This window comes from Quercus lobata, chromosome 2, assembly GCF_001633185.2.
Source record: "Quercus lobata isolate SW786 chromosome 2, ValleyOak3.0 Primary Assembly, whole genome shotgun sequence".
Lineage (NCBI taxonomy): Eukaryota > Viridiplantae > Streptophyta > Magnoliopsida > Fagales > Fagaceae > Quercus > Quercus lobata.
In genome coordinates this window covers 27187357-27258904 of record NC_044905.1, presented here as the reverse complement: position 1 = coordinate 27258904, position 71548 = coordinate 27187357, and the positions used below count along the sequence as shown (strand labels likewise).

Genomic DNA, 71548 nt, shown 5'->3' with positions numbered 1-71548 from the left:
CTTTTACCTCGTTGATCCAGTCGTGTACAAGGAGGACTTCGCAATCAAAGGCCATTTAGGGGCTCGATGTGCCAAAGATACACGCAATATTCGTAAATATAATACAAAATCAAAATCTTGTTCTAATCTCCTAGCTCACTGTTAATTCATATTTTAATATTGCGTTGAAGTCCACTAGCCTTTCACATCCTGATAATATAAAAATAAAATTGCTGTTCTCTTTCTTTCTTTCTTTTTTTCTTTGTTTTTTGAGAATCCGGGATCAGCTGTGAAATTGTATTATTGGAAGCCATTTTGCCTAAATTATTCTAGAAAATGTAAAATAAATAGATCAAATTTTAATGTCGAACTATCATTAAATATATACATATTACAAAAAAAGTTCGAAATGTGAGATTAACAGCATATTGTAATTATTTCTCAAAAAAAAAAAAAAAACAATAAAAGTTGTGATTTGCCAAGAATCTTGTACTTTAGAAATTCAAAATTTTTTTTAGAGTGTTGTAATTTAATATATATTTCAATCTAAGGTAGAGTTTGGATAGCGCGTCTAGCATCTAGCGTTTTTTTGTGGGTCTCGTGTACTGTTCATAGAACCCGCAAGTATTTTTTTTCAAAAAAAAAACTTTAAATTTGGGTCCCACTGTACTATTTATACATTTAAAAATTATTTTGTTATAATGTTTTCATTTTTTAATTTTCAGCAATAAACGATATCTAAACAGACTCTAAGAGATCATTGGTTAATAAAAATGTTTTAAAATCCTAATGCAACTTTATATATATATATATATATATATATAACCTTAATGGCAACTAATTTAAGTGTGCGTTTAAATACTACTTATTTTACTGAAAATTGAAAATAATAAAAAAATTATTTTTTAATTACTGTTCACTTTTAAAATTATTGTTCACGTGCCTATTTGCATGCGATGGTTTAAAAAAAAAAAACCCCTGAAATGCAGATGTCCAATAAAAAAATAATTTCTGATTATTGTTCATAAATGAAAATATTATTCATTTGCCTATTTGTCACGGTCCATAAACCGTATAAAAAGCGTTGGTCAAAAAAAAAAAAAAACGCAACGTAAAACGCTGAAACGCATCAGCTATCCAAACGCTCGTTTACTGTGATTTTTATCACGTTAACAGGAACAACCATAACGACATTGTTTGTCTCTAGCTCCAGCTGATTACATTTAAAAAAGAAATAAATAAATAAAAGGAAGGGGTGTTAATGGGATCATTTAGACATTTACTGACAACACCAGTACAAATGATTCAGGGAAAAAAAAAAAACCAGTACAGATTAAAAAACTTGAACTATTCACAAAAAGTATAGACAACAAAATGAAAACTATAGCATAAGTTTCTCTACCACATTAGCATCATATAACTATCTAAGAAAAATAGGAAGGATATTGAGATTTTTAAGAACAAAATTATATTCCTGTTTTTGTATGTTGTTTAAACATAAGAAAATGACAATGTCATGACTGGGAAATTATTCTCATTGTGGGGCCAGAGAATTTGTGGTCCCGGCCCACTTTCGATTAGGGTCTAAGACTCGCGCCTAGGAGAGTAGTTACCGAGAACAAGTAGCGAAAATCCAAATGGCCTAGAGATGCAGCTGAGGTTAACCCTATCCTCGGCATCCCAAGGCCCAAAAGGGAAGAATGACACGTCATCAAAGGCAGCCTCCAAAGCGCTCCCAGAAGAAAAGACGAGTAGAATGGGACTCGCACGGGGGTACAGTGTGGGAGTGGTTCAAGGAAAAGACGTCATCTCTGCATTGAATGCGCCAACAAACGTCCTAGCCACATTGATGGAAAAAGACCCCTAAATAGTGTGGCTTCGGTTACTGCAACTAACAGAAAGTGGGGGGAGGCGGCTGATAGGACAAGCACTCGAGTAGTTACTTGCCTGATCAACAGATGGAAGGTCAGGATCAACTGAGAAGGGCTATATAATGTAAGAATTCATGCGCCAAAAAAAGGGGCTGGAGGAATGGGAACAAAAAGTGAAATGAATAATAAGAACATTAAGCTCGTCGGACGAAGGCCAAAAACTAGAGCCTCCCAGGCCGTGCCAAGGAGAAAACCTTTTTGGGCAAGCACGGTTCACCCTTGTGCGATTACCATGAACACCATGACTAACCACTGTCCGATGACCAAAACCTAGCCTTTTAGCCCACTCTCTACAAATTTATTGTTTGGGCATTTAACGTTCGAACCCAATAAACCAATTTGGGGTCACTACAAATTGAGTCCTTACACCCATTATTTGAAAATTATTTATTTCTCGATTCAAATTAAATTTTACAAATATGAAGTTATATAAATTACCACATTATTTAAAATTTTACAATAGCAAGAAAATAAAATATTTACCGTGAAATGGATTAAATGGAGAAAGCTTGAAATAGAGTAGATCATCTTCTATTTTTAACATGATGAAAGGAATAGATTTTTTATTTTTTTTTAATAATCGAAAGGAATTGATATTTGTATTAATATTTGCTATGGATATAAATTAAAACAGAGAAAGAAATGTAAGATATTATTTACTTTCTGACAAGGCTTAATCACAATTCTTGATTTGATCTATCTCCTAGCATCTTCAATATAAAGTGTAATTATAGTGAATTGTGTTAGTTAGCATATTGACCTTTTCTTTACTAAAGTGAATTTATTTTAGCTGTCCCACTTCTTCTTTTTTGGTATACTTTTGTGCAAACTGCAAAGCCATGTTTTGATGTGCTATCCCCCTTAAAAAAAAAAGTTTTGATGTGCTTATGCTTAACCACTACGTTTTATAAATATTTAATTTTGATTTAAACAAGAGAGAGAGAGAGAGAGAGAGATAATGTGTGTGTTATGTTCTACAGTGAAGTTAGTGAAAAGAGGGCAGTTTGGTCCAAAAGAGCAAGAGTAGGTGTACTTGCATTGCAATGCAAGATACATTATTATTATTATTATTAATGTAATGCAATGTTAGTAGTAATCTATGTAAATTATTATCCTCTACAAAAAAATATAAAATAAAATAATAAAAGAGCTTCTGAGCATGCTTGAAGTTAGTAAAAAAAATGGCAGTTTGGTCCAAAAAGAGTAGGAGGAGGTGTAGTTGTATTGCAATGCAAATATATTATTATTGAGATTAAATTTTATAAGAATGTAGTGTAAAACTCAAGTTTTACCCCTCAAATCCTAACATGTCATATCATTGTATTATATATTAAATAAAAGATTAAATTCTATAAAGATGTGGTGTAAAACTCATATTTTACCCCTTAAATCCTAACATGTCACATCATTTTATCATACATTTAAGAATAAGTACAACCACACCTAATCAAATATAACACCCATATATAAATCCAATCAAATTGGGAGTTTATTGAAATGTTATTAGGTGTGAGTAAGATGTATTGAATTTTAAGCAAAATGCTAATGTGACAATCTCTTATTGGATGGTGTAAAATATGGGTTTTACACCCCATATTTACCAAATTCGGACTTATTAAATAATAGACACAACTAGACTTAATCAATTATAATACTCATTTGAAAATCCAACTTAAATGTGAGTTTATTGATATTATTATGTGTAGTGGGATTTATTGAATTTTAAATAAAAAGCTGATGTCGTAATCTCTTATTGAATGGTGTAAAATATGGGTTTTACCCATTTTAGTCTCTACATTTTCATTTCACAACTTTTAGTCCCTAAATCAATTAAAATGTTCTATTTTGGTCCTCACCGTTACTTATTTAATAGAAATTGCTGACGTGGCAAATAGAGTACACTGTTGGCACATTAAATGTTGACGTGACTAATAAAATAATATTTAAAAATGCCACATGTCCATTAAAAATAATATTAAAATAAATTTATCAATTTTAAAAATTACAAAAAAGAAAAAAACATAATTAAAAACATTAAATTTATCAATATTAATTTATCAAATTCTATTAAACTTTATGGGCAACCAAACACAATAAAAGTTATTAAATCTTAAAATCTCAAACAAAATCTCCAAGCTCTCGCTATGAAAATCTCAAGCTCTCTCTCCAAGCTATCTCTTTCTACAATAGTCTCCAAGCTCAAGGTGAAGGTAGAGGTGATTGAAGGCGGGTTTTGGGTGAAGGTGGAGGTGACTGAAGGTGGTTTCGACTGGAGGGGCTGACTGAATGTGAGCTCTCTCTCTCTAAATCCTTGGCCGAAATCCCAACTCTCTCTAAATTCTCTAAATTCATGGCCAAAAACCCAGCTTTCTCTCTCTCTCTCTCTAAATTTTGGCAAAAAACCCAACTCTCTCTGGCCAAAAACTCAACCTTCTCTCTCTAAACCCATGGCCAAAAACCCAGCTTTTTCTCTCTCTAAATCTGTGGTTATTTGTGGTTTCAGATCTTGGGTTTTGTTCATTGATTTGGGATTTGAGTTTTGAGTTTTGTGTTTGGTTTCTCAAAAAGCCTAAGATAATTTGGGTTGAGTTTTGTCTTTGTGTAATTGTTGAATGTCTTTGAGTTTTGTCTCTATGTAATTGTTGAAAATAACTGGATTGAGTTTTTGGGTTTGGGTTCCAAAATTTTGTCTTTGTAATTGTGGGCATGTCTTTGTGTTTGTGGGTTATGATTTTTGTTGATCTAGGTTTTCACCTTATTGATTTGAGTTTTTGTTGATCTGGGTTTTGAGAGACAACAACGCACCGTTCAGTATGGAAGTCATAGGTTCCTCTCAAAAAATGGTAAAACTCGATGAATCCGGCGTCCACAGCCATAGGTTATTTGTGTTTGTGATCTTGTGTTAATGTTTAAATTTGAGTTTGTGTTTTTTGTGTTTGGTTCTGGGTTTGTGCTCCGGAATCAAACCAGAGGCATTTATTACTCAAAATCAAGCTGTTCAACAACTTATAGTCTGCGATCTCCAACAGGATCAGTCCAGCGAGAGCGTTGCTAGAGAGATCTAGGGAAACAAGATAAGGCAACCAGTTACAGATTTGAGATGGGAAATTTATGTTTTTGTCGGTAAATTTATTTTTTCTGGGTTCGTGTTCATCTGATTGAATATTTTGGTTTCGTGTTCTTTCTTGTTCATGTTTAAGATGAGACCATAACTGAATTCATGTGTATTTTAGGTTCTAATTTAGTTTTTTTTTTTTTTTTTCATTTTTTTGGTTAAAATAGATAAATTAATTTTCAAAATCAAAAGTTGATGTGGATGCTTATGTGTCTTTTTTAATCATTATTTTATGTTGACGCAGCATTTTTAAATATTTTTTATTGACTACATCAGCATTTAATATGCCAATAGTGCACTACGTTTGTCACATCAGCAATTTCTATTAAATGAGTAACAGTAAGGATCAAAATAAAATACATTAATTGATTTAGGGACTAAAAGTAACGAAATAAAAATATAATGACTAAAAATACATTTACAATTTATATCTATTATTTAATATATAATATAATAATATAATATATTAAAATTGAAGGAGTAAAGTTTGAGTTTTACTTTTACCCTATAAAACTTTAATCTGGAAATAAAAAGTTGGAAGGCAAATTCCAAAGTTGAAAGAAAGGAGAAAAGTAAAGGATAGTATGGTCCTCTTGTGTCCAGTACAGGGTGTATAATCAAAATCAAAAGGCGGTGCTCTGCTAGACCAGACAAGACGACGTGATGAAATCCAGAGTCCTGGAAATATTCTTGTACGTTACAACAACAACAACTAGCAAGCATTTCTCTCGGATCCTTTTCTTTTTCTTTTTAGTTTTTTCCATACCCAATTGCCATGTCTTTCTCACTGGTCCCCACTCATTCTCTCTCTACTCACTACTTTCCTTTATCTTTCTTTAAAATTCAAATTTTTGTCAATTGGAGCGGGCACCCTTATCCTCTTTACTGATAGTAATTTTAATTTACTATTAATAATAAGATTTTCGGCTTGATTTTCAACTTTTTGTTTATTAAAAACGGTTACACAAATTCTTAGAAGAGTAATTTATTTTTTTAAAGTTTTAAGTTTTTCTTTTTTCTTTTATCTTCTTCATTTAGCTTAAAACTTAGAACACTATTTTTATCTCATTTGTAAACATTTTTTTTTTTTTTTGGGTAGAAAATAGAATATCATTAAAAACTAAGAAACAAAGCCAGGATCAATACACTGTCTGTTACAATACAGACCACGACTATCAGCCTCTAGAACAGAGATAAGGTCCACAGGAGGACCAGTCAACAACTCAAAATTACAATCTAAGTTCAGCCCGAAATTCGCAAGCCAGTTTGCACTTCTGTTTACTTTCCTATAGACGTGTCTAATGATTGCTTGGGGCATTTGGTCCATCAAGAGCTTACAGTCATCCATAATTAAGGACACAATGGTGTTAGCTGCAGATTGGTGAGTAAAGGCATCAACTATGGCACTTGCATCTAACTCAATAACCACAACTTGCACATTCAATTGTTGACATAAAAAGGAGGCCATCCTGTAGAGCCCATAACTCAGCTGTGAAGCTGTTTGCTATGCCAATCCTTCTAGAAAACCCCTCAATCTAGCTGCCATACTCATCTCAAAGAAGTCCTCCACCACCAGCCAAACCCGAGTTCCCCAAGGATGAACCATCTGTGTTTAATTTCAACCAGCCACTACAAGGTTTTTCCCAACGCACCTGTTTCAAGATTTTACATTTTGTCACTAGCAGCTTGCCAACACAGTGAAAGTATTCTAAAGCTCGGTGGATGATGTCTTCAACAAGACTTGACTTTAAATTCTTGTTCTCAAATACCAGTTGATTCCTGCCCTTCCAAATTGTCCAAATAGCAAACATAAAGATTTGGTTCCAAGGAGCTTGACCTGAACTTCGAGCACCTTTATCCCTACAATTAGACATAAGCCAATCTTGAATGTTGGTTGAGAAGAAACCTGTGTCCTGGTAGCTGATACCTAGCTGATGCCAAATTGTCTTGAGGACATGGCAATCCTGAAGGGCGTGGAGGATGGATTCTGGCCTATTATCACAGTGGGGACAAAAATGATCAACTTGAAGCCCCCTACCTTGTAAGCAATCTCTGACCCCTATACTCTGGTGCATGCATTTCCAAATGAAGGTTTTAATCCTCGGCAATGTATCTAGCTTCCAAATCCACTTCCCTTGAAAGGCCGGATCAGGGAGGGGCTCACTGGCAAGGAGATAAGCGCTGCTAAGCTCAAAAGAACCTTTGGGAGAAGGTTTCCAAGCTAATTTGTCCTGATTTCTTGCTACACACAAGTAAAGGGTAGCTTGAATCTCTCTTTTAACATCCTCAGGAATCTCCATTTGCAGCAAGTTCCAATTCCATCCTTCCAAACTAGCAACATCCTTAATTTTGAGCAAATTAGACTCGATAGTTAGGGGGCTTTGGATGATATTTCTTAAGATTCCTACCTTGGTCCAGCTGTCATGCCAGAAGCTAAGGCTGCTTTCATACCCCGGGACCCAAGTGATTCCTTTCTTAAAAATAGCTTCCCCTTTCTTCATACTCCTCCAAGTACGAGAACAAGGTAACCTTGCTTCATTTATGGAGTTTAAACATTGATTAGTACAATATTTCAGTCTCAACACTTTAGCCCATTGAGAGTCTTTCTCTATGTGAAATCTCCAATTTAATTTAGCAAGTAGTGTCGTATTCCTGCCCTTTGCAACTTGGATGCTCAGCCCACCTACATCCTTAGGGGTAGTGACCTTTTTCCATCCCACCCAGTGCATACTCTTCTTGTTGGTTGACGAATTCCACAAGAAGTTTCGGTTTACTTGGTCTATGCCATCTAGAATCTTTCCTGAGAGCTGGTTGCATTGCATTACATAAGCTGGGATGGTTGAAGTGGCTGCTTGGATTAGAACTGACCTCTCGGCCATGGAGAGGAGGTTTGCTTTCCAACTTGCAAGTTTCTTCTTAACCCTTTCCAACACAAAATTAAAATCCTGATTTGATGCACCACTATGCTTAATGGGAAAGCCAAGGTACTTTCCTAAATTAGGAGTAGACTGAAAGCCGAGAATGTCACTCAAAGCTTCTCTATCACTACTATCCACATTTGGAGAAAAGAAAACCTTGGATTTAGCTTCACTTATGGTCTGACCGGATTGGCTGCAAAATACATCCAACACTTTTCTAATTACAAGACAATTTTCGATGTTTGCCTTGGCAAATAGGACAAGATCATCTGCAAAAAATAGATGCAAGAAGGCCGGCCCTCTTCGGAAAGCTTTAATAGGAATCCAAGACTTATCTTCACACCTTTCCTGGATTAGTTGCCCCAAATAGTCCATACACATAATAAAGATGTACGAAGATAGCGGATCGCCTTGCCTAATCCCTTTAGTAGGATGAAAAGGCTCTAGAGCCCCTCCATTAAAAAGTAAAGAGGTGGAGACCGAAGAGATGCAGCTCATAATAAGCTCAATTAAATTCCCTGGAAGATTGAACAGGATCAACATATCCCTAATGAAACTCCACTCCAATTTATCATAGGCTTTTTCTAAATCAATTTTCAATGCCATATATCCTCCTTTGCCCCTGGCTTTACCCATAGTGTGGATCAATTCTTGAATAATAATAGCATTATCCACTCCTCTTCTTCCCGGAACAAAAGCTGTTTGGCAAGGACCTATTAATTTATCCAAATAAGGTCTCAACCTCCCCACTATAATTTTAGTGATGATTTTGTACACCGAGTTGAACAAACTAATAGGTCTGTAGCTACTAATGGATTCCGGGCTTTGGATTTTGGGAATAAGGACAATACTTGTGCTATTCAAATAGGCTGGAATTTTCCTGCATAGGAAAACCTTCCTAATCTCCTCTTTAACTGACTCCCCCACAATGAGCCAGAATCTCTGGAAAAAACCAACATGGAGTCCATCAAGACCTGGAGACTTGAAAGCCTTAAGAGACCACAAGGCAGTGACAATTTCAGCATCTATCACCGGCTGATCTAAACTGTGCTTCTCTTCCTTCGTGAGTCTAATTTGCCACCCATTCCAAAGATTATGACTCCAAGCAGCCTTGACTTGGCTAGTAGTATACAGCTTGGTAAACCCCTCTCTAAAATGGTTCATGACTTCTTTTTCCTCCATTAACCAGTCCCCTACCTCGTTTTTAACCATGGTAATTGTATTCCTTTTCCTCCTTGCAATAGTAGAAATGTGGTTGAAAGAAGTATTTCGATCTCCCATCACCATCCAATTAATTCTAGATTTTAAGGCCCACAACTCCGTCTCTTGATTTAGCACTACATCCAATTCTTTATGAAGCTGATTTTCCAGGTCAATTAGGGAGGATTGGGGGTTGGAAGCTAAAACCCACTGGATTCCATTAAGTCTAGCCATTAATCTCCTTTTCTTCCCAAATATATTCCCAAATTGATTTTTATTCCAGAGCATCGCATCTTTTGTGAATCTTACAATAGAGGTTGAAAGATTTTCATCCCGATTCCAAGCCTTAGTCACCACTTGAGGAAAAGAAGGGTCGGACAACAGAAACTCTGAAATCTAAAAGGCTTATTAAGGAAATTGGTCTGTCTAGGAACAGTTTCTAGAAGCACCGGACAATGATCTGAATGGCAACGAGTGAGATGGGAGACTCTAGCTTCTGGATACAAGAGGCACCAACTAGGATTCATGAAAAACCTATCTATTCTCTCTTGAATGAGGTTATTCAATTCCCTCCTATTAGTCCATGTGTATCTGGGACCCGAGAATCCCAAATCCACCATATTGCACTTATCAAGGTAATCTTTGAATAAAAGGGATCTAGATATGCTGACAGGCCTTCCTCCAAACTTGTCTTCATCCAACAGGGGTTCATTAAAATCCCTGGCTATCACTCATGGTTTATCATGAAGATCAGCTACTTTAATTAAATTTTCCCACAAAATATGTCTTTTAGCATTCCTAGAACTAGCATAAACAGCAAAGAAAGTCCAAGAGAGCTTAGTAGCAAGTACCTTCACTTCCACGTGGATTTCTTGCTCTGTATTTGCCAATTGAACCACCTCCACAATATCAGAATTCCAAGGCAGCCAAAGGCCTCCTGCGAACCCAATTGTTTCGATGTGGATGGCGCCATTGAAAGGAAGCCTATCTATTATTTCCTTTACACGAGCTCCACCGAGCTTGGTCTCCATAATTACTAGGATGGCCGGGTTATGATTCCTAGCCAGCTCTCTTACATGGTACTGAAAATTAGGCTTTAGCACGCCCCTACTGTTCCAAATTATTATATTCATAATTATAGAGTGGATAGGAATAAGATACATCTTAAGAGGAGATACCAGTGCCTCCTTCATCCTCATATTCCATCCTATCTTCTCCATTCTCTCCGCCATCCTTCCTCTCCCTGGATTCATGTGGACCACCCACCGCAGATTCTTCATCCTTCCCCTCTATGGGTCTACCAGTGTTGAGTAACCCTACCTTACACTCTTGTCCAATCTAAAGAAAAATTAACTTCCAAGCCTTCTTCAGATTTTGAAAGATCCACCCCAACACAGTCATCGGCAAGTAATAGTGCACATCATGATTTCTGCTACCGCCATCACTAGAACTTAAGAAAGCCAGAGCTCAATAGTTTAAAAGTGAGCTTACCTTGACTTTGAATGCCCAGATACAAAAATGAGGCGTGAGGTGTTCTCTCCACCTCGTTAAACCGCTCGCAAAGTTACTTTGCACCACACCACAAACACCCCTACCCAGATCGACGTGTGCTGCTGCTGAGAATTGGAATAGAGAGCTTGCATCGCTACCATTGTTGTCGAGAAAGGACACAGCTTGTGCGGCTGAGGTATATATTGACTTGTTGTTGCTAGCGACTTCTTTGTTCAAATGTATTAATGCCCTACTCCTGGCGATGACTTTTTTTGCCTTTACTGAAGGGCTAGTGTGGGCTTTAGAAAGAAGCCCATCCTTGTCCATTAAACCCCCAAGCTTTAGATGTGGGCCCAAAGACAAAACATCCTGCCCAGCCATGTCCAAATTGATTTTGGGTATGAAGCCCAACTCAGTATTCTCCTTCCATACCTTATTACTGTCGCTGGACTTATTCCTTACCAAGGAATCTTTTTGTTTTGAGCTCTAGCCTGATTTCGTGGGGTCCGACTGCTCCATTCCCGTTGTGGTCCCCTTTTGTCCTCCTCTCCTACTTGTAACCACCATCCACAGTTCGTACTTGTCCTCTTCATGCACCGTTCCACTACTCTCAACCACGTCACTGCCAGCCCCACGCTAGCCAGTGTCATGCATTCTTCGTGGGCTAGTACTATACGCCTTAGTACTAGACAACTCCTTCTTTGGCGATGGCTTAGTACACCGGACTATATATGGGCACACTTCCTTCTTGTGACCAATTCTGCTGCACACAAAACAGAGCTTATTGATGCCCTCGTACACCACCGCTTGCTCAAATTTCTCAATGAGCACTGTATTGATGAGTGGTTTATTCGCATCAACCTGTATGCATAGTCTAGCATACTTACCCTGAGCTTCCATGGCGGTATGAGTATCGACTCTCAAAACTTTCCCAATGGCTTCCCCGATCTGTTTAAGTACTTTTGCCTCATAGAGTTCAATAGGCAAACGATGTAATCTGACCCAAACCGCTATTGACGAAACGTTAGCTGCTTCTGGATTGAAAAATGGTTCCCACGGCCTTATGGAGAGATAATGCTCTCCTATGAACCATGAACCTCTTCTAAAAAATGCGTCTAAGTCCTCCTTCATTGAGAACCTCGTTAAGAAAAACTCATTTCCGAGGTCCACACAATCTAGTCTCCCACTAGGTTTCCACAGTTGTTGGAGTTTGTTTTGGATGTAGGTAAAACCTATTTTCCTTCCATAAAGTTTGACAATCAAAGCTTTCGACCACGACCCCCTTATACGTAGTTTTGTTTCCTTGGATAGCTTTATTGCCGCTAAACCTTCACGTAAACCAGTAACCTCGTCATCGGAATCAACATCATCCTCCATTTGATTGTAGAAATCGAAGGCTTGAGCATAAGCTCCTGGTATTTCTCCTACCAGCTTTTCCTTGAAAGATTTGTTGGGTGATACCCCAGCATTGTTATTTCGTGGATAGAAGCCATTCTCATTGACCCCTTCTCTGAAATCAGCGTGATGGACATCCTTTACCTTCTTCTTGCTTTTCAAGAGTTTGGCTTCCTCTTCCCTTGAGAGAGCACGATGCTTAGAGGCCATGAGAGAGCATTCATTAAAAGTTACTTGATTTGTAAATATTATTTCATGTTACTTTATAAAAAAGCAAAATACACAAGTTTATTTATATATCACTTTAAAACATTATAACATTAAACCAAAAAATAAAAAAATAAAAAAGAAAATTATTGCACGTACAAAGCATATGTGATAAGTTTAGTAAGTAATAACTACTTTTTTTTAAAAAAAAAAAAATTTCCAAAAAAAAATAGTACTTAAAAAAATGGTTTAATTATACATTTAGACCAACCTGGCAAATGGGTTGGGTTAATTAAGTTATGGGTTAGATTGAGTTTAGGTTATAAATGAGTAGGTATGTAAAAAATGCCCAGCCCCACACAAATTTTCCCAACCTTAAAAAAAAAGGTGACAAGGTGGAGACAGGTTTTGCTCATTCCATCTTGCCTTATCCTGTTCCAAATGTATATAAGTATTTACATTCGGAACAAGATAAATTGGCAGGTACTAATTTCCCAGTAAATTAAGTATATACATTTGAAACAGGTTTTTAACAGTAGATTAACGGAGGTACTAATTTGGTAGGTACGTAAGGTTTAAGGAGTAAATTGGTTAATAAAAAAGTTTAGAGGGTGTCTTAACCACTACATTCAAGGGGTGTATGAGCATTTATCCTATTCCAAATGTATATAAGTATATAATTTAATCATTTATATATATATATATATATGTATGTATGTATATATCTCTCTCTCTTAGTTATAATTTATTTATCTTCATATAAATTCCATTATCATTTTTCAAAACACTTGTCTCTCATTTTCTCTTAGTACTTTTGCAATTCCCATTTTTCCTTTATATTCATATTTATCTCCTTACTCTGATTAAAATTAGTAAAATATATCCCACTTGCTCAAAACTTGACTTACCTCTCGCACAAGTTTCCCCTGCCTTAAAGAGGAGAGAAAACTGGGCACCAATTGCCATCACTCAAAAAGGGTCATCTTAAAAGATTTGGAAGCGGCTCGACCCATATTTTTCACATGCAAAAAAATTAAATAATAATAGTAAATATGATAATTTCTTTTTTTTGTTTTCCTTTCATGTTTACATAATCCAGAGTTCACTAATTATATTATCATCATAAAAAAAAAAAAAAAAACTAAATGATGTGATGCAGGTCAATTTTTATTTTTATTTAAAAAAAAAAACGAAATCTCATCACTCTCAAGAAGGATTTGATTTAAATAAATAACGATAAAATAAAAAACACCTTAAAAAATGAGTTGCCCCGTTCGATCCAACTCGAAAATTAAACCGGTTAGGTCAATTATTTTTTACCTTGGATGAAAAAATCCCAGGTTGGGTTGGGTCTAATAATGTGAAAACTGAAAACTTTGCGCCAAACCTATTGCTGGTGAAGCTAAAGCCGCTATTCTTGCAGTTCACCTAGCCTGGTCTCTTGGGTTAATGTCATTTTGAAAGGGACACTTTAACAGTCATATCTGCCAAGCTCAAGTTCAACCCTACTCAAGCATACTGGAAAAGTGCCTCATCACTGTAGAAATTCATAAAAGGGCTCTTTCTCTTTCTTTTTCTTCTTCTTCATATTTTTTTTTTTTTTGAATACTATGTATTTTTTAACACACACAGAAGAGGGGAGGAGGTTTTTTTAAAGAAATTTACAGTGGTGTATATCCAAAATGACTATTTTTCTTTAACACATGGAGCAAGATAGATTTTTTTAAATTTATTGTTGTGTTGCTAGAAGAGCTAGATGGATTTAATTCGCTATTCTGTATTAATTTCTTTATTATGTGTTAATGAAAAGTTTTATTCAGCAAAAAAGAGAGAAAAGAAACACGGGCCGCTAACAAAATTCCAAGAGAGGCTAATTTTTGTTGCCAATATTTAGCCAGTTGACCTTGAGCAATAGCTTCGTTGGCCCAATTGATGTGAGCTTGAATTGTTCAACTTGGACTTCTTCAATAAGTTTACTGAGCTATTCAATTTGGAATGCCTTGAGCTCAACTTGTAATTCACGGCACACAATTGGGCTGAACTTGAAACCTATGCCATAGGGCTTATGGGCTTTGCTGCATTTAATTCAAACTTCAAAGGCTCCTACACTCCAACACAGTTTTCATTTTTTGGAAAATCCACTACATAATCGCTATCCACACTTCATATACACACAGGAGTCAGGAGAATACAAATCTACTTTTTTATATCACTTTTTGTATTTTATTTTATACTCTACCAATCACAATTTACTATGTATAATGTATTCTTTTTAACTCTAATTATAAAATACTAATTAAAATTTAAAATGAAAAAAAAAAAAACGCTATATAATATATATCATAATTGATGGAATATAAAATGAAGGTCGAAAAAGTGATACCAAAATTTGTATTATGCGTACAGAGTGTGTGCAATAGCTGATATTGCTCATTAAAATTTTCCACCACCTGTGGAATTGATAGCATTTGCAATTTTGCACTAGCAGCACTTAGCGCGATTATTGGCAACTTTGGCATCTAGATGACATTTTGGCAAAGGGAAAAATTTATCCAATCTGGACTTTGCACAAGTCACACACACCTTGAAGTTTGAGCCCATCTCTTGCTACTTGCTAGTCCTGTCCCTATGGAAAGTCAACCTCACCCCTTTTTCTATGTACCATTCCATTGTTTCTCATTCTCTACCGCATCTGTCTCTTTCACCCATTTCCCCCACACTTTTGCTGCACAGTGAATTTCTCAATTTAACTATACCATTATTATTGGCGGGGGGGCTTTTAAAGTTTAAACCTTTTTTCCCTCGTTTTTACTACCATGTTGTCTGGTAGAGCCGGAGAAACATTTGACAAAGACTAGGTAGCAGAAGAAAGAAGATTGATGAAGAACAAAGAACTAACATGGTAACTTGAGCCCAGTTATGTACTGTGAATTAAACATTTGCTTCTCACTTCTCTCTTTGTTGTAGTTGTATTATTCTCTGCATATAAAGCCAAACAAAGCGCACAATCTGAGACCCTTCACTCTCAGACTTTTCTAGCAAATAATTGATCTTTTTTTTTTATTTGTAATAATACACAAAGTACAAGAATGCTATATATATATATATATATAAAATATTCTATTATTTTAATTGTATTGATATCTTCATCAAGATTTGGTTTTGTATAAAGATTTGGATTATTCGGGTTCCATCTCCATAGGGGTCGTCGGTGTGTCAGTGAAAGAAGCAGATGGGAAGGTACAGTTTTGTCGGTGGGAGTGGGAGGGACAGGGACGAGCTTTCATTGAGGTCTCAGAGGCTCATAGAGGCTGCTCTAGGTGGGGACTTGGAGTGTGTGACAGAGTGTTTGGCATTGGAGGCTGTGGACGTGAACCATATTGGGACAGTTAGCTTGAGAGTCAAGTACATTGAGACTGTGCTGAGAGAGGAAGAGGCCGATGAGGTTGAGATTGAGTATAGGGACTTTGTCACCGATGTCACTCCGCTCTTTGCTGCTGCTCATTCGGGTCATGTTGATATTGCCCGGAAGCTCCTGGTATGATCTTGGTTTGCACTTGTTTATTTGTTCATTTTTCCTTATAGTTCCATACTTCCATAATGCATTTTTTTGTGTCTGTCCTTAAAAAATTGTGACATTCATTACGGAGCAGTTGCCATAGGTTTCCAATCGTGTGGTATCTATATAAAAATTTATTTGTAACATTAAGAGCATGAAAAGCTAAAGTGAATTTTACTATATTTCAATTTCCAAGCCTTGCGCTTTAAGCCAAAATGATTTGGCCTCTTAATGTTTTTAGTTGTTAGGATAAAGGTATGTGATTAAATTCATAATTTTTTATTAGCTTAAGTTTTTGGTATAAGTGATAGTTTATCATTAATCTTTGTAGACCTTGTTTCTGGTTTTGAGTGCCATGTTCATGAGCTGTTCATGCATACACCCCTCTTGCTTTTATTGGCTGTTATGTCTAGACTCCGTAGTCCTTACCTTTCTAATTTGATGCCAAGGATCATGAATTGCATTTACCCCTTTTGATCAATTATTACCTGTGATGCTGTCATGGTATGAAATAAACTGACTTGCACTAATGAAGAAGCATAAATCCATGTTCTAAAAGGCTGTATCCAGTGCACAAAGCCCCCACTTTTGCAGGGATAGGGAGAGGTGATTGGTTGGCAGCCTTACCCCCAAATGTTTTCTTTGTAGATGCTAGTTCCTAAATTTAAACCTGCTATTAGTCATTTTTGGTGAAAGGCACTTACCATTGCACCAAGGCCCTCCTCTAAATCCATGTTCTGTATGTTGAAATATAATTTTTTGGTAATTAAATTTTGTCAAAATCAGTGGTCTTGTAAACAATCTCTGTTGCGGAATAGGGGGTGCCTGGTTTTTCTTGGTTTTAGGATTTTTAATATACAAAGCCAACCAGATTTATGCAATTAACATCTGAGCTTGGTATCAGTGGCCGATTGGCTACAACAAAGTATAAAATTAAGGACTTCTGTAACAATGTTTTTCCATTTCTTTTCTCCAATGTAAATCTAATCTTTTATATAGTGTCAATTCATTGTAGGGTACAAGTTTGTTTTAGAATAGTGGTGTGATCATTTGAGTCATTTTCCAAGAACTGCATAGAACAATTGAAAGAAAAGCTCATTTATCAAAAAAAAGAGAAGAAAGAAAAGCTCTGCTGGGAATCCTGAAATTGATACATACAAAAGATGAAATTTAGAAGTTATCAAATGCTATGTAAATTTGAATTGAATATTCTCTATCTTGATCTTTCTCTTTTTGGGGTTCGAACATGAACTTATAATTAGTGGCCATTGGTTTACTAGGATTGATTTAATGAATTTACAATATTAGCGCACCTTAACAATTTAATGACTTTTGATTGTTTCTCAAACAATGGGTTTTGGTGATTCATGCTCTAGTTAACTGAAGTTGTGCTTTTTTATCATAGTATATAGGACTATAGCATACGTGTGGCAAAATTTTCAAAATAATATTATTTTGATAATAATTATTTGAATTGGCAATGTTTTAAAACTATTTGGGTATTTGCCTTTTTTCTAAAATCGTGTCTTGTAAACACAATTTTGTATGCTGACATTTAAAATCCAGCCAAGTTAGCTGAAATCATGTTTTTTAAAAATGATTTTAGGTGCTGCAATTGTGCTTATAAAAGAGGCTAAATTCCCAAATAACTTCAAAACAAACAGTGCCAATTTAAATATTTAATATAAAAAAGATATTATTTTACAAATTTTAACCATTTATTGATTGACGATGAATATACACCTTTCTACTAGTGCTATGTATCCCAATATTTTTCTTATGAGTTTTCTTCAGCAGTCAACTGGAGCTGATGTAAACCAGGAGTTATTTCGGGGCTTTGCAACCACTGCTGCAGCTCGTGAAGGTCACTGTGTCCTCCTCGATATGCTTCTTAAGGCAGGTGCATCTCAATCAGCTTGTGAAGGTGCCTTTCTGGAGGCCTGTCTTTATGGTCAGGCTGAAGCTGCAGAGTTGCTGATATGTTCAGAGATGATGGGTCCTGATGTGGCCAAACATGCTCTTGTATCTGCAAGCTGCAGAGGATTTGTTGATGTAGTGACTGCCTTAGTTAAGGTGTGTGTAAGAAGTTTTGGTACAATAAATTTTCTTCTCGGAGCTATCTGTGTTAAGTGATTTTCACTCTTTCAGAATGGAGTGGACATAGATTGCATGGATAGGGTTCTCTTGCGCTCAGTTAAGCCTGCATTGCATGCTAATGTAGACTGCACACCGTTGGTGGCTGCAATTGTGAGCCGACAAGTGCCTGTGGTTAAATTCTTGTTGGAGGTAATGAGTCCATCCATTTCCTCTACATATTTCTTTGATTTAATCATCTTTGAACTAATCACCTATTTTTCCTATACACATTTCTTTAAAGTAATCACATTATATTCACAGGATTGCATTTATAATTATCTGATTTTAGCAATATTTTAAAGGTTTAACATTCAAGTCTTACAATTCATGTATATTAGAGTTCCTTCGATGTATTTACAACTGGAAGCTTTTTTGCATGCCTGTCTTGGATTATGAGCAAAGCTAGTTCCTCTGTCTTCATTTCAATACCAAAATTAAAGTGTGGATTTCACATGTATGTGTTCAGGCAGGTGCAAAAACTGATTGCCATGTCAGGCTGGGAGCTTGGTCATGGGATATCTTTTCTGGAGAGGAGTTAAGAGTGGGTGCATGCTTGGGTGAGCCATATAATGAAGTTTGGTGTGCAGTTGAGTATTATGAAGCAAGTGGACAAATTTTAAACCTTTTGCTTCAGCACCAAATTTCATCCCTTGAAAGTCAACAACAGGGGAGAACCCTTCTTTGTCATGCAATCCTTTGTCAGAATCCTGATGCAGTTGGAGTGCTCCTTAATGTTGGCGCTGATGTTGAATTTCCCATAAGAACCAAGAAGGGATATGAATTTTATGCTCTTCATCTGGCTACTAGAATGGGCTTCCTTCCCATTTTAAAACAGCTGATTTTGCATGGTTGCCAAGTCAATTCGAGGACTGAAATTGGTGATACTGCCTTGATGGTGGCTGCCAAATCTGATCAGGCTGACTCTTTTTTGGAACTAATAATTTCAGGTGCTGATTTGGGTCTGACGAACAATTATGGGGACACTGCACTGCAATTGGCAAAGAGAAGTGTCTTCGGGTCCTCTTTAGTCGATATCCTTAAGCAGGCAATTCAAACTGAAAAAAAGATCTTCTCCAGCGATCTTGAGGTATTCTCTTTGCTGCACTTCGTTGCAGGAACTGGTAATGTGGAGCTTCTACAATTGGTCCTCCCAGATTCTTCTGAAGATATTAGTAAGCATGATGGCTTAGGTTTGACACCTATTCTGGTTGCGGTGAAGGCTGGACATACTGAGGCCTTCCGTCTCCTTTTAAATGCTGGAGCTGATATCAGTGTAAAGAGCAGGGAGGGGCAGACAATTGGGTCTCTCTTGCAGCATCATCCCTTTGACGGTGCCAGAATTCGGTTTGAGGAGATATTGCTTGATGCTGTGCTTGCTAATAAACTCAAAGGCTATTCAGAATTTAGAGCTATACACTTTGCAGCACAAATAGGAAATTTGCCTGCAGTAGTTGAGCTCTTGAAAATGGGATTCTCTGTAAATTCTTTGGATGAAAATGGGCATTCACCTCTCATGGTCGCAGCGAAGGAAGGCCATGCTGATGCCTGCAAGCTGTTACTACAAAGAGGTGCTGATTGTGGTATTGTCAATAGCAGTGGGGAGACAGCCTTATATCTGGCTAGGAAAAGCAGTAATTGTAAGGATGCAGAAGGTGTGATAATTGATCACTTAGCTCGTTCTCATGTGCTTCTAGGGGAGGAGCTCTGCAAGCATACACGTGAGGGGAGAGGTTCTTCACACATGAAGGTGGTTCGGATGCTGAAATCTGGCTTGTTGTCATGGGGAAAAACTAGTCGGAGGAATGTGGTGTGTAAGGAGGCTGTTGCAGGGCCAAGTGCACGCTTTTTAAAGAATCAGAGGAACGGTATAGGGAATGGAAACAAGTTAGTTTTTCGGGTACTGACTGAGACAGAGAGAGAGATTCACTTTGAGGCAAGCTCTTATGCTAAATTGGAACTCTGGGTTCATGGCATTAATCTCATTGTAAAGGAGGCAATTTCTGGTGCTTGGTGACCAAATTCTTCAGCTGGGACTTACCAAAAAAAGAAATTTCCAGTTGAGAGTAAGACATACTAATTGAATTATATACACAGATAAGGCAATAGAGTTTGTTAATTTTTAGTGTGATTTCTTTGCTTTACTTAGCTCTGTTGCTGTTTCATTTTTTGTTTTTAAAGCATGAAAACTAACAAAATCAGTTACACCCCCCCCCTTTTTTTTTGGGGGGGGGGGGGGGTGGTGGGGAAGAGGGGATTGTGGGCCCTATAAAAAAACTCTACCAAAGCCTTGTCAATATGTTCATAGTGTAAAGATTTGTAATATCTCCTTCATTGTTGAATTTTCCCTCTTAATCAAAGAATTAAATGGATGAATGCCTGGCTTGTCCGCCATTTGTTAGTCCTACCACCTACTATCATGACACGTTGCATTTGGAAGCTTCTGGATTAATGCAGCAGGGCAAGAATGTTGAATGCTTAAATTTAACTAGTGCCCCATTGAGAAATATATGGTATTTGTATGACAGTTTTGAGGCCAAAAATCTGGTCCTGTATATGTGCCCCATGATAGGGAATGCTTAGAGAAAGTGTGGTGATATGCTCTTATTGTGGACAAGAAAGTAGCCATCTGGGATGGAAAATATTGTGTTCCAATCTAGAAGGTGTTGACATTTTCTTGATAATGTGGAACACCAGCTACCTACCTTATGATATGCTTTTGCATTGTAGACTTTTTGGTGCCGGTGCCTATGATGATGTTAATGCACAGAGAAGTCACTGGCTATATTCAATGATATCATTAAGACTTTTTTTTACATGATAGGCAAAAATATCATTTTAGTCCTTACATTTTGAGGTCACAGTTAAGTTGGTCCTTACATTTTGGCAACAGTCAATTTAGTTTCTGTTATTTTCAACTTGTAGTCAATTTGGTCATTACCATTAACTTTTAACGAAAAAAGCTTACGTGGCAAACGGATTGTACAATTAGCACATTTAATATTAAAAGATTAAATAAAATACTGATATGTCCAAATTTTATTCGCCACTTCAGTGATTAACTGTCAAAAAAATACACATCAGAAAAATAAAATAAAAAATTAAAAGGATGAGGTTAAGGAATTAAATTAATTAAGTAATTTTTCAATTTCCTTTTACTTTCTTCGGAACCAAAGTGCAACCCAGATGCACACAACCAATTGAAATAATCAAAATAGCTTACATCTTCATTTCTCATTCTCACGCTTCCCACCTCCATCACCTCGTAAGTTTATATTGTTTTAATTGAATTGAATGAATTTTATTGCTAAAAGTAAGCTTTCATTTCCGGATTGGTAATGTTTAGAAAAATGATATTTGTTTTGATTTTCTTGGGAAACACACTTGTTTTTAGTATTGAATTTTCCAAAAAACATATCAAAGACTTGTTGTTATTATTATTATTATTTTTTACACAAGAAGATCATTATTATTGTATTAGCGATTGGATCCTCACAAGCCTCGATTGGATCAAATCCGAAAAGGATCATCAATCTCTGGCTTTGGCATATGCGCACTGCGTGTACGAAAGATCAGGCTTGAAGGCATAAAGCCCATTAGGAATTTCACAGATCTTTCATGGAACTGTAGCAATCTTCTAGCAAAACCATCTTTATCTGAATCAGATGTGTTATCTATTGATGAATTGGTGTTGTCAGATCTGGTTTTTTAGGCGGATTTAGATTCGTTTTGTGTAAGGTTCTGATTCCTTGAATTGGGATGAAAAATTGTGTACTGGGTTGGTGTTTGGTTGTCAAGAAAGTCCAAGAAAAAATTAAAATTTTATTGAATAAATTTTTATTTCGTTTGATTAATTTAATTCTTTAAATTTATCCTTTCAATTTTATTTTTCTGAAGTGTATGTTTTTTGCCAGTTAATCACTGATGTGGCGAATAAAATTTAGACATATTAACATTTTATTTAATTTTTTAATATTAAATGTGCCAATTATGCAATCCGTTTGCCATGTAAGCATTTTTTGTTAAAAGTTAACGGTATGGACTAAATTGACTACAAGTTGAAAATAACAGGCACTAAATTGATTGTTATTAAAATGTAGGGATCAAATTGAATGTGACTTTAAAATGTAGAGACTAAAATGGTGTTTTCGTCTACATGATATTGATATTGATGACTTAGGAAAATTATTAGTTACTCTAAGAGTACTAAATGCGTACTTTTTCCTTTCAAATAAATGGTGGCTCATACCATGAATTTAATTAATAGAACGCACCATTCATGTAAGAGAAAAAAGTATATATTTATGATATTTTGAGAATACTCAATAATTTGCCGAAGAATTTGGATATCATACTTTTTAATGTTTCTGAAACGCAAGTAAGCCTGCTAAATGTCTTAAATGTTAGAACTTCGGTAACATTGTTGTCAGAATGAACGAACCCTTTCGAATAGTAATTGTTTGTTGGCAGAGTCTACTTTACGCCTACCTTTCTTATAAGAAGGTTCATAGTTCAGATTAGGGGGGTCCTGTAGTGCTACAAAAAGTGATTTGATAGTCTTAAAGCTCTTTTAGCGGAAATTGCGCTTGATAGTTTCACTAAAGAGCTTTTAGGAGATTCTTAAATTCAATATTTTAAGTATCCTTCACCGTATTTTTTCCAACACTCTAAAACGTTAAAACGTCTTTAGTTAAGTATTTATTTCACAATAAGATATATAAAAGGATCAATAGAGAGTCTATGGACACAACTTTTATATTACATCTTTGATTTTGATTATGAGAGATAGAAAAAAGTTGGTGTGTGTGTCCATATAAAATAAATGGTTTATCAATATCATCAAATTTTAGTAAAAATTGCGACAAAATGTGTGATTATAGAAAACAGGTCAAAAAGGATCATTCTATCTTTTTGGGACACAAATGTCAGCAACTCTAATAATCAACAATTGCAAACTATGGCACAAAGTACCAATACTTATCAATGTATATGCGCGTAGCCTTCAGTTGACTTCTGCTTCAATAGAGAGGTGTACTTTTTTATGCTTGTTCACCACTTCATCATCTACTGTATTTTCTTTTTCCTTTTCCGTGTTCCCATGATTTCATTTGAAATAATAGAAAAAGAAAAAAGCTGGCGTACGTTAAAACTGCGTGGACTGCACTCTCCAAAGGAAGACATTGAAGCTATATTTTCAGGACCAGGGCGTGTACGGTAAGTGAGAGTACGCGCGTGAGTGATTACTATTAACGACTATATCAACCACCATGATGACAGTCCGTTATATGTAAAGAAGTGACGGTCAAATCATTTTTAGTTGAGTCAAGGTTGACCTTTTAATATTATATGTTAAATTTCCACTTTGTACAACGTTAAGGAGCAACCAAACTCTCATGACCAAACTGTATTCTTGTTGTAAAAAACAGCACAAAGTAAAATAATCTGCAAAACCCACCTGAGTTTCTATGGTTGTTACTTGCTTATAAGTGATTCATAACTCCAAGTTTTAACCAGCCTGCCTATCTGTAGCTCAAAACTGTTATGGATGATATGGGCAAAAAAATGAGTCCCTTGTTTGTTTTAGTATATCTATTTTTGGTTCTGAATGGCGAGGGCATCATAGCAAACGTGGAGGCTAAGAGCAATGTACACAATATTCAACCAATATCCAGCAACAATTTATTTTTCTTAATTTTGTTAGTTTTAAGAATTCCTTAATTGGGTGTCCACTATTTCCTTTTCCAATATACAGGTTCACATAATTTATCTGGGAGAGAGGCAGTACGATGAACCCAAGTTGATCACTGATTTACATCATGATATGCTTGCAAAAGTAGTAGGGAGGTATGACATAAATCAAGGGGGAAAAAAAGAGTAAACTTATTGGTTGAGAATACAATCAAATCTAACTTAAATGTTTTTTTTTTTTTAAAAATAATTATAATTATTAATTTTTCTGCAGCAATGAAATAGCGTCAGACTTGATGGTCTACAGTTACAAACATGGCTTCTCTGGATTTGCAGCCAAGCTCACAAAGTCTCAAGCACAAAAACTTGCTGGTACCAACTAAAACAATTAAATACCATGAAGAAGTTGATGACATGTCTAATTAAAGTCTAAATCATGTCTGTGATTACTAACATAATATTGTGCTTATCATTGTTTTTTAAATTATTGTTCATGTGACTGCTTTAGAGTTGCCCGGTGTTGTTCGAGTCATACCAAATAGGCTTCACAAGCTGCAGACAACTAGGAGCTGGGATTTTCTTGGTCTCTCTTCTCATTCTCCTAACAATATTCTTCACAGTAGTAATATGGGTGATGGAGCTATCATCGGTGTCTTTGATACAGGTTCATAAACTTCACCGTCATGATAATCTCTCTCTTTCTTTCTTATATGTCTATAATCGATACTCAACTAGTCACCCAATGAAGCAGGACTATGGCCGGAGTCCAGAGTTTTCAGAGATGAAGGCCTCGGGCCAGTTCCACCTCGTTGGAGGGGTGTCTGTAAATCTGGGGAGAAATTCAATGCCTCAACGCACTGCAACAGGAAAATTATTGGAGCGCGATGGTACATCAATGGATTTCTTGCCGAGTACGGAAAGCCGTTGAACACATCTGGAGACCAAGAATTCTTATCTCCAAGAGATGCAAATGGACATGGCACACACACAGCCAGCACAGCTGGTGGTTCATTTGTGGGCAATGTTAGCTACAAGGGCCTTGGATCTGGAACTGTTAGAGGTGGTGCACCTCGTGCTCGCTTAGCCATATACAAGGTTTGCTGGGATATACTTGGAGGCCAATGTTCATCAGCTGATATACTCAAAGCCTTTGATGATGCCATACATGATGGGGTTGATGTTTTATCTTTGTCAATTGGGTCTTCCATTCCTCTGTTCTCAGATGTTGATGAACGTGATGGCATTGCAACTGGTTCATTCCATGCTGTGGCTAGGGGCATCACTGTAGTTTGTGGAGCTGCAAATGAAGGACCTTCAGCATATACAGTACATAACACAGCACCATGGATCTTAACTGTTGCAGCAAGCACTATGGATCGAGCATTTCCTACATCCATTACACTTGGAAACAATAAAACTTTACTGGTATGATGGTTTTGAGTAAGGCAAATTGCATATTGAAATTTCAAACATAGGATTGAAAACAGTCTCATCACCGTTTCTTTTGAGCATGGAAATGAAGTAATTGGCTTTGTGATTATTCTTGTAGGGTCAAGCCATTTTTACAGGAAAGGAGATAGGTTTTACAGACTTGATATACCTGGAATCAACAAAATTTGATCCTAATGCAGCAGGGTAGCTTGAAGTGTTTCTTTATGTGTGCATGGTTGTGATTAGCAATTTAGTTTGAAGCATGATTCTTTTTTCTTGATTACGCTTGCAGTATGTGTGAAGACCTTTCACTCAATAACATTTCAGTATCCGGGAAGGTGGTGCTCTGCTTCACTTCAATTGCTCGTCGGACTGCTTTAGTGCAAGCATCAGGAGTTGTTAAAGAAGCAGGAGGTGTTGGGGTTATTATTGCCAAGAAGCCCAATGATGCCTTGTATTCATGTGACGGTGACTTCCCATGCATTGAAGTTGACTATGAAATTGGCACCAGGATACTATTTTACATCAGGTCTACCAGGTAACAACAGAGTTATGATAATTCCTTTAATTTGTGATTATTATCTAATCCTTTGATTAAGGGTATTGGAATGGAGTTCACAGGTCTCCTCTAGTAAAGTTAAGCCCTTCCAAAACAATTGTGGGCAAGCCAGTATCACCCAAGGTGGCCTATTTCTCATCCAGGGGGCCTAATTCTATTGCACCAGCAATTCTCAAGGTTTGTTTTTACTACACATGGCTTTGATTATTCTGCCTTAATATCCTGTTTTTCTTCAATGATTTAAAAAATACTTGGGGTAACAGATTTTTGTTCGCATTTTACCTCATTGTCAGAATGACTTACAATGTGTCTAATTATTTTACCCTGCCCTACATGGTATTTAAAGTAAAGTTCACATACATACTCTACTTGGGTCCTGGTTTGAGTGTCCAACTTAGCCTGAACAGGAAGTGCAGGGTTTCTTACTAGATTCATTTGAGACTATCTTGTTATTTCTATGTGGGACAGCCAGATATAACTGCACCTGGTGCCAACATATTAGCTGCCACTTCTCCCCTTGGTCAAATTATGGATGGTGGATATGCCATGCTATCTGGAACTTCAATGTCAACTCCTCATATCTCAGGCATTGTGGCACTTCTCAAAGTGTTGCATCCTCACTGGTCCCCAGCAGCCATTAAATCAGCTCTTATCACAACCGGTACTTCCATGCTGATAACCTTCATTTAGCAAGTTCTTTTTTTTTTTTTTTGGGTTCATTGACACTCAGAAGATCATGTTTATAAAACTTACTGATCACGTGTGGATGTTTACAAATCCTAATGCAGCATGGCAGACTGGTCCATCTGGTTTACCAATCTTTGCTGAGGGATTTCCTCAAAACCTTGCTAATCCATTTGACTTTGGAGGTGGCATTGTAAATGCAAATGGGGCAGCAGACCCTGGACTGGTATATGACATGGGCACAACCGACTATATACATTACCTCTGTGCCATGGCTTACAACAACTCTGCTATCTCTCGGCTCACAGGGAAATCCACTGTGTGCCCCAGTACTAAAGTCTCCATTTTGGATGTAAATCTACCTTCCATAACCATACCAAGTCTCAGAAATTCTTCCACTATCACTAGAACTGTTACAAATGTTGGAGGCTTGAAAACCATTTATAGAGCTGTTATTGACCCTCCAATTGGCATTATGGTATCGGTAAAACCTGATGTCTTGGTCTTCAACTCTACTATCAAGAAGATCTCCTTCAAGGTTACAGTCTCCACAACCCACAAAGTGGACACTGGCTACTATTTTGGAAGCCTAACATGGACTAATGGAGTGCATGCTGTAAGGAGTCCTTTGTCCGTGAGAACTGAGCTCTTACAATCTTACGCTGATGATAACTAAAAAATTGCAGATTTATGAGGTTCTTAATTTCATGTTAATGCCAACACAAGGGTATTTCTTTTTCTAATATTCTTAGCTTTTATTCAAATTTTCATTCATTTTGGAGAATTGTCTTGGGTCTCCATCGTATCCATAATAATAAAGGTTATAAGTTTATATGCAATTTTTTTAATCCACCTTGGAATTTGAACAACTATTCAGCTTTATCCAAGTGGACATGATGACCTCTTAAATAAAGGAAACCCATGTTTAAGAACATAGTGTAATACATAATTAATTATTGGCTTCAATGAAAGCATGAGTTGCAACAAAATAATTGGATAATGACCATGTACAATTGAACCAAATAAAGGAAATCTCTTTACTTACAATAGAAGCAAAACTCAAGTTAGTAAATAATCTATTTTCACATTGTGAATGACTGGATTCAGTGAATTTATGGTTCTGTAGTTGAATGCAATAGAAATGAAATGACCAATGTTATAAAGCAAAATGCCACCATGGAAGATCATAATCCTGAGATTTTCATGTAGGGTGCAATATTGGACATTAGATTTAACAGAGAAAACTGAAGATTGGTTGCCCTATATCAGTTCCCATCTCATCCTTCAAAGAAAAAGAAAAAGCAGGCTTCTTGGAGTCCTAGAAATGAACTGACTGATTCAATAGTTTGATTTGTTCATTGTGCATTCTTATCTTTTCAACTTATTTTACAATTTTCATACACACACACAACCCCCTCCCTTTTAGGTTTTAGCTATTTGTAATTCCCCAAATACTTTCCTGAAATTACAGAACCTTTTGCATTCATAACAAATTGATAAATATATGCTTACATTGTCCTCTCTCCACTAGAAATTCATCATGAATATAATTTTTTGAGTAATGAGACTAAATCAGATGAAACTGATCACGCTTCTATAAGCCTTCATCAACTTCAATAATTCTATGACAATACGAAACATGAAATGAACTATAAGCCCATAGAGCCAAATGTATGATATGGATATTTCCATTGTAAATTAACTTTGAAATTGCTATAGTATAATCAAATGATGTTATATATATGTCATGTCTCTCTTTACAATATACAATAAAAATGTAGACTACAAAAATAAAAAGGCATTTGCTTTTCAATTATATACAGAGCCTGGAAAGAGCCTCCTCCAAGCATAAGTGTAAATGTAAGACCTGATATATTGCTTTTCAACTCTACTACCAAAATGGTCTCCTTCACAGTTGCAGTATCCACCACCCACAAGTTGAACACAGGATACTATTTTGGAAGCCTAACTTGGACTGATGGGCTGCATACTGTGACAAGTCCCATATCAGCGAGAACACAGATCATACAATCTTATGCTGATGACAATTAAAAATTAAAATCCTCATTCCAAAAAGAAAAAGAAATTTTTGGACTATCAAATAGAAAATGAGGGGCATGTCATCCAGAGTGAAGGCAGGTTTTGCTGTTCTGTATCAATATTTTAATTATATCAAGCTTTGGTTGTAACTTGCCTTATAACTTGACAATTGTTAATTATATCAACAGGTGCGTGTAATTTTCTACAGGCTCTATGCAGTCCATAACAGAAGTTTCCCTTTGGGAACATATTTTTGACATTTGCATTTGCTGCATTGATTACTTTCGTGCAGCCTCATGGACAGGGAATTTTAAACATCAACATATATTCCAAACTCAGTTGCTAAGGACAAACATTGATGCTCTTAGTAAAGTTTATGTATCCAAATGCTCGTTTTATTGTCAATTATCTGCCCTGCATCTGATACAATAAATCACAAGTAGCATATGGAGGAACCTTCAGTGTGAATTTCTACCAGACTGTGTAGGGGAAATATCCAAGATATTAATGGATCTTCTGACCATGAACCATGCTTGATTAAAGAGCAAGATGTCTATTGGGACCACAGCTTTTCCTGAGATCATCCCAAATATGGTCCCAAGGACACGCCTGTTATTGTTCCTACCTTTCTGAATCCTATAGTTACAGTACCATGACACCTTCCCCCAAAACAATCCTGCTTTTCCCTGAAAAAGAAGTCCCACTCATGACAATGGAGAAACAAGAAAAGCAAAAGCACCACTTGGACATTGTGGGTTGGGAATCTTGTGGCTCGGCTTTCAGAAAAAAAGGTGTTACAATGAAAGTGGGTTAAGGGGTCTACACCAAATGGTGCAACATCACCATCATTCATCTAGATCATTCAACTGCAGACCATCAACACGACTAGGCAGAAAACAGGACTTTATATCTATGATCAAGTAATAGAACTTTAAGCAGTTTTGTGAAGGACAACACATTTTCGTATTAATATAGGTGAGACCTTTCATAAAATCATGCAACTGATAAACAAAAAGCATATCAACATGCTTCTATTGAGTCCTAATGCTTGGCAGTAATTGACACTGATGCTTAACAAATACACATCAAAAGCTTTTGGTGACAACCATGTCAACAAAATAAAAAGCTCAGAAAAGTAGATAAAAAGAACAATTCCAATTTTCAGTCAATCTTTCAACACAAAATCATGTTTCACATGGTATGCAATATTCCCAATATGTAAAACTCTAATGGGAAGGCCTGCCTTAGCATCTTTCAACTCCAGCACTATCCAATAACAGTACAATTTGCTTGCTTTATCAATGGTTGAGAATAAAGAGCAAAAAGTACACCAGAAAAAAATGTTCCTCTTTTCTCATGTCTGTTAAAGTTCTAGTATATCATCATAGATATTGGGATACCTTATTTAAACCTTGCAAATTTGAAAAAGAGAAACCAAACACACATAGGGAACTTATATCTGAAAATAAAATACAAAAAGGAAATCTCCAAGTCATAACATCTCTTGTATGATTTGCAAATGGATATCAATCCAAGAAACTGGAAATGGGCAAGAAAAAGCCACATTCTTTTGATTCTCTCTCTCTTTTTACTGCAAAACCATCTTCAAGTCTTTGTGATATTGGTTGAGGCCAACAGTAGTGTAAGTGTAAATATGCAACTTCAATTTCTAGCTCTGTATTTTTTCCGTTTCTTTTGGCACAGGTACTTATTTAGTTAAGTGTCTAGGTACATATTGTGTACCTGGGTCAAAAGAAGTATGAGGATCCAGCTACCACCAAACGGTCTCACCATGAAATGCTATCAAATTTGCTAGGAAGGTTTAACTTCAGCATTTTCTGTTGAAATAACTTTAAATTTCTACTGTTAGTAGCAGGAGCTGCAAAATTAATAAGCTTTCTTCTGTTTGTATTGAAGCAAGGAAGCTGCTAAGAGTTCCATACTTTACAGCTATAGACATGGTTTTTCTGGGTTTGCGGCAAGATTGACAGAATCTCAGGCAGAAGCAATTGCAGGTAATATAATAAAAAAATATACATACTGAGCTAGCTCATTGCAACACCACCGGTATATGTCACTGATAAAATTGCAGATTTTCCTGGAGTTGTCCAAGTGATCCCAAATCGCATTCGCAAGCTCCATACAACCAGAAGCTGGGACTTTATTGGGATCAATCATCATTCTTCAAAAAATCTACTAACAAAAAGCAATATGGGTAAAGGAATTATCATTGGTGTGATAGATTCAGGTAATATGTCTTTTAATAAATAAACAGCAGTAACATAAAAACTGTACTTAAAGAGTGCAGAAAAAAATTTATTTGTGCAGGAGTTTGGCCAGAGTCTGAGAGTTTCAATGACGAAGGTATGGCTCCAATTCCATCACGCTGGAAGGGAATTTGCCAACAAGGGCAGCTGTTTAACTCCACAAATTGCAACAAGAAACTTATTGGAGCTCGCTGGTTTATAAAAGGACTGAGGGATAAACTCAAAATGCCCATCAATGAATCTGACATGGAGTATCTTTCACCGCGAGATGCAGAAGGTCATGGAACTCATACAGCTTCAACAGCAGCTGGCTATTATGTTAATAAAGCAAACTATGGAGGACTAGCTACAGGTTTAGCCAGAGGAGGAGCACCTCTTGCTCACTTAGCTATTTACAAGGCTTGTTGGCAGATCGGTTTCGGAGGATGCACTGATGCTGACTTCCTAAAAGCAATCGACAAAGCCATACATGATGGAGTTGATATCCTATCCTTATCTCTTGGCGATGGGATTCCTTTGTATTCCTACGTTGATCATCGTGATTCTGTTGCCATTGGTTCTTTCCATGCAGTCATGAAGGGGATCACCGTAGTTTGTTCAGCAGGAAATGATGGCCCTATCTCACAAACAATAGCCAACACTGCACCCTGGGTTATCACCATTGCTGCAACCACAATAGACAGGGCCTTCCTGACAGCCATTACACTTGGAAACAACCACACTCTATGGGTAAAGTAAATAGTTAATAGAATGCAATCAGCTAAGGATTTATTTTCTGGTAATGGAAAACAATTTTGTTTATTTCAGGGCCAATCTATGTATACTGGAAAACATAATCATGGATTCACAGGCCTTACATACTCAGAACGCATAGCTGTTGATCCCAATGATGATTCAGCGTGAGAACTCTTCTGGTTTCCACTTTTTTGGTTCACATTTTCTATTCTGTCCTCTGATATCATGTGCGTTCTTCAAGCAAGGACTGTCAACCTGGAAGTCTTAATGCAACAATGGCAGCAGGGAAAATTGTACTATGTTTCTCACAATCACCACAACCAGCTATAGCCTCAGCATCAGATTCTGTGCTGGAAGCAGGAGGAGTTGGAATCATATTTGCACAGCTTCATGATGACGGGATTCAGTCATGCTATTCAATCCCATGTATCAAAGTTGATTATGAAGTAGGCACACAAATACTTTCCTACATCAGAAAGGCAAGGTAAGGAGAATGGAGTTGATAACAAACTGCATGTTCATGCAATTGAAAAAAAAAAAATTAACTTGATCTAGTCCACCTCTTTATGAAGGTCTCCGACTGCAAAGTTGAGTTTTCCAAGGACTGTCATTGGGAAATGGTCATCTCCACGAGTTGCATCTTTCTCATCCAGAGGACCAAGTTCCATGTCCCCAGCAGTGCTAAAGGTAAAGCCAGGAAGCTGGATTGAATACATAGGTCACTTAACTTTTTTAAATAGGAGGTAGAGTGGAGCCAGACTCGAATTTAGGACTACATGCTCTGATACCAATATAAATCGCCGCTAATCCTAAAAGTTTAAATTATTAGAAAATTGTGAATTTAATCACTTAACCAATATTCTTTGACATTGAATCCCTATTTCATAGCACAACTCATGATTTCCACTTGACAAGGGTAACCTTAATTTGTGTCTGTATGATATGCTGATTGAGATGGGGGTAGCCTGATATCGCGGCACCAGGTGTTGACATATTAGCTGCAGTTCCACCATCTTATGGCAGTGGATTTGCACTGAAATCAGGAACTTCAATGGCTTGTCCCCATGTGTCAGGAATAGTAGCTCTCATTAAATCTGCACATCCTAACTGGTCTCCTGCAGCCATAAGATCAGCTCTGGTCACAACTGGCAAGTTGAAACCAACATTTGTTTGTTATTAATTATTATGATTTATGACCTTTTTAAGACCATAAATCTGTAATGAACCCCATCAACATTTATGCAAATTGCAGCTTCCCAAGTTGGAACAGATGGATCAGGCATAGCTCAAGACGACCCCAACCACAAGGCAGCTGACCCCTTTGATGTTGGTGGTGGGAATGTTAATCCCAACAAAGCAGTGGACCCGGGTTTGATTTACAATATTAGCATTGGTGATTATGTTGAGTTCCTCTGCTCCATGGGTTACAGCAGTGCCTCCATTACCACATTAACCAAGACCACAATTGATTGTACTAAGAAAGGCCATTTTGGACCGAATCTCAACCTCCCTTCTATCACAATTCCAAAACTCCAAAAGAAATTAACAGTAACTAGAACAGTGACAAATGTGGGGCCTGTTAGTACAGTGTATAAAGTTGTAGTGCAGGCCCCCCATGGCATAACAATGGCAGTTACGCCTCAAACTTTGAGTTTCAATGTGACCACTCAAATTCTTTCCTTCAAAGTTACCTTCTTCTCAACCTCAAAACTGAATGGAGACTACAAATTTGGAAGTCTAACATGGAAAGATGGTAAGCATCGTGTTAGGATTCCAATAGCCGTTCGTGCCATCAATTTTGAATCATTTGAAGATTTGTAAGATGGCTCAAAGTGTGAAAATAATTTTAGTCAAATAATTATTTGCAATTCTGGAAAATTGTATGAGTTCGCTTGAGTCTTGGGATAAGGAACATGGACGTAATAAAATAACAACGCTCGTGGATTTGGATTAGCTTTTATCTGATATGCTGGAAGTGGATGAAAAGTACAATTGTACCAAGATAAAATGAGGCTTTAAAAAGCTATATATATTATAAGCAAATAAGCTAATTAAATAAAAGAAATTGCTAATTCTATCTCTCACTTTTTTTTTTCTTTTGCTTAAGGCATCTATCTCTCAGTTGTGCACGCAAAACTGCTTCCTCCTTTATTTTTTCAGCCCCTCTTACACTAGCACAAGCCATGAAACATGCTTTACTTGGTATTTTACATGGGAATTAGAATTGTTGGTGTGGGTGTGTATTTCCAAACACTTTATCTTTTGTTGAGAGTCATACATTGGTTTGGAGTGAGTCCATTCATGTGTTTAAAAGTCATTGTTCACCTTTATTGATATCTTAAAATAGTGGGCCTAATGTGAACTTGGGTTTTATCCATATTATGCACACACTGCCTTGCTCCGTCTCGTGATGTGTGAGATTCAGGTCAATTTTGTTTCGAGCTATTATTTTTTCTCATGCCGTTGAGCATTTAATAGCTCTCAGCGACTGTTGGATTGATCCATTAGAGATTAGCTCACTTGTTAAGCTAACTCATTTTTTTTATTGTTATTAGTGGCTTACTTAATGATCTATTAGAGCTCATTCAATCACTAGATTTATTATTCTCTCTATTGCAAATAGAAATAGTTGAGCTCTCCTTTTCTCTCTCTCATATTTTTCTTCTTGGGCGAATCATCTCGAACTTGCGCAATTGGGGTTGTTTGCTCAATCTTGATTAAGGAAAGGCATATTAGAAAGTTGTTCTTGAACCTTTGTGAGTAGAAGTGCATTCATCATGAAGGTCGATTCTATAGTTTGATCCTAGGGTATGGGATAGTTTGGCCAAGAGAACCATTCGCATCAAGTTCTACTCTAAGAGTCTAAGTGGCCTGAATCAACATTTAAGGATAATGCTATTTGTGTGATTATATAGCACTGTAAGATCGTTCTAAACTTCTCTTTATTTTTTGTTCTTGCTTATTATTCGGGTTTATTTTAGTTCGATCAAAACTTGTTTATTCACTACTACATTTCCAACAAGAATCACATTGGAAGTAGCATGGACCCCTATGTGTATTATTAAGCAGAATATTCTGATTAATTGTTCAATTCTCAATGCACTTGTTAATCTACACGGTAATATAGTTCACCACAGTTATGTATATACCAAATCTTCAAGCAAGATAGATAATAGCAATTATCACAAGACTCAATATTTGGTAATGAAATGGAAAACCAATGGACTTTCAATGGAAAAACCACTTCGGAGACATAAACAATCCCCGTAGAAAATTCACTAAGGAAAAACAATTACAATGATCTAGCCCCAGAACCTTTGAAATCTTCCTTGAACACCTCCTCAGTACGAATCAAAACCTCTGGCATTCCAAGGAATCCCTGAAGATTTTCTGCAGTTAACCTCATTATAAAAAATGACTCTATGGTTTCAAACAATCAAACTTTCTTTGGGATCGCAAGATGAGTTGCTAGGCAAACATGGTTTTTCTATAAGATCAACAGAGAAGAGGCACAAAAGTTCTCTCAAAAGCACAAGGTGTAACAGCCAGGCTGAAAATCTTTGAAAAATTGTACATAAATGATAAAACACTTTATATAGTTGCACAAAATAGGGTTTTCAAAGATGACTTGATCAGGTTAAAAACAAAAAGAAGAAGGGAAAATTACAAATTATCAATTTGTGGTTTGACCAAAGCTTTGCCTACCTGTGGTTTGAAATTTGATACTTTACTCATCTAGGGTTTGATCAAAATTTAAGTCGCTTACTTATGGTTTGAAATCCCATGATGTAAGTGTTCTGTCGAATTATTTTTAATCTTATTTAATCTTGTATTTTTATGTTTTTGGAGGAGAGAGACATAAAAGTAGAGCAAAATTACATATTTAACCCTGTTTTTAACAAAAGTGGGTTAAGGAACTTTAACTGAGCTAACCTCAGGTGGGTAAAGTGTCAAATTTTAAACCATAGGTAAGCAACTTAAATTTCAGCTAAATTATAGGTGAGTAAGTTGTAATTTGCCCAAAGAATAATTATGTTTCACGCGAACCCTTGGAATCTTTTATTAGTTTGCTTGAGTTGAGTGGGCTTCTCTACTTGCTTAAGTGAAGAGTGTTAGGTTCTAAATGTTTAGGATTAAATATTTAGATTTCTATTTTTATGTATGTTGGCAAACCGAGGTCAAAACATGTCTAGATTATGTATTAGACATTGCTCATGATAGTACAAATTAGGATTCAAGAACTTACAAGCTGCAGAAAAGAGAAGTTAATTTCAGTGAGGTTTGACCAATTGAAATTAAGATTCGATTGATCGAAAATTGCAGTCAAGATTTTTCTGTAGAATTCTATTTTAGTCAAAACACTACCAAAAACGTTTAGGGTTTTAAGTGGAACACTTCTTGGTATAAAAGGTTAACCTTAACTACATTTTAAAGGTTCTTGGAAGTCTTGTAAGTTACTCCTGTGAGATTTGAGAGGTTCTGTACCTTCTAACTCAGCAAGCATCTGCCGGATCAAGAGATCTACAATTAAGAACTGGTGGAATTAAGTTGCTGCTACAAGATTAACAATGACTGGTAATCTAAAACCTCTGAGTGGGATATCAAAGTCATAAGCGTGAGAGCTTGTGTTTTGCAATCCAAGAGAGAAGAGTCCGTAGAGTTGGAGCTGCATGTGGTCGTGTCAGTAAGTTCTACTGAAAGTAGCATTAGGTTTAGGAGTTAAATCTTTTGTAAACTTCAATTCTTTATAGTGGATTTGTTTACCTTGAAGATAGTTAGGTCAAATTCTCTCCAGGTTTTTACCTTGAAACTATTGGTTTTATTAGTTTTCCTTGGTAATCATATCATTGTCTTATTTAGTTTTCTACACTACATGATATGATTTACTTCTATTTAATTTAGATCTCATAATTAACCTAAGTAACTACTTGGCTAATTCATTAGGTTAAATAATCTATTTTTTTAAGGAGTCTAAACAAACAAACAAAGAGCAAATTTTATCTTCGCTTGATCGAGATTTTTCACTTAGCAATACTTTGAGTAGCTTCAAGTTTTTGAATAACTAGTCGCAAACTTACCCCACGCGTGGAAAAATGTAATACATACACATATATAAATATATATATATATATATATATATTTATATATATATATAATTATTTTATAAGAATAAAATGTAAAATTTATAGGTTAAATAGTGCATGTGTTATTTAAAAATATTTTTATTTTTATAAAATTTATGTAAATTTTAATATGCATTTTGTATTCAACAACAATAGATGTATATGAAAATGTAATTTAATAAAAATATTTAATATTATTTTATATAAATGGATAAGACGTTAATAAAATGATTTTTTTAATATGTCATATCAGTTGACTAATTTCAACATATCCAAGAATATTAAAAAAAAAAAAAATGTACACCCATATTCTATGGAATTATGTAACACATGTAACATGTTACATTAAGTTTAAATTATTATATAAGTTTAGAATTGTACCTTTCTTTTTCTTTTCAAATATAAATATAATGCTTATATTATTGAAACTTGAAATTTAAGGCAATCTTTTGAATATTTATCATTTTTTTAGGGCCCATATCTCTAAATTTTAATAACTATTTTGTTTGTGTTTTTTAGTCCAAAACTAAAGAGTTTACCCCCCCCCCCAAAAATCATATTTTTTAACCCAAAAATTAAGGGAAAAAAAAAGGAATTTTTTAGACCAAAATTGAAAAAAGTAACCTACAAAAAGAATTAATTTAAGACCCAACCCAATTGGATAGAATTAGGCTGATGTGGGGCCAGAGAATTTGTGATCCTGGCCCACTTTACATTAGGGCCCAAGGTCCGAGCCGAGGAGAGACATTGCCGAGGACGTGCAACGAAAGTCCAAATGGTCTAGAAATGTAGCCGAGGATGATCCTGTCCTCGGCATCCCAATACTTAAAAGGAAAGAATGGCACACCATCAAAGGCAGCCCCAGAGCGTTCCCAGAAGAAAACGCGAGTACAGTGAAGGGGAGGTTCAAGGGAAAGGCTGTCAATACTGCAATTAAGTACTATGCGCCTGACAGGGCCATACTCTTCAGCTTTTACAACCATCCCCAACCACTTTAGGTATGGGCTGACAAGACAAGTATCAGCCCTAAAAAGTTGAACTTACACGTGGACGTTTAAGAGAGGGGAAAAGCTAGTATAAAAGGGGGAGGAAGCAGCCAGTAAAAGGGGGGGACAGCATGATGATCGTCTCTAAGATCGTTGAAACCTAGCATAAAAGGGATAATAAGAACATTAAGCTCCTCGGACAAGGTCCAAGAACCGGAGCCACTCAGGCCGTGCCAGAGAGAAAGTCTTCTTGGACAAACTTAGTTCACCTCTGTGCAATCATCATGAACACCATGACTAACCACCGTCCGATAACCAAGGCCTAGCCTTTTAGGCCACTCTCTACAAATTTATTGTTTGGGTCTTTTAACGTTCAAACCCAATAAACTAACTTGGGGTCGTTACAAATTGAGTCCTTACAGCTAAAGTAAACCAAATAGGACCGAATGGACTAATGAGGAACAAATGGACCGATGAGGACTAAATTGGATCGAAGTGGACTGAAATGCTACATTGATACGGCTCAAAAGGAATATATATCTTGAATGTGATTTGATTTAATGAGCCATGCATAGCATAAGAATAATAAGAGGAAAATATATTGCATTGGTCATTTATGAGTGCGTTTATATAAATCGTTGCAAAAAGGTGTTTTGAATTTAAAATAATGGTTTGTAAAAAAAGTTATGAGAAGTTGATGTTGCGAAACGAAGTTTTAGGCTTTAAAACACTCTTTTAGGCTCTCAAAAAGCCTAATCAAACGGATCCTACATATATGTATCTATTTTTAGGAACATATGTATTGCCTCGAACACAAGTACACTAGTTTAATGAGTTTATAAGAGGAAAAAATTTATGTAATTATTTACATAAATATAGTACAATTATTTCAAAATTTATAGAGGAATAACTAAAATTGGTAAGTACTTGTTTTTTTTTGGGAAAAATACAGGAGATTGGGAGGATCTTCAAAAAAATTAAGGAGGTCATGGACCCCCACCACTAATTGTATTTATTATTTGGATTAAACTTATTGCATAACCAAAAAGAATTTGTAAGAGCAAGTGGGGGAGGCCTAACGAGGGACAGTTTGGGTAATTGGGTCAAGGGTTTCTCAGGATCCATTGGGCATGCTACGAGCATGATAGCTTAGTTCTCGGCACTCAGGGATGGGCTAATCCTAGCTTCCCAGCTGGGTATCCAGAATATTGAAATTGAACTTGAGGCAAAAACAATTGTAGATCTGCTTCACTCTAACACTCTGGCTAACAGATAGTTTTTCCCTCTTCTAAATGGTTGTAGGTCACTGCTAAGCAGGTTTCACCAAGTCAAAGTGGAGTATGCTTTGTGGGAAGCGAATAAATGTGTTGACGCTTTGGCTAGAAGAGGATGCTCTCTTCAAGAGGATTTTGTTGTTTTTAATTTTCCTCCTTCTACTGATATTACTTCCTATGTTAATTCGGATGCTGATGGTCTATATTATTGTAGGCTTTTTGCCGCTACTTTGGCTGCCATGGTTGGTTAGTTTTTAATGCAAATTCCATTTAACCAAAAAGGAAAAAGAAAAAAGAAAAAAAAGAATTTGTAGTTTTGTACGTTCGCTAAAATATTTTCCCACAGAAAGTTTAGCGTTTATCTTCGTATTGCTTCTTTCCCCTTCGTAGTGTCCTCCTTTCCAACTTGTTTTCACCAAGTTTCCGATGTTGTATAATGATTGATATCTTGTTTTCTGATTATGTTCCCTCATTTTGTCTTAGATGATCGGTATGATTATCTTGCTGTCATTTTTATCTATTGGTTCTAAATTGAAATCACTTGTAGACTTGTAGTTTGATTCATATAACGGTCATGTTTTGTAATGGAAAGTTGATTGTGTTAATCTAAATAGAAATGCACGAGAGAGAGAGAGAGGAAACACAATAGAAAAAGAAAAAGAAAGTGATAGAAACTACACTGTATCTTTTCACATAAGTAATATTGAATCAAAGTGCTGAAAATAAGATTTGTGAGGCCACTAGCTCCTGTCCCATGCTTCTAATAACCAAACAAATAAATAACCATCCCCCATTATAAATTGGTTGCACATGCAACCGATACACAATATACTACTTGATATATCCTATAACATCCATGGATCTGCAAGGCTAAATTATCCTTTGTGTCTCGGCTGGAAACATCATAGTTCTGCACAAAGGGCAGGTCACTTGGCCTTCGTCCACCCATCTATCCAAGCATTCCCTGTGAAACACATGGTAACAGTTACACAGCTCTCTGATCTCATGGCTTCTCTCCACGCAATTCAAGCAGACAGAACATTCCATATCCACATCTTCATCATGCACTACTCCATATCTTTCAAGAAAGTTACTACACTCTATCACAGGAACCCTCTTTTTTATCAGCATCATTAGTCTGTGGACTGGGATTAGCGATGGAGATAAACCATCCATTACAAGAACATAATCAGAGGCAAGGTCTTCAGTCTGATCAGCTTGTTCTGGCGGATTGATCAGACCTAGACGTGTGAGTGCCGACATAACCATGAACTTTAAATGGTCCAACAGGCCTAGTAAGGATTTGATGTCTATGAATTTTGGAATCTTCATTGCAAGAAAATGAAGGAGCAACTGGAAGTTTGAAAATTATATGCAGGACAGCAGGAGTAATAGGAGGAGGATTTGGTTGGTGACCTGGTGACCCTTTGGGGGTCCTGGTGTTGTGGAAAATAATAAACCATACAATATAACATTTTTTAGCGTGCACGGACCATTCCAAAGTACTAGTTATTATTTCTCTAAGATTGTCATATATAGAATAAAAAAAAAAAAGGAAAAGCACTAGCTTTCAAAAGAGAATAAAAAAAAGGGCGGTTTCTTATTTCACACAATATGTTTATTTATTTATTTTTATAAACTTAAGTCACTTTTTCAGTTTATGAAAACACAGTATTTGTGTGTACAAGAGTTTTTTCCCAAAAAGAAAAGCACTAGACCTTTTATTTGCTAATACCCCACTTGTGGGTTTGGACTTTGGATTAGTTTTTAGTATTTGATTAGTTTTTTTTGTTAATTTATTTGTTGAAAGTGAACAAATTACCCTTATTCTTATGAAAAGTGAGATTTTAAAGTTGTATATAAATAAATAAATTTTAACCAAAAAAAAGCCCCATATAAAACATTCTTAAACAAAAACTTCTGCCTTCTTCTTCTTCTTTTTTTTTTTTTTTTTTTTTGTCCTTTTTCTTCCATTCCAACAAATAAACAATGATTAACTAGAGTTGCTTTTGTTAAAGAGTAATGTTTATTACACATGCTCTAATTCACATAGTTTTGCACACACATCCCCAAAACAACATAATTCATGAGGAGTAAAATACCAAATGAAAAAAAAAAAAGAAGAAAAAAAAAAAAAGCGAAGATCTCATGGAACCAGGTCCACTTTTGAATTTAGGAATAAAAAAAATCAAGAAGATATAAGTCCCATGTTTTTTTTTTATGAGAAATATGGGTCCCATGTTTTTTTTATGTTTTTTATTATTTTTTTTTAATGGGATATATGAGTCCCATGTTGATTGTCCAACAAATGGATTTGAGAAATTTTAGACTTCATAGATCCATGGATTTTTTGTTTTGTTTTGTTTGTTTGTTGAGGAACAGACCAATGGATTTAATTATGCTTTTTAAGTCCTTGAGAGCAGTAACCTTGGTAATAATATTATCTGCGCTTATCACAAGCCTAAAATAAGGCATGCACGATTTCCTGGCCTTGGAAAAATCTGTACTTGACAGTGACAAAGCATAGAACAATGAGTTTAATTATGCACTAAAGTCCTTTAGAAAGTATTTGAAAACTGAAACGGGTTAAATAACATGACAAAATGAAGCCATTTTTTTTGGATTTATTCGAATTTCTTATCACAAAGACTTCATCTTGAAATAAAAAAGATGAGTACATGAAATTCATAATATGTATATTAACAATTCGTAATATGAATGAAAAAATTAATCATAATATGGATATTTTTTAGTCACTTCTTTAAACATGCATCTTGTATACCACTTAGCGGATCATTCAACCAAATCTAGAAATAAACCTATACCATAAATCAATTAGTACCAATACTTTAGCTGCAAAAGACATCAAACTATGCTAATAATAAAAATAACAACAACAAAGGAGTCAGACAATAGAACTATTTAAAATAAGCGGATCCCAAATAGACCCTAGGGTCCGTTTGAGATTCGCTTATTTTGCTGAAACTGAAAGTATTGTAGGTAAAGGTAAAAGTTCGTTAAAATAGTATAGTGAGACACATGAATAATACCAAAAAATACAATGAGACCCATAAATAATAACAAAAATAAACTAAATAGTAAAATAAATTGACAAAAATAATTTTTATAAACGAACACTTATTTGAATTTCATATCACAAAGACTTCGTCTTGAAATAAAAGTTCTATGCTCTAAACATTAAAAAAACAAATGGTGGTACAGACTACAGACCTAGGACCACTAGCGCAGCCAAAATTAATTATCAAACTGTTATAAATAAGGTGTATTATCTTGTATTATCCAACAGCTTATAACTGTATCCATTATTTGTAAAACTTTTTTTTTTTTTTTTTGTGTTTAAAATGATTTTTTTTTTTTTTGCACAGTCTATCCTCAAAACTTTCAATCAGAGACTAATTACTGTTCGCGACAGGTGGGTCATAGTGGGGTAAATTGTTGGCCTAGGGAGTTTTTTTAAAGTGCAAGTAGCCGAACTCAAACTAAAAAGCACATCCAATCGAACCCAGTATAAGCACCTTGAGACCGAGTGCCCAACCAACTCGGCCAACTCCCTGGGTTTTAAAAACTGAAAATGTGTGTTTGAGTGGGTATACCAAATATCCTCTTAAATTCTTAATCCGATATACTGCAACATTATTTGTAAAACTTTTTTACCAATGAAAGGGAGACAAACTTGATTAGAATTATATAAAGATAGGAAAAATTATCATGCGCCAGGCGTATGAGACTTGCTTGTGAGAGGCAGGTCTCATACGCCTAGCGCATGAGATACTAGCTCATATAGATATGTGCTATAGGCAATTAGGTTGTACCCATTATTCTTCTTAAAAAAAAAAAAAAAAAAGTTGTATTCATTATATCTCTCTCTCAAAAAGGAAAAAAAAAAGGTTTGTATTCATTATATAATAATTATTTATTTATTATTGAGAAATATTTTCTTTTAGAAGTCTTCTAACTGTAGGACTATTATAATATATAAAAAGTTGTACTACACGTGGTAAATAGTTTTTTAGTTTTTGTTTTTTTGCAAAACCACAACTTCTAATTAAGACCTAACATTTGTTATTTAACATATAATATACTAGTTGGTAACCCGTCCACTACACAAGAAAGATTTTATATAATATAACTCTCTCTCTCTCTCTCTTCAAAATATGAGATTTGATTATTATAATAGCTATTATTAGATATTTATTATAATTGTGTTTGTATATGAACTAAATATTTTACCATTGTTTCTCCAAAAAAAAAAAAAAAAAAACCAATAAAAGAAGTATGATGTTCTAACTTCCAAGATTCTAGTGGAGGATTAAAATATAGAATAATATTTAAATTGAATAAAAAAAACAAATACACACACATATATAATTTCTTGTATGATATTAAAACTTATAAAGTTTTCTTTAGTCAATAACCTATGCAATGCATGGCAAAATTCAATATAATCGGATTTTTTTAGTTTATTTTTTTGGGTCTAAATATGAAATTTGATAATTATAGTAATTATTAATAGACATTTATAATAATTGTGTTTATATATGGAATTATACAGTGGTGAGGCTAGGATTTCACTTCAAGTAGGGGCAAGATTTAAAGACAATTTTGATAATCATGTAAAGTTGCATATACATTGCTTCAATTGTATATAGCCCTTTGCTTCTCTATTCTAAATGTGGGTTCATAGCAGAAAGTCAAAGTTTAAACCATTTGTCATCTCGACGTACCAGCGACATATCTTTTTATCTACCAATATCAGTTTGTCACTTAGTTTTGTGATGAATTTGTTGTGAAAATATTGAGACTGTGGCTTTATTGTTGTGTATAAAATATAAGAGCTACAAACAATTGAAATTCCATGAATAAACAAAATGGTATGAACTTTCAAAATGCTATAAGAGCTATAAACTTTCAAAATGCTATGAATAAACAAGCTAAAATTCAGGTACAAGATAAAAATTTTATAAAACAAAAGTGACATTAGCTTTTGTTTAAAAAGTGTTGAATCTCTCAATTGTTTTCTTCGGTGACAGAGTGTATTAAGTAGGGGCTGCTTTTTGTTTTATCATGGGACAAAGCATTTAAGAGCCTATACATAATACTACTCCTAGACTTACTAGCTCTTATTAGCTTTTTTAGGTGGAGTCAGGGGGGCAAGTGCCCCCCTTGACCCCCCTAGCGGGCCTAGCTCCGCCCTTGGAATTTTATATTTTTGTATTAAGTATTTATTATGATTTTTCAAGGTCTAATGGAGGGTTTAAATATATAATAGAATTTAATTTAATTAAAAATTATATATTAAAATAATGATGTGAAAAATTATGAAGTCTCAAAAATTTATGTGATTTAATATTATCAGGTGAACCAAAAGCCATATGACTTTGTTTTATATAGATGGTAGATGATTCTGTATTTCCCAAAAAAAAAAAAAAAAAAAATCATTCTTAGCAACCCAATATAAGTTTCTTTTCATGCATGAATAATGTTACAAACAAAATAAATTTTACAACATCATTTTTTACAAAAGTTAAGTTTGCATGATCTACTAATCAAATATAAGTCATATTTATCGTCTAATTATATGTCAAATATTATTGAACTAAAAAAAACTAATTAACATTGCCAAGGAAACAGAAAGAACCACACTTCTAACTTTAAGTCCTAAACAACAAATAACCAAAGTCAAACAACTTAACAACTCAAGTAATTTGCATAAAATAATGCTAAATATTCAATAAATATGTTTTGAAATTTACAAAAAGTAAAAAACAATATACATTAGTACACAAACCACATGAATCCACTTGATCACATAGTGCAGAGTCACAAGGAATGAGATGTTTATTGTGTTTATTGGCTTTTGTGGCCAATTTTAATTTTTAGGGAGGCTAAGTATAGATATTTTTCTTTTTTATTTTTAAATTTTGTTTATATATTTATAATAAAAAAAATTAAAATTTTAGGGAGAGTCATTGTCTCCCAAGTCAAGGTATACAGGGGCGTAGCCTGGGTATTTCACTTGGGGGGCCGAATTATATATTTATATGCCAGTCATAACTCATAATTAATATAGTAATTATATTTTATATAAAATAGTCAAATTTAACATTTTATAATATTTTAAAACTCCAATTAGATTAAAAAATTGTTCAATTTGCTATAAACATATAAAAGAATTTAAAAAAAAAAAGCCTTAGCATCTCCTATTAGAATTGTTCTTGATGATGATCATTCATAAAATAAATTCCATTCATTATCATTTTCATACTGAAATTCTTAACAATTTTCCCCTTTTTCAAATTTGGGAGGGGGTTTAATACTTAAGAATGTATCTTATCTCTATCGATCGCAACCTAAATTTTGTTGTAGAAACATATCAATGTTGGTACAACTTATAAGGCACCTAGATTCATAAAGGAAATAAAAATTAACTAAAAATATATAAAAATGAGATGATGATAATGAGAGAAAAACATATAACTATGAGGAAAAAAAATGGAAATATGAGAAAATGATCAAATTTTGTGAAAAAATGATGATGATGGGATCTGAATAAATGAATTTGAAGGCTAAGAATGAAAAAGAAAAACACACCAATTCGAGCAACGCGCTTGCATTTAACAATTGAAAACAATAGGAACACCATCCTTTTTCTATTCTTAAAAAAATAAAAAGAAAGACACCTAGAGATTAGAGATTTATAAGATTTTGGTAAAAGTGTGTGTATTGTTTGGGTGGAGTCCACTTGAGAAATTAACTTAATATTGGAATTGTAAATGGCTAAATACAGTCATTGTTATATTTCAAAGAGACATAACATAAAAACTAACAATGAACAGGGCTTTATGACATTTTTTTTATAAAGGAAAATCATTATCCAAAAACAGAGTAAAGAGAAAACTGAGCAAAACAACAGTAAAAAAATTAACATGAACTGTGAAGATGATAAACATTCATAGCTAATTGGAATTCTAAAACCAGAGACTATAGGAACTCTAAAACTAGAGATTATCTTCTATTCAATAGTTTGAAAATTCCAGGTTCTTGGCATGTTGTGCTAGTAGGTGGGCCACTTGATTACTTTCTCTTTTATTATGATTTAAATTGAGTTAAGAGTAGTCTTGACTCATGTATTAAGTGACCTATCCAACATGTTAGACCAATTTTCTTTCATTGACACCAAATTTTCTTTCATTGACACCATGAAGGTTTTGTGAAATTTTTTGGAGGTGCCCATCATTACAATTTGTGGGGCTCAATTTAGGCATAGTTACGTCCCTACTTGAAGCTAGAGAGAACTACCAAAGAAAGGAAGTATTAGAAAAATATTTAAGACGTACAAATTTTTTTTTTTTTTTTTAAATTACAATAAAGGTAAGAGGAGTTGAACCATGAAGGTAAACAACTGCACATATCTTCTAACAGTCGGAAGCTAATTCAAAAGGTTCAGATAAGTGGGATAAGCATTTAACTTTTACGACCACTAGAAAATGATTGCATACAACCGTTAAACAAGATATCATACCTTAACATCTCCTATAACATCCATTGATTTCTTTAAGTCTAAATTATCCTTTCTGTCTTTAGCAGGAAACATCATAGTTCTGCACAATGGTCAGGTCACTTGGCCCTCATCCACCCATCTATCCAAACATTCCTTGTGAAACACATGGTAACAGTTGCACAGCTCTCTGATCTCATGGCTTCTCTCCACGCAATTCAAGCAGACAGAACATTCCATATCCACATCTTCATCATGCATTACACCATATCTTTCAAGAAAGTTACTATACTCTATCACAGGAACCCTCTTTTTGATCAACACCATTAGACTTTGGACCGGGATTAGCGATGGAGATAAACCATCCATTATTACAAGAACTAAACCAGAGGCAGGGTCTTCACTCTCAGCTTGTTCTGGCAGATTGAGCATACCTAGACGTGTGAGTGCCAACATAACCATGAACTTTAACTGGTCCAGCAGGCCTTGTAAGAATATGATGTTTATGATTCTTGGCATCTTCATTGCAATGATTATGAGAGGGGAATAGATGTTGAAGAGGTAGAAAGAAAATGAAGGTTGAAAATTATATGCAGGAGTAATAGGAGGAGGATTTGGTTAGCGTGTTCGACTCTTGGTGACGTGAAAGAATATGCTGCATGCCGCGGCATTGTTCAGGTGGTTCAACGAACACCCTAACTTCCAAAAAAAAAAAAAAAATTATATATAAAAAATAATTTTTTATTAGTTTATTTTATGCTTTAAAATATTTCTGCATACATGGGTTGAAATCTTGCACACCTATTATAGATTAGTACAACTTAAAACTAAACAACAATGAGACATTTAGTGTATTATTTATGCTAGTACATAATTGAAGAAAAAAAATGGTAAAGTTAGCAATTGTTCAAATGTTTGACTCGTTAAGTAGACACTTAGTATAATATTTATGTATCACTCTAAAAATAAGTATAATATTTATGTATGGATAAATATGGATGTGTGGATTAATAAATAATATAATGTCAGTGGGTTTCGTTTTGTCATTTTAGTTTAAAATATTTTTATAAAAATAATAACAACTATATAAAAAATTAAAAATAAATAAATGTTATACAAAATTAATAAAATAAAATGGTCACACCTAGTCACATTGACAATAGATAATAAAAACTGATAATGAACTATCATGTAATGATTTAAAAATATGAAAACTCGTAGAAGTTGTAAAATTTCATATATTTGCATTTTTTTGTGACTCGATATATTCAAAAAAAATTTATTAAATTTATATTTTTTAATGACTCTCTAAAAAAAATTCCTGAAGCGGTTACTAAGTGTATCCTGCATATATTTCTTCATCTTGGTGACCCTGTGGGGGAGCATTATTGTTGTGAAAAATAAAACTTAACATAACAGTTTTAAGCGTGCATTGACCTTTCCAAATTACAAGACAGAAATATAATTAAATAAAAAACATATTATCCCAAATCAGGGAAAAATGTCCTAATACCCCTATGAATTTTAAAGTAGTTGTCTTGATATCCTTAAACTTTTATTTTGACCAATTTGGTACCTAAACTTTACTGTTGTGACAAATTGCTACTTCCGTTAGTGTTGTTTAATAAACTAAAAAAAAAAAAAAAAAAAACTAACGTTCTAATCACGCGTGGACAACATTTTTTTTTTCTTAATAAAAAACGAAGTGTTTGTAGGTTCAGTTTAGAGAGAGAAACCTAGGAGAGAGAGGACTAGAGGAGCAAGCTAGGTGAACCTACCAGAACCACACCCCAAATTCCTTAGCTTATTCAGGTCTCTATATTTGTCTCTCTTTTTGTTTTATTTTTAATCCATGGAATCAAGAAACCCAGAAGAAATTATGGTCTCCAATTCATCTCTAAACACACTTCTTGGTAACCCACTCTTTTTCTCCCAAATTTTAATTCGTACAACTCAAAGTCTCAAATATATCCAAGGAACCAAACTAGCTTTCTATATTCATCACTTTTGACCAAGAGAGGAAGGACTTTACCACACCCAGTGAATGGTGTTCATCAAATTTAAAAATCCTAAAAAGGTAGAAAAAGTACATATATTAAAAAGTCAGCATAAACAACAGTTTGAAACAATTTTGAATGGTGGAACTAGCAAAAGGTTCTTTTTTAATCTTGCTAATTTGACGAAGAATCTACAGAAAGAAACAGTTGGAAAAAAAAAGTTTTAATTTGATTTCTCTCTCTTGCATGAAAGGGAGAAAACTGAACCAAATCCGGCGGAACCACGAACGCAGCGGCAGTAGTGGAACCCCAAATTCCGGCTTCGGTGGGCCTAGGAATGAAGCGGTCTAGTTCCAGTGGCGGAACTAGGAATTTATTTTGGGGGGGGGGGGGCATATATAAATTTGTGTGTGTGTGAAATGTAAAATAGTAATTTACAATATTTTATAACTCAATTTTTTCCCTTTTATTTGTTGAGATAATTGTTAAAATACTTATGTGTTCATTTTAAAAATGATGAATGTTTAATTATTGTAATTTGTTGACATATGTATTTATGGATTGTATTTTATTTAAATGAAAATTAAGTTTATTTTTAGACTTTCTTAAATATATATATATATATATATATATATATGTATATTATCAGGTATAAGGGGTCAAAATGATAAGGTTATTTAAAAATTTACAAAATTTTTAGGATATTTTCAAAAAAAAATTATTTTTTTCAAAAATTTTGGGGGAGCCCAGGCCCCTCTTGGTCATCAAGTGGCTCTGCCACTATCTAGTTCGTTTGATCCTCTCTCAAAACTGAACCTGCAAATACTACTTTCATCCACACTGTAGACGTTTAAATTTATTAAACGGAACTAACGGAAGTAGCAATTTGACACATCAGTACTAAATTGGCCGAAATAAAAGTTTAGGAGAGTGTCCAGACAATTATTCCAAAGTTCAAGGAGTGTATGAGCATTCATCATTCTCAATAGTTATAGTTTAGTTGCACTGAACCAAAAGGATTCTTTAAAAAAAAAAAAATGCACTAAATGTTTTATTTGCCGATACCCATGCTTGTAGGTTTGGATTAGGTTTTAGTATTTGTTTATTTATTGAAACCTAACATTCATGTACCTTTTTTTTTTTTTTATTAATAAAGAAAGCCAATCAAAATCACACATTTTTTTTCCCTTAAAAAACAAGGGTGAAACAAATTTTTTTATTTATTTTTTTCTGTCCTTCTTACTTCCATTCCATGCAACTAAACAGTTATTATTTAGAGTGGTTTTTGTTAAATGTCAACTTGTATATATAGGAGCAGTGAATCCCCAAAAGAAAATAAAAAAGAGCGATGATCTCATGGAACCAAGTCCTGGGAATAACAACTTATCGATTTAAGAATATCAAAACCAAGAAGATATAAAGGCCTATGTTGATTGTCCAAAAGGACCAAAACCAATGGATTCAATTATGCTTTACAAGTCCTTGAGAGCCTAGAATAAGCAATGCAAAGCATAGAACAATGAATTTTTTTTTTTTTTTTTTTTTTTTTGAGAAACAGAACAATGAATTTAATTATGCACTAAAGTCCTTTTAAACATATTAATATTTGGTTAAAATATTAAATGTGCTTATCACAAGTGTTATCATCCACGTATGATTTCCTTTGGAATACTCGTACTTGACACTTGACAGTGACAAAATTGTTAGCCCCGTGACCGCCCTTTGTTTGTTTCTTATGTTAGCTACTGTTTACATTTTTTTTTCTTTTTTTAATATAAGTAATTAAATGAATAAAAAAGATGAGTACACGAAATTCATAATATGGATCCGTTTAGTATAGCTCAAAGTTAAAAACTGAAAATTGAAAACTGAAAACCGAAAACATTGTAGTAAAATAATTTTTAAATATGTGAATAGTACCGTGAAACCTATTTTTAATGAAAAAATTGTTGAAAAGTGAAATTTGTGGGTTCCGTGAACAGTGCACGGATGTATTGTTCACGGGGAAAAGTCAACAATTACAACTTAAAAAAAAAAGAAGAAGAAGAAGAAGAAGAAGAAGAAGGGGAAAACGCTGAAAATGCAAAATGCTAAACACGTTTTAGCTATCCAAACCACATCTATGTATATTAACAATTTGTAATATGAATGAAAAAAAAAATCATAATATGGATATTTTTTGGTCACTTCTTTAAACATCTTGTATACCACTTAGCGGATCATTCAACCAAATCTGAAAATGAACATACACCATAAATCAATTATAACAACACTTTAGCTGCAAAAAACATCAAACAATACTAATAATAAAAATAACAACAACAAAGGAGTCAGACAACTGAACTATTTAAAAGATGAGTTAATGGTTTTAAAAACCAGTACGGTCAAAGAACCGGAATAAAAAGTAGTTATCAGTTTTATGGTCGGACCAGGGTCGAACTGATGGTCGAACCAATAATGCCATAAATAAAAAATAAATAATTATAAAAATAAATAAATAAATATTTTTATCACTGATCATTTTAACTAAAAAATTAAATAATAGTAAAATATTAAACATTAACTTACCAACTTTTATACGTCACTTAACAAAATTCAACAAAAACAAAAACATATATATATATATATATATATACACACACACACACACATTAACTTACCAACTTTTGTACATCACTTAACAAAATTCAACCAAAACAAAAACAAATATATATATACACACACACATAGGCAGCCACAACCAACAAGCCCACTACAAAATATTTTAGTTATTTTTTAATTTTTCAAATAACAAAAAGTAAGTGCACCAATGGGTAGCAATATCATTGCCTACTTGATTTTTTTTTTCCCACCACATATCCTACCCTTAGAGCATCCACATTAGTGGAGTCATAAATTTAGCAATTTAACTCTACCAAAAGTTACTTTATCTATTTTACCATCTCACTTTATAAAACACTCAACATCAGTGGTTTTATTTTAACTTTCAATACAATAAAATAACATAAACAACACAATAAAATAATAAAAACAAACACCACAGCCACATCCACCAACGACCACAACCACCACTCTACTCTAGCAACCACAACACAATGTAGAAAAAAGAAAACAAAAACAAAAACAAAACCACAACCATAACCACAATCACAACCCCATCAACCACAACGGCAGCCATAAATCACGAAACCCATAACTAAAATCCACAAAACCCACTGCCAAAGCCAAAATTATCCACCACCACCACAACCAAAATCCACAAATCCACTGCCAAAATCATCCACCACCACTATCATAGCCAAAATCAACCACCACCACAGCCACCAAACCCATATGAAAAAAAAAAAAAAAAAAAAAAAAACCCCCTCAATCACAGTGATGGCATTGACGAAGTCAGCGAAGATAGGTAGAGAGGGATGAGAGAGAGAGAGGAGATTTGATATGGTTTGTGATGGGAGTAACAGGAGAGAGAGAGAGAGAGAGAGAGAGAGAGAGAGAGAGAGAGAGAGAGAGAGAGAGAAGAATAAAAAAGTGGAGAAAAGAATAAAATATATTAAAGGTGTAGGGTCACGTTTTTCAGCCTTGGCCCAAGATGTATGAGACCTTTGACCAGTGAGCCCGGTACAATGAATTTGTAGAGAGTAGACAATGGTTATCATGGTGTTCTTCACGATTAAGCTGAGATGGACTAAGTTTTCCAGAAAGAATTGGTCCTCGGCATGGAATGAGGAGTTTTTCCTGGTGCCTCTGGTTTGTTGTTGAGGGGGGGGGGGGTCTCAGCCCCCGGCCCTTTCTGTTTCCCTCCACTCCCTTTTTATAGTAGTTTCCTTCCTCCTGAATGGGGTCCCTAGGATAGGTACTTGTCCCATCAGCCCTTCCTTCCAGTTGTTGGGAGTGGTTGTAAAGGCAGAAGAGTATGGCTGTGTCAGGCACAAGGCACGGAATGCAATAATGGCAGCCTTTCCCTCGGACACTTCCGTTTTCTCCGTTGCCCTTTTCTGCTTTAGCACGTTTCCTATCCTGTGGAACGATCTGGGGTGTCACTACCAGTGGCAGGTTGCCCCCTTTATCCTCGACTACATCCATGCCGAGGAGGATTCTCCCCATGGCTGAGGAGGGGTCTTTCCTTGGGCTGGGCCCTTGGCCCAATGTAGACATTGACATGGGTCTCTTGGTTTTTTACCCCCCACAATAGCCCCTCAAAATCCTGCTGTTCGGCTCCTCGGAAGGAGAGGAGGGTTTCGGTGACATCGGGCATCTGTCACGGCTTGCCAAGTCTTGTCCTCCATTAATGCCAGAGCCTTTTCGCTTACCTGAGGCGCGTTCCTGGCTGTGAGACATTCTTTTAGTCTATCCAAGTCGCGTTCCTGTTGTTTCGGTACACGAGTTGTGTTTTAATTAGGGCCTCTTTACGAGGTGACATAAATCCAATGGCTAAAGACTACTTTGGAAATTGAGCGAGATTTATTTCGCTTGCAATTCCTTCTTGGAGATTTGGGCGAATTGATTGCCATCAGGTTTGCCCCCTATATAAGATGCATGGTGGGAGATCATCCCCCTTTATTCGCAGACCCTTGAGTTTTTCTCAGGTTTCTAACTCTGCAAATGTTCCCAAAGTCCCCACTATGAGAGTGACTGAGATTTAGGAAGTGAAATGGTCAAGGATAGGGTGAGGGTGAAGGAACCAAACCCTCTTCAGAAGCCTCGGGTGTCTCCAAGATTCAAAATGGCCCAATCAGGGCAAGGGAGACAAAGGCCAAAGATATTTCTTCCCCTCAATTGGGCGAGAAAGAAGTCTCTCTTCCTTCAGTCAAAATCCGAAGCAGGTGTAGGTCGCATCAGATTTTTGGTGCGACAAAATTGGGACTTTCATTTGGTGCCGTGTGTCACACATGTGAGGGTTCGGGTTTCCCATCGTCGGTACCATCCATACTTGCTTGATTGCTGCTAGAGCAATACTTGCTCGATTGCTGCTAGAGCAAGTATGGGGATTTGGCGTTCCTGATTCTTCTTCTTTTCCACCGCCGGTGCCATCTAGACTTACTTGGTTGCTGCTAGAGCAAGATCGTGGATCGGGCGTCTTCGCTTCTTCTTCTCTTCCACTGCCGGTGCCATCCATACTTGCTCGATTGCTGTTGGAGCAAGATTGAAGATTTATTGTTCCCGTGTACCGCTTTTTATAGTTAGATTCTAATATAGGCTTGTCTAAGCCCTTTTTATGTACATTGTACTTCTTCTTTATCTAATAAAAATGTGATTTTACTTCATTTTGCGTATCCTTTCTTTTTTGCAATAATTATTTTGTGAATGGATGTGCTGGTGTCTTTTCTTTCGAATAGTACTTAAAACCGATGCCATTGATAGTAAAGAATTGTCACTTTGAACTTATCAAAACTGACGGGCATAACAACACCGACTCTAAGTAAGTCAACTATATAAGACTAACCAAGAAAACAACCACATGTTCTGTACTGCGAATAGGGTGATCGCCCGAGGACATGTAACCTAAAGTAAACTGTCCGAGGGGGTCGTTGGGTACTAGGGTTCCTCTCCACGTTTCCGATGATATTTATAGCTTTAACTTGCTTTGGGCGTCTGGTCCGAGGACCCAAGCATGATTGAACTTAGCTTAAACGCTTAGAAAGGTACCATTGCATGTTAGTTTCCACAAAGTCGGAGGTCTGAGGACCACGCAAGACCTTTGTTCCATCTAGGACTTAGGTTTTTCTTTGAAATAACTAGTCTCCCCATAGGTTTGAGTTCGAGGACCATGCAAGACCTTGGTTTTGTCTGATACTTAGATTTCTGGATCCGAGGACCATGCAAGACCTTGGTTCTGTCTAGCGCTTAAGCTCTGGAGTGACTAGTTTCCCCATAGGTTTGAGTCCGAGGACCATGCAAGACCTTAGTTTTGTCTAGCACTTAGGCTTCTGGAGCGACTAGTTTCCCTATAGTTTTGAGTCCGAGGACTATGCAAGACCTTGGTTCTGTCTAGCACTTAGGCTTCTGGAGCGACTAGTTTCCGCATAGGTTTGAGTCCGAGGATCATGCAAAACCTTGGTTCTGTCTAGCACTTAGGCTTCTGGAGTGTTGTCGGTGCGCGTCAATTTCCCCATAGGTTTGAGTCCGAGGACCATGCAAGACCTTAGTTCTGTCTAGCACTTAGGCTTCTGGAGTGACTAGTTTCCCCATAGGTTTGAGTCCGAAGACCATGCAAGACCTTGGTTCTGTCTAGCACTTAGGCTTCTGGAGTGACTAGTTTCCTCATAGGTTTGAGTCTGAAGACTATGCAAGACCTTAGTTCTGTCTAGCACTTAGGCTTCTGGAGTGACTAGTTTCCCCATAAGTTTGAGTCCGAGGACTATGCAAGACCTTAGTTCTGTCTAGCACTTAGGCTTCCGGAGCGATTAGTTTCCCCATAGGTTTGAGTCCGAGGACCATGCAAGACCTTGGTTCTGTCTAGCACTTAGGCTTCTGGAGTGTTGTCGGTGCGCGTCAATTTCCCCAAAGCCGGAGGTCCGAGGACTCGACATAGCTAAGGTTTTGTTTAACCGCTTCAAAAGATTCTGGTTTGGCCTTCGGCTTCTTTCTCTGAAGGAAATTCAGCGAACCGGACTACTAGGCCCGTGAGAGTTAGCCCCTTGACAAGTGCACGGGGCACACATTTGTCGTCAAAAGCCCCTAGAACCGCATTTCGTTTAGCAATCCTCCTCGTGTAGTCAACGCTTCGGAGTGTAGACCTAAGCGGAAGCTAAGTAACGACAATGACAGTGTGTTCTTGGAAATAATGGGGGGTGGCTTTCGCGTAGCTTGCACCACCGCCAAAGTGGTCCTCTCAAGGGACTCTCGTTGATAGGAACTTAACCGTGATTAACCGTTGCATTAGCCAACGCACAAACTCTTCCCACAGATGGCGCCAATTGTAGGGTCACGTTTTTCAGTCTTGGCCCAAGATGTATGGGACCTTTGACTAGTGAGCCCGGTACAATGAATTTGTAGAAAATGGACCAAAGAGCTAGGCTTTAGTGTATAGACAACGGTTATCACAGTGTTCTTCACGATCAAGCTGAGATGGACTGAGTTTTCTAGAAAGGATTGGTCCTCGGCATGGAATGAGGAGCTTTTCCTGGTGCCTCTGGTTCGTTGTTGAGGGGGTGGGGGGGGGGTCTCAGCCCCCCGCCTTTTCTGTTTTCCTCCACTCCCTTTTTATAGTAGTTTCCTTCCTCCTGAGTGGGGTCCCTAGGGTAGGCACTTGTCCCATCAGCCCTTCCTTCCAGTTGTTGGGAGTGGTTGTAAAGGCAGAAGAGTATGGCTGTATCAGGCACAAGGCACGGAATGCAATAATGACAGCCTTTCCCTCAAATACTTCCGTTTTCTCCGTTGCCCTTTTTTGCTTTAGCACTTTTCCTATCCCGTGGAACGATCTGGGGTGTCACTACCAGTGGCAGGTTGCCCCCTTTATCCTCAGCTACATCCATGCCGAGGAGGATTCTCCCCATGGTCGAGGAGGGGTCTTTCATTGGGCTGGGCCCTTGGCCCAATGTAGACATTGATATGGGCCTCCTGGTCTTTTACCCCCCACAAAAGGCATTTGGCTTTTTGCTACAGTAAACAGGTACTAGTTCCTATTTGCAGTAGCATGTAGCCAAAAATTTTTGGCTATGGCATCACCAATGTGCACAATATTTTGTAGTTTGAGAAGGCAAAAATAGCATTATAGCTATATGCCTCCACCAATAATGATGCTCTAACGTTGATATGATATCCCACCCACCACAAATTTTGAAATCTTTACATCCACACGAGAGTGGACCTAAGATTTCAAGTTAGGGGGCCAAAATATATATATATACTAGTATTATGGCCGTGCGATGCACGGCTTAATAAAAAAATATTTTGATAATATAATTAAATTTAATAACAAATAAAATGAAAAAAGAATTAATTTAAAATTCAATATTAAAAAATAAATTGTACTTGTACACCTAAAAGAAATTTAATTTTTATTTCTTATTTTGATATTTAAATCATTTGTTTTAGTGTTGATTTCATTCAAATAGTTATAAGTTATATCAACCCTAAACCAGCACATGTATCCATATGTAACATTCTAAATTAATAATAAATAAAAATATAATACTCTAACTTAATGTAACATTCTAACTTACTAATAAATAAATATAACATCCTAACTTAAAGTAATGTTTGTAATTGTATTGTGTTTTAGCCTTTAAGAACACATATATTTTTTTTTTTATCATAAAAAAACACAAATATTAATATTACACATGAAAAAATAATGAATTCAATAATTGAAATGGTTGAAAACAAAATTAAGCCAAAACCTCAATTCATTAATGAAAAAATATCCAAATTTTTGAGCTTAAAAAAAACGGAGTTAAGTAAAGATAAACTTACATAGAATTTTGGACGGATGGATTCTTTCATATCAAATTTCATGTTTAACAGCAAATTTTGCTTTTAATTAAAGAATATAGATTGCATGGAACAAAGCACTAAACAAAAGCCATAAAAAATTAAATCCACTATAAAATATTGATGTCAACAACAAATAATCATGTACTAAGAAATTAAAAAATACAAATATATTGCTTGCTATATTGACTTTTAAAAAAAACACTAAAAAGTGTGATCAAACATAGAATTTCAGCCTATCTATAAAACTTGTTGATAAAAATCATATTATATATAATAAAAAGGCAACAAATACACAAAATCTATTCAATTTGATGAAAGAAAAAAAAATTACCTGCAAGGTTGTAGGTAGGGCAGAGGGGAGAAAGGAAGAATATAACAGATAATTGTAAAGTACGTAGTAAAAATAATGAAACATCAAAAAACTCTGTGTATATATAGTGAGAATTTTAGGTTGTGAAGAAGGTGATATGAACAAAAAGAAGTAGTTTAAGTGAAAGTCAAATACTTTTTTTTTTTACTTTATTATTAGGAAAATGATGACACAATGAGCAAATTTATCACCCAAAAAAAAAAAAAAATGATGACGTGTTCCCTCCTTGGTGAGATCACTGGGCTACATTACATGTTGGGGCCTATGATTTTAGGCTTGGCTGTACCAGATGGTTGGCCCTTAGGATCAGCAATAATTGATAAGCTTGGATCCTTCGTTTCGTTAATTCTCTTGCCAGCTTATTATGTGCTCAGCTGCGGGAGCTTGGTATGCAAGTTTATATTTTTTTTCCTTTTACATTTTTTAAAGAGACGTATGAAAAAAAAAAAATGCAAATTCGATTTTTTTTTTCTTTTACATTTTTTTATCTCTCTTTTTTTATTTAAATTCTATCCTTAGGTAATTTTATTTTATTGATTTTAGGCTTTGTTGACAACTATTATAGTTGTAAATGAAATACTACTTTCTTTCATTACTTGATTTGTCATATTTATCCAAAAAATATGTATATATCTATTTTTAAAATCTAAAATTTTATTAAAATTTCTACAATTTGGTGAAGCCACTTGATGCAACCACGGCGTCTAAGCCCAACTTTTATTTATCTTTATTTTTTATTTAAATTCTATTCTTAGGTTATTTTATTTTATTGATTTTAGACTTTGTTGATAACATTTTAGATAGACACAACTATTATAGTTGTAAATGAAATACTATTTTCTTTCATTACTTGATTTGTCATATTTATCCAAAAAATATGTATATATCTATTCTTAAAATCTAAAATTTTATTAAAATTTCTGCAATTTGGTGAAGCCACTTGGTGCAACCACGGCGTCTAAACCCAACTTTTATTATATATAATATGATATATATATATATATATATATAAACCAAATAGGTATCCATATAGTATTAACAAACTATCAACTAAGATAAATAAACAAAATCATTGTTTCTTAACACATTAAGATGCAATCATCTACCAATAATGACCAAAAAAAAAAAAAAAATACACACACATGCACAAAATAATACTGTTTCTTAAGAGCATCAGTTATTGCAAAAGAAATTTATTTTCACAAACCAAAAATTACTTTTTCTACTTTAATATAGAATTTGAAATGTCTCATACAATAGTGTTTTCGGTCTTTGGTGTTCTAAATACTAAATATTTAGCATTTAAAATACTTGATACTAGTACTCTAATACTAGGCTGACTAGGATTTTTATTTTTTATTTTAAAGTTTTGTTTTTGTTAAGTTTTTGAGTTGAGTAGTTGCTAGTTGGGTTAGGCTAATTAAAAGGGATGGGATTTAAGTTTTTGAAAGAGGGAGGCGCAACTCTAGAAATAAAAAAAATATAACCAATATAAAAAATTTCTTTTTTTTCTTTGGGTAGTGGGGCCAAATTTTTTTTTTTTTTTTTTTTTTTTTTTTTTTTTTGGGGCTAAGGGTGCCAGACCCCTTTGGGCCTTCCCTGGGTCTGTCCCTGCATCCACACATTTGGTTTTCACTTTTCAACAATAGTTTTGTACTTAAGGCTGTGTTTGTTTTGGCTTCAAACTAATTTCAGAAATTCTTTTCCGTAAAATAGGCTGTTTGGTTGGTTCGGAAAATTGGGTCAAACGGAAAATAACTTTCGTTGACTGTAAAATATGCCCTCTGACCCTGTAAAAGCATTTCCGTTTTTATTTTACCTTCAAATCACTTCCGGAACTCAGACGCGCAAAGAGAGGAACTCATAGATGCGCAAAGGGAGAAAGAAGAGAGAAAGAAGGACTCACAGATGCAGCGAAACGGCAGAGAGAGAGAGAGAAAGAAGAGAGAGCAAGACCGATCCACCAGAAGCACCGGCGAGTCGCACCCAGCACCGACAAGATCGCACCCATTGTCGCCGTCATCTAGATCGTCACCACCCAAGACCGATCCACCTAAAACCGATCTCGTCCTTGACCCACCTAAGACCAAGCTCGTTCGTCGAGCAATGCCCAAAGCATCGACGAGTCGTCCCCTCCATTCCCGAAACCCAGAAAACCCATTCCTCAAACCCACTCCGACGAACCCACCACTCCGACGAAACCATTCCGCAAACCCATTTCTCAAACCCCCACTGGCCGCCACCGATCTTTCTCTCTCTCTCACGCTTCGTTGCTTTTCTGATTTTTTTTGTTTTGATTTTTGATTCTTTGATTGTTTATATATTTTGATTCTCTGCAATAATATATGTTTGGATCCTAAGAAAATGTGAGAAACATGATAAAAATGGGTTTTCTAAAGCATTTTCAGCAAACAACCAAACACTAGAAAATATTTTCCAAAGCATTTTTTGGAATGCAACCAAACACTTAAAAATATTTTCCTTTCCCGAAAATAGCATTTCCGGAAAATAAATATTTTCCGGAAAATATTTTACATGAACCAAACACAGCCTAATAGTTTTCCACTTTTCCTATCTCACTTTTTGCTAAATTTTCATCTCTCTCTCTCTCTCTCTTCAATATTCTCTCCCTCTCTCGTCAATATGTGCATGTGCAGGAAAGAGCAGCAAAAAAAAATGCCTCAAGTGAAGCACACTGAAGTAGACAAGAGCAGCAAAAAAAGGCTTCAACTGAAGCACATATCATGTCATTGTAAAATTGTAAATTAGCTTCATCTTTGGGCTCTTCCTCAACACAAAAATAATAAATCTAATGTTTTTGCCTTTTTTGGGGTCATTGTGGCCATTTTAGGCTTCACCACTTCAGACTTAGGAGCATTTTCAAAATAAAAATCTATCTTCTCCTTAAATTTGAAACAAGATCTCTCTCTTTTAATTTTAATTAAAAAAAAAAAAACACAACAGCAGAAGTCTTTATGAAGAATTTCTTAAAACCGGGTTAACTGTACCAATTATCGGTTTTGATGGTTGAATTGGAGGTTTCCAGTTTTTTGCGGTTTTTCTCTTATTTTCGGTTTTTAATAATAATCGGACCGAATTAAGGTCCAGTTTTTAGTTGAACCAGTCGATCAAGTCCAGTTTTTAAAGCCGTACTTAAAACAGTTTTTAAAGCCGTACTTAAAACAATTGCCTTGCCGACCATTACTATGGAATCAGTTTATGTATCGTATAGCATTATATATAGCAAGACAGCAACATCATTTATTTTTCTTTGAATCAAAAAAAATATTTTGCTTAGAGAGTTAACACTTTCATGTATTTTCACATATGGCATATTAAAAACCCGTGTGCCTTCCTATGCAACTCAACAACTCAAATAGAGTTGGGGACTTGGGAGTACTAGAAATTAAGACCAAAGCTGTTGAGGAAGGCATTGTGCTAGCCGGGGACCTCGGACTAAATGACATCATAATAGAATGCGATGCACAGCTGGTGGTTAAGTCTTTAGGAAAGTAGAGTGTACCTCCGAGTTCCATCAGTTTGGATGTGGAAGGAATTAGGGAGGGGCTGAAGAGATTCAATGCATGGGAGCTTCCCACACTCGAAGGAATGGCAACAAAGCTTCTCACATCTTGGCTAGGTAAGCCAAATTTCTGAATGAATGTAATATTTGGGTAGAAGATACTCCGCCCAAAATTGTTGATCAAATTCAAATCGATGTAGCCCAGTGTAATCTTATTTCAAGTTAATGAAAGTATTGAATGGGTGAGTATATATATATATATATATATATATAAAAACTCAAATAGAGTTGGCCTTCCTTCCCGTGAATCATTAGATGTCATTCCATGCAGAATAGAATCGATTATTGAAACTCCATACTATCATGGAAACCCAGCAATGGTTACCAAGCTCCAAAAATGAATAATACAATAGTTAAGTGGGCGACACTAGAAACGGCTACTGTTATCACTTCCTCTTTCTATATTGATCAATTCCTATCCCTCACGCTGCACTGCAAAAAGAGGCAGAAAAAAAAATGATATTGTACGGTCCATGGCTATTGGTTTGCATCGAGCTCATGATAGTTTCCTAAATGGGCCCATCTCGGTTGCTTACTAATCGAGCACCTACCCTACTCCCAATATGGGCCTGGTTCGAGCTCCCGACGGGAGAATCTGCATGCCGAGCAATTATTGACACCTGGTGCAAGTTCCAAGAGAGTCATGTCTGTCACGAATAGTGGGTCCCATTTGGTCAAGAATATAGCTCAAAGAGACCCACCAACATAGGAAACTCTCATCATGACGACCCCATTAAGGAAAGTCTATAAATAGAGACCGATGGGTAGAGGGTTGGAGGTTGGAAAAATTTGGGGAGAGAGACATGAGTGTAGTGAGGAGAAAAGCTTCTCGGGAAGAAAGTAGTCTAGTCTAGTTTTCTTTAAAAAGGGGGTCGGTCACATTGTGACGTTTTAGTTACGTTTTATGAAAGGGTAACTCTCATTTATTTTTCGTAGAAGCTGTACCGCAATTTTTTGGGCCTCCTATTGTTGGATATTCTTGACCCACAATACATATAAATTGGAGGAATTAGCCCAAAAACTTCACTCCTTTGGGCTTTTAAAGAAATCCGGACTGGACTCCTTTCTTCAGACTATTGAACCATCTCATTATCGTGGGTCCGAGGTTAGACAGGAACACTTTACACATAAGTCCGTCGTTCTACAAATAGAGGGCCATGAGTTGAGCATATTGGCTCACATGCTCTACCGAGTCAGTTTTACCATCATAACAAGTAAAAGGGGGTTGGTCACATTGTTACGTTTTAGTTACATTTTTTGAAAGGGTAACTCTCATATGTTTTTCGTAGAAGCTGTACCGCCATCTTTTAGACCTCCTATTATTGTATATTCTTGACCCACAATACAAATAAATTGGGGGAATTAGCCCAAAAACTTCACTCCTTTGGGCTACACCACTATAGATATAAACATATTTTTTTCTGAATAAATGATTCATTGAAAGAAAAGATGGACCAAATACAACACATGGGTAAGAGTAATATTAGACTGTCTTGAGGGAGAAAGAAAAAAACCAAACAATAACAAAACGCTAGTCACGGACCAACTCATTGTCTGTAGGTGAAAACCTATACCTAACTGGAAGTAGTGGAAATCCTGTGATCTTTGCCATGAAATGAAAATGAACTAATCTTTTTTTTTTTTTTGAGAATCAAATGAACTAATCTTTGAAAATGAATATCTCAGACCAAATTTGGATGAAGTGACGCCTTAGGAAATGGAATCTTGGAAACTAATAAATCGCTGGTTTTATATATATTTGTATCCTACAAAGGAAAAGAAAAATAGTTGGGAATGCTTGCTACTTTGTATCAAAAAGAATCCAACTAAACAATTCAAGAAAAAAAAAAAAAAAAAAAAAAAAAAAAAAAAAAAAAAAAAAACTATAACTATAACTAACTATCTATCTAATTAACTAAGTTCAGGTAGTGGGTATCCGATGTGTGTTATGTGGGTTTTACTGAGATGGGTTTGGATATTTTTTCCACTCTTTTGTGGGTTTGCCATGTAGAGAGTTTGGGAAAGAAAAATTAAATGCGAGAGAGTTAGGAATTGGGATGAAGAGAAGAGAGATGAATTTTGCAGATGTAGCCATGGATAGATATATACCAAGAGAAATTAAAAGATAGTGTTTGCGTGGACTCGGTGTATTATGATACTCCATACTGAGAAATTTTGGGGGTTTTATTTTTTTGGCTAAAAAAATGTATGTAAAGATTATTTTTAATAATTTGGTTTGTTTTGGATTATAATGATCTTGAGCTTTTGGTTGTGGAAATGCATATACTGAATTCTACTTTACTTTGTCCTTAGAATTTGTTGTGATAGTAAGAAATTTTAAATTTTATTGTTTAAAATTTTGGGAGGAGGTGTTTGGTGATATTAACTTTGTTTGATTTAACTATTGCAAAGAAAGGATAAAAATAATGAAGATATAATAAAAATTATTTTTATGGAGTTGTGAAAGATAGAGGTTTTTTTTTTTTTTAATGAAGATTAATAAAAATTATTTTTATTATATCTTCATTATTTTTGTTTTATAATAATAATGAAGATATAATAATGAAATGTAATTGCTTTTCTTTTACATCAAGGTAGTATCTTAGACTTATGTTCCTAGCATAGTATATATGTGAAAGATAGAGGCTAGTATCTAGGGCGTATATTAAAAGAAAGAGAGAAAAAAAAAAAAAATGAAAGACCTTTTCATGTTGCAATTTAGCCAAAAGAAAATTGAATGTCTTTTATTATGGTTAAGTAGAGTTAGCATTAAAGATGTTAATATTGTATTGTATTGGCTGATCTTTTTCCTATTGGTCACCAATCTAATACACTTACCCCTTATGCAATATTTGCAATATTTCGGCTTAAATTGGCACATCTCTATATATAAAGTATTTGGGATTTTGTCCCTCCAAAAAAAAAAAAAATACTTGGAGTCTAGGAAAAAAACAATTTAAATTGCAGAATTAGCAGCATATTGTAACTATCTAAAAAAAAATATTTTTCAGTCCATATGGTTTTTTTAGGAGAAATAATTCTATTTGGTATTAGTAGTACAACAAAATGTTTATTTTGAAATCTTACAATTGTAAAATACTATCAGACTTTGAGCTTGTTGGCACTTGGCACAAAATTGTGAATGGACTTCAAGCTCACAACTTGTCTAATGGGCCACTCTTCTGGTTTATTATTATTATTTATTAAATTTTCATGCTTCAAATTTCAAAGTTATGTGCTTGTGGTGTTAATTTTTATTTTATTTTATTGTTGTAGTCAAATGGGCTAGGGTATAAGCTTATAACAGATTTGAACATGGGATTGCAATAAATAGAGTAAGAATTTGGATTCTAATTAAATTTATTAATTATATATATACATATTTTTTTTTAGGACTATCTAATATATATATATATATATATATACACACTAATGTACCATATTTATATATCCAAATATGTTATTCTCTTAGCCAAATTGAGTGAGGCTTCAATTACACATTTACAATTTGGTTAGCATAGCATTATGTTTGGCCAATAACTTTGTAACTCAATTAGCATTTCTTAAATTCTTATCTTTTTTTTAGGTTTCAGTTAACTCAACTGGTAAAGTCTCTGAGATTGAATAAGAGATCTGATGTTTAATCTCCGCATTTATCAAAAACTAATTAACTTTTTGGTCTAATGATAAAGAGCTATTATTAAAAGCAGTCTTCATAGGTTGAATCTCTATAAATTAAAAAAAAAAATTCCTATCATTTTATAAAATTTTTAAAAAAGAAAAAAAAGAAAAAAAAAACTCCTGATTTTTCTAACCCAAAGGTTTGAGTTTCAAATCCAATCTCCTATTATCATAATTAAAATAAATAAATAATAAAAAAAGAAAAAAGAAAAAGAAAAAAAGTGGGGGATTTACTAAGGAGCACATTTGGGGCAAATAAGTATTTTGGTTAGTCCTGCTCTCCCCAAAACCTCGGATACTATTACTCACTCCGCCGCAGAAGCATCAGCAAGAGCAAGAACAGAAGAAGAAGAAGATGGAGGCTGCGAGAACTGTAAAAGACGTTTCCCCTCACGAGTTCGTCAAGTCCTACGCCGCTCACCTCAAACGCTCTGGCCGGGTCTCTCTCTCTCTCTATACATAAACTCTTTTTTTACATGTACATCTATATATTTCTTGTTCTGTGAGCCTACAAATTTACACTTCTAAACAAAGCGTGTTATTTCAACGAAACCCAAGTACCCTTTTTTGTACTCGACTCAAAGATAGCTTTTTTGGAATCTTGATATACTTGTGAAGCAATCTCAAAATTTGACAAACTTTATTGATTTTTGATTAGTCCTTCATAGTATGGAAATGCAATTCTGCTTTGTATTATTGGTTTGTTTGTCTCATGTCATGTCTTTAGATACTCTGTTCGTGTGCTGGGAAATTTTGATGTCAAGTTTCTTAGAAACGATTAGGGATTCTACAAGTTAAAAATAAAAAGAAAAAGAGAAAAAAAAAGGTTTGGGAATTTGTTATTATGTGCTTTGTGAATGGAGTTTTGTGTGTGTTTATATGCCATCAGGGTCTTGCTTGTTCCCATATTTGTGTCAGGTGTTTAATTTGCTTTATTGTGGCTTTTGTTTTGTCAAGAGCATGTGGGCTTTCATGGGAATTAAGGGTTTTTTTAGTCAAGATATGAGCAACAGTTTTGAGCCCTGCTGCTATGCTTGTTTCTTTTGCTTTGTAAAATTGACAATGAGCAACAGTTTTGAGCCCTGCTGCTATGCTTGTTTCTTTTGCTTTGTAAAATTGACAAGTTGTCCTGCCAAAATTTGTCTTATGCAATCTCATCTTATATATGTTGTATAATCCCAAAATTTGTTTATTATACCCAAACTTTAGGTGATGTAAGTTAATTTTTTGAATTTTTTTATAAGTTATATAACTACTATGGCAATGTCTATTCTTTTCCTATTCTTCAGTTAATGGGTTATCCATTATAATTACTTCTGAAGCTTTCTACTCTGAGATTTGCCTTTTCCTTTGTGAGACAAAATATGAATCTGCTCTGTGCTGATCAAAGTTGTCAATACTGCACTGGAACAAAATATTTTGGTACTAGTTAATACAGGTGTACTGTTTTGGGTTATTTCTATATATGTAGCCCAGTACAGGCCAGTAATTTACTTAGTACGTTTCAGAGGGTATTCGCACTGGTTTAGTGGCAGCTTTGGTATGGTATTAACAACTTTGGTGTTGATTGTTCTGTGATTTCATGAATGGTGACAATGCTATCTCCATAATCCTTGCTATTGACATGAGATGTTTGATTGATATGGATGTATGGGCTCTTTTGTGGTTACTTTTCTTATGCTGAAGTTTCTTGCTTGACTTATCAATCATGACTATGCACCAGATTTTAATTGTACATTATTGGGTGGTGGTGGTGGTGTTCTCATGTTTCCTTTCTCCATCTCCTTTTTTTTAATAGGTCGAGCTCCCTGAATGGACTGATCTTGTCAAGACTGCAACATTTAAGGAGCTTGCTCCATATGACCCTGATTGGTACTACATTAGAGCCGGTATGTCTCCTTCCTCACTGCCTCCTTCCTTTCTTTTCTCTCTAAATCCCCTCCCCCAACCCCCCCCCCCCAAAAAAAAATAAAAAAAAAAACAAAATAAAGGCTCATGTACACACATGGACAAATACATATATAGTGGAATTTTGCATCTTGGTTTCTATTTTTAACTTAATTTGAACTGTAGCTTCCATGGCAAGGAAGATCTACTTGAGGGGGGGTCTTGGTGTTGGTGCCTTCAGAAGGATCTATGGAGGAAGCAAGAGGAATGGCAGTCGCCCACCCCATTTCTGTAAAAGCAGTGGATCTATTGCTCGTCACATACTTCAGCAATTGGAGACAATGAAGATTGTTGAGATCGACTCAAAGGGGTGAGTATCTTTGGCATCATTTCGGGTTCATGATTAAAGAATGGAAAAAATGATCAGATAGCATTGTTTCCAATTTAATATATAATTTTTCAACACTCCCTTTGCCCTGCTCTTTTTCCTACATTACCTCAATTATTCACTGGAAAAAAGTAAGGCTTCTGACATGATTCTTTTCTTAGTATCAAAATTAAGGCTCCATTTACCTAGATAAAATATATCCAAGGAAGTTTTTTTTATTTCCTTGCTGATAAATGTAATATTGTGCCAAGAGCCTTGTAGCTCAACTAACACTTTTTGTTGTTTCAAAGATGTCACAGGTTCAAATTCACCCTCCCCCAATTGCTGATATTAAAATAAAATAAAATAAAAAATGTAAAATTTTGTGCAGAAGGGGATTCCTTATTGGATATGTCTTAAAAAGACATGGCAACTTTTCCTTCAATTTCTTGCTCAATGAAAGTTAAGCATTAAGAAAACAGCTTTTAATTACCCAAGGAAATTAAGGAAGTTATTTCTTGGGTTTATAGTCACACAAGAAAGAATTCTTTCTAAATTGAATCTCAGTTTGTTTTTGCTGTTCTCACTGTTCTTAGTTTGTGGATCAGTTTTTAGAACTATTTTTGTTCTAAAATGGATTCTGAATGAATTTTATTAACATGACTCAATCACATATTGGTTCTTTTTTTTTTTGATAAGTCACATATTGGTTCTTTGATATGTTAGTATGTTACTTTGTCAATTTTGGAGACATCATGTGATGACTGTTTTTCATCGACATATAGCATCACATATACTTGATACTTAGAACTGTTCTATTCTTGTTTGCCAGTGGGAGGAAAATCACATCCAGTGGCCGGCGAGATCTGGATCAAGTTGCTGGACGGATTGCACTTGCCCATTGAGAGGTTAATGCAGGCTTGTTGAAGATTGAAAGATACTTAAGAATTTTGGAATGTAGTTTTTTCAGTGGAAGTTTTGATATAAGAAGGCATTGTTATTTAATTTTCTGCTTTGGCTTTGATTTTTTTTTTTTTTATATAATTTTTATGAAGGTGGCTTCTATGAGGGTTCACTATACTGGTTGTTTTGAGTCTTTTGACTTTGTTCTTCAATCACTAAACCTACTATTTGATACCATTCTTATTAAATGACTTATGTTTAATGACTTCCATTGCTTTTAAGTGGTATTGTGCCTGTCCTAAGAAATGTGATTACACATCTCATGCAGACACCCATGCACTCACCCTAACTACTCGCTAGGTGATTTTGTGAGACTGTTGTTTGGAACTTTGGATTGATTTTGATGGTTTTTGTGTTATGCTACGTGGTCTGAGTTTTGCAAACTGTGGAATGCTTTGTTTGAAACAGAATTTAGGTCCCAACCATGGACTCGAAACAGGACTAGATGTTTGTGAGTAACAGTTCAAGCATAATGCATTGAGATAGTAGGAGCTGGTTGATATCGGTCCAGTGTTGAAAAAAGAAGAATATATATATATATATATATATATATATATATGAGTGAGTGTACTTTAAAAGCGAGCTACTACTAAACTAGAAAGTAGAAACATTGACCTTTTGAGGAGGCAATTTTTAGTCCGAAGATAACCCATATGTGAATGTGAGTGAGTACTAACAATAATCTATATCTATATATAATATTTAAAAGCTAAATGCTACACTTCTGTTAAGTGACATTTTAGTTCAGTTTGATCCATATGGTTCATTTCAGTTCATATTGGTTTATTCGTTCTACTTTGGTTCATTTTGATCTATTTTGAACTAACTAGGCCTCAAATTGATTTTTTTTTTTTTTGTAGATTGCCTTTTAGCTTTGGGCCCAATTTTTTTTCTTAATTTTTGGGTTAAAAAGTATGAAATTTTATTTTATTTTATTTGGGCCAAACTATTTTGTTTTTGGCTAAAAATACCAACAACAAAAAAAGTACTAGAAATTAAAGATATGGACACCTAAAATGCAATAAAAATGATTATTCACAATATTACCTTAAAATTCAAGTTTCAATAGTATACATTATCCCTGTATTTGGAAAGAAGAAAAAAAAAATGCAACAATTCTAAACTTGTATAGTAATTTAAACTTAATAACATATTACATGTGTTCCATGAAATGAGGTGTATATATATATATATATATTTTTTTTTTTTTTTAAATCTTGGATATATTCAAATTAGTCAACCGATTATGATATATTTTAAAAAAAGTCATTTTAATAAAATCTTCTCTATTTATATAAAATAATATTATAATTATATAATTTAAATCTTTTTATTATATATATACATTTCATTACATAAAACTTATAAAAATAGAAAAAACTTTTAAGTAACACTATTTAACTTACAAAGTTTATATTATATTCTTATAAAAGTAATTATATTACATTTTCCTACGCATTGCATAAGTTTGTGACCAGTTAATATCTTGGTTTTAAAAATCGAATCAAACTGGCTGATTCACCCAAAAATGGAACTCTCAACCAGTCCAATAAAAACCGTAAAAACTAGGAATGAGACACTTTTCCCTTTTTTTTGACGGTTTGGGCTTTTAAAACAATGGTTATTACTTGTTAAAAAACGGTGTAACTTGAACTCTTATATAAAACGGGCAGCGTTTAAGAACAAAAGGTTGGAAGCAAAACGACAGCGTCCAAATGGGCATTTGATTCATTGACAAAGAGAGAGGAGTATGGTTACTGGTACTGGGGTTGAGTTTTATCCAAAAAGAAAACCACTTTGAGAGCTAGCTGTGGACTGCAGAGGAGAGGTGACTCAAATCGGAACCCATAGGTACAGACTCAGTCAATGGCGTCTTCTTCCTTCTCCACTCTTCATCTCACTACTCCAACAACCCTTTCTTCTTCTTCTTCCACCTCCAACACCAACAACAATGTTCGGAAGCTTTCTTCTTCTCTTTTCTCTTCACCCATCTCCATTTCCAGCTTCTCTTCAAACCCCAACAACGCTTTCCATTTCCTCAACAACAAACTTGTTTCTCCCACTCCAAGGCGTCTCTCTGTCATCGCTATGGCTCCTCCTAAGCCCGGTGGCAAATCCAAGAAAGGCAAGTTTTTTTTAGAATGATACCATAATTCACACTATCCACTGTAGTATTATTTCAATATGTTGTTTTTATTATAGGAATATCCGAACGTATTGAGGATTTGTAGGAGTTTGAGAAGTTGGTTAATTTGTGTGGTGATGAATTGCAGTGGTGGGAATGATAAAGCTGGCTCTAGAGGCAGGGAAGGCGACACCGGCGCCGCCAGTGGGGCCGGCACTGGGTTCCAAGGGTGTGAATATCATGGCTTTCTGTAAGGACTACAATGCCAGGACAGCTGACAAGCCTGGTTACGTTATTCCTGTTGAAATTACTGTCTATGATGTAAGTTCTTTTTATTCCATTCCTTGGTTCTATTTCTTTTGTAATTTGCTTGTGTTATTAGTATTTTTCTTATCATTGTTTTTTATTTTTTATTTTTTTCCAGGATAGAAGCTTTACTTTCATTTTGAAGACACCCCCTGCTTCAGTTCTGCTCTTAAAAGCCGCAGGTGTGCTTCTTTAACAATGCCCATTATGTGTTTGATTGTTTTACCCTTCGTTTGTTTGGCATTTACTGAATGTAATTAAGCACCTAAATTCCTGGATTTTAGCAGTGTGTTTCAGGGCTATTACCAATTTGATGTAGTAACTTATTGAGTGGTTATTACTTGAATCAAGCTTCGTTTTAATACATCCAACATGTAATGTTATAGCTTACAAGTAGAATCTAGAAAACTAGAATTTTTCCATCACTGATGTTTTCATATGGGAAAATTTACTTATTTGAAAAAGTGGAGCATCTTTGATTTGATTTTGGCATTGACTCTGATTGTGCTAGATGAAAAGTGAATTCATTATTATCTTGCTAAGGGCTCATTAGAATACTCAGAATGGAGAAATTGTGCGGAAAGTTTACTACGCTTTTTGAAAGGCCTCTTAAATGAAATACTCATCTACAAACATAACAAGCGAGCACGTGACGGTTCCAGACCATAACTTTTGAGATGCTTAAATCCTAATGAACTACAAATATGATGATGAACTTTAAAAGGGGAGAGTTTGGAATAATTTTATTGTGTTCTATACAATTAATTTGAGGTGGAAAAAGTGCTCGATCCTGGTGTCATATTGTCATTGGCTCTTGTCCTTGTATCAACCTTCTAAGTTTGATTTTCAGTACCATGGTTGAAAACATTAGAAGTAAGTTCGTATAATTACAAAGAAACTCAGAGTGACTAATTAGTAATTGCAGGAGAAGAGCAGATGTGACTCTGAGGGTGTTCTAATAGCTATGATGTTGAATGAAATATGTTGTGATAAGTTTTGATTAAACCATCTTAGACTTTTTCGCAAACTCAACACAGAACTTAAGGCTAGGTGGCTAGTTTTCCTTTTTCTACTATGTATTGGTTTTGATTGTCTATGCCACGTGCTATAGTTCTTGCTATTTTGTTGAGAAAAATTCTAGTCTTCTAGAGAATTCAGCTTCAAGGTGGTTACCCTGGTCCCTGATGATATGTATTGCTGGCATGCGTAGAAAGTTTATACTTTATAATGACTTGTTATTATGATGTTATGAATAAACTATTGATGGTGACTTTTTATTAGGTTTAAAAAATTAGAGAATTTTCTTCCCTCGTATAAATTCCACTATTGAATAGTGATAGCTTATTGTGCTGATTGATATGTAGGCGTAGAGAAAGGTTCTAAAGACCCAAAGATGGAGAAAGTAGGCAAGGTCACCATCGAGCAATTGCGCACAATTGCCGCTGAGAAGCTGCCAGACTTAAATTGCACAACTATTGAATCAGCAATGAGAATTATAGCAGGGACTGCAGCTAACATGGGAATTGATATTGACCCTCCAGTTCTTGAACCCAAAAAGAAGGAGGAACTTGTGTAGATCCCATTGTTCTTTGTTTG

The 71548-nt window shown here is 35.2% G+C and overlaps 6 protein-coding genes across 8 annotated transcripts in view; 5 read left to right on the top strand and 1 right to left on the bottom strand.

Annotated features, from left to right (window-relative positions):
• Window positions 1–6145: 6145 nt before the first annotated feature.
• Window positions 6146–6493, bottom strand: LOC115962205. The gene has a single exon (XM_031081105.1). It carries the CDS (start codon window positions 6491–6493, stop codon window positions 6146–6148), a length of 348 nt encoding a protein of 115 aa, XP_030936965.1.
• An 8285-nt stretch (window positions 6494–14778) lies between these two features.
• LOC115975159 (ankyrin repeat and KH domain-containing protein 1-like) lies at window positions 14779–20153 on the top strand. Of its 3 annotated transcripts, none has more exons than XM_031095847.1 (5): window positions 14779–15138; window positions 15439–15774; window positions 17593–17868; window positions 17944–18081; window positions 18398–20153. In XM_031095847.1, exons 2-5 carry the CDS (start codon window positions 15469–15471, stop codon window positions 19943–19945), a joined length of 2268 nt encoding a protein of 755 aa, XP_030951707.1. In that variant the 5' UTR covers window positions 14779–15138; window positions 15439–15468; the 3' UTR covers window positions 19946–20153. The 3 variants fall into 3 exon arrangements, with proteins under 3 accessions (XP_030951707.1, XP_030951708.1, XP_030951706.1); XM_031095848.1 differs by having other exon boundaries at window positions 15409–15774; XM_031095846.1 differs by having other exon boundaries at window positions 14779–15153.
• Window positions 20154–23318: 3165 nt separating this feature from the next.
• LOC115975158 (subtilisin-like protease SBT3.5) lies at window positions 23319–27129 on the top strand. Its single transcript, XM_031095845.1, has 10 exons — window positions 23319–23574; window positions 23681–23772; window positions 23891–23988; window positions 24125–24280; window positions 24368–25041; window positions 25166–25251; window positions 25340–25585; window positions 25669–25783; window positions 26075–26267; window positions 26395–27129. The coding sequence occupies exons 1-10, from the start codon at window positions 23470–23472 to the stop codon at window positions 26964–26966; spliced, it is 2337 nt and encodes a 778-aa protein (XP_030951705.1). The 5' UTR covers window positions 23319–23469; the 3' UTR covers window positions 26967–27129.
• Window positions 27130–29461: 2332 nt separating this feature from the next.
• LOC115975157 (subtilisin-like protease SBT3.9) lies at window positions 29462–33196 on the top strand. The gene is made up of 10 exons (XM_031095844.1): window positions 29462–29972; window positions 30059–30150; window positions 30248–30345; window positions 30423–30578; window positions 30659–31326; window positions 31405–31496; window positions 31574–31816; window positions 31905–32019; window positions 32297–32480; window positions 32585–33196. The coding sequence occupies exons 1-10, from the start codon at window positions 29850–29852 to the stop codon at window positions 33151–33153; spliced, it is 2340 nt and encodes a 779-aa protein (XP_030951704.1). The 5' UTR covers window positions 29462–29849; the 3' UTR covers window positions 33154–33196.
• A 31368-nt stretch (window positions 33197–64564) lies between these two features.
• Window positions 64565–67732, top strand: LOC115975156 (40S ribosomal protein S19-3-like). The gene is made up of 4 exons (XM_031095843.1): window positions 64565–64743; window positions 66103–66193; window positions 66378–66561; window positions 67391–67732. The coding sequence occupies exons 1-4, from the start codon at window positions 64660–64662 to the stop codon at window positions 67461–67463; spliced, it is 432 nt and encodes a 143-aa protein (XP_030951703.1). The 5' UTR covers window positions 64565–64659; the 3' UTR covers window positions 67464–67732.
• Window positions 67733–69197: 1465 nt separating this feature from the next.
• The window catches only part of LOC115975155 (50S ribosomal protein L11, chloroplastic-like), a 2445-nt gene continuing 94 nt past the window's right edge, over window positions 69198–71548 (top strand). The window contains exons 1-4 of the mRNA XM_031095841.1: window positions 69198–69646; window positions 69795–69967; window positions 70071–70134; window positions 71317–71548. The exon at window positions 71317–71548 is cut by the window's right edge and continues 94 nt beyond it. Coding sequence (XP_030951701.1) covers window positions 69388–69646; window positions 69795–69967; window positions 70071–70134; window positions 71317–71528 — 708 coding nt within the window. The 5' untranslated portion in view covers window positions 69198–69387 and the 3' untranslated portion in view covers window positions 71529–71548. The remainder of the gene's footprint in view (window positions 69647–69794; window positions 69968–70070; window positions 70135–71316) is intronic.

Bases quoted from the DNA above. Each gene is read 5' to 3' on its own strand.
- LOC115975158 (XM_031095845.1), top strand. From the start codon at position 23,470: ATGGATGATATGGGCAAAAAAATGAGTCCCTTGTTTGTTTTAGTATAT. The intron at 25,042-25,165 runs GTATGATGGTTT...TTATTCTTGTAG, and splicing joins GAAACAATAAAACTTTACTG to GGTCAAGCCATTTTTACAGG. The intron at 25,586-25,668 runs GTAACAACAGAG...TGGAGTTCACAG, and splicing joins TTTTACATCAGGTCTACCAG to GTCTCCTCTAGTAAAGTTAA.
- LOC115975156 (XM_031095843.1), top strand. From the start codon at position 64,660: ATGGAGGCTGCGAGAACTGTAAAAGACGTTTCCCCTCACGAGTTCGTC. The intron at 64,744-66,102 runs GTCTCTCTCTCT...TTTTTTTAATAG, and splicing joins ACCTCAAACGCTCTGGCCGG to GTCGAGCTCCCTGAATGGAC. The intron at 66,562-67,390 runs GTGAGTATCTTT...CTTGTTTGCCAG, and splicing joins GTTGAGATCGACTCAAAGGG to TGGGAGGAAAATCACATCCA.
- LOC115975157 (XM_031095844.1), top strand. From the start codon at position 29,850: ATGGATATCAATCCAAGAAACTGGAAATGGGCAAGAAAAAGCCACATT. The intron at 30,579-30,658 runs GTAATATGTCTT...TTATTTGTGCAG, and splicing joins CATTGGTGTGATAGATTCAG to GAGTTTGGCCAGAGTCTGAG. The intron at 31,497-31,573 runs GTGAGAACTCTT...GCGTTCTTCAAG, and splicing joins GATCCCAATGATGATTCAGC to CAAGGACTGTCAACCTGGAA.
- LOC115975159 (XM_031095847.1), top strand. From the start codon at position 15,469: ATGGGAAGGTACAGTTTTGTCGGTGGGAGTGGGAGGGACAGGGACGAG. The intron at 15,775-17,592 runs GTATGATCTTGG...TTTCTTCAGCAG, and splicing joins ATATTGCCCGGAAGCTCCTG to TCAACTGGAGCTGATGTAAA. The intron at 18,082-18,397 runs GTAATGAGTCCA...GTATGTGTTCAG, and splicing joins TGGTTAAATTCTTGTTGGAG to GCAGGTGCAAAAACTGATTG.
- LOC115962205 (XM_031081105.1), bottom strand. From the start codon at position 6,493: ATGGCCTCCTTTTTATGTCAACAATTGAATGTGCAAGTTGTGGTTATT.